The sequence below is a fragment of the Mytilus trossulus genome, chromosome 7 (assembly GCF_036588685.1).
Source record: "Mytilus trossulus isolate FHL-02 chromosome 7, PNRI_Mtr1.1.1.hap1, whole genome shotgun sequence".
In the NCBI taxonomy this organism is placed as follows: domain Eukaryota; kingdom Metazoa; phylum Mollusca; class Bivalvia; order Mytilida; family Mytilidae; genus Mytilus; species Mytilus trossulus.
The window spans coordinates 82,619,687-82,691,775 of NC_086379.1; the positions used below are offsets into that span (position 1 = coordinate 82,619,687).

At 32.0% G+C, this 72,089-nt stretch overlaps 2 protein-coding genes and 1 long non-coding RNA gene across 6 annotated transcripts; all 3 read right to left on the reverse strand.

Moving 5' to 3' along the window:
• Positions 1-615: 615 nt before the first annotated feature.
• LOC134725993 (alpha-L-fucosidase-like) lies at positions 616-8,747 on the reverse strand. The gene is made up of 8 exons (XM_063590341.1): positions 8,335-8,747; positions 7,435-7,541; positions 5,132-5,262; positions 4,369-4,502; positions 3,470-3,567; positions 2,558-2,690; positions 1,746-1,916; positions 616-996 (listed from the first exon to the last, which is right to left on the reverse strand). The coding sequence occupies exons 1-8, from the start codon at positions 8,688-8,690 to the stop codon at positions 741-743; spliced, it is 1,386 nt and encodes a 461-aa protein (XP_063446411.1). The 5' UTR covers positions 8,691-8,747; the 3' UTR covers positions 616-740.
• Positions 8,748-27,103: 18,356 nt separating this feature from the next.
• On the reverse strand, positions 27,104-57,181 carry LOC134725994 (sodium-dependent multivitamin transporter-like). The gene is made up of 15 exons (XM_063590342.1): positions 56,173-57,181; positions 45,318-45,383; positions 43,677-43,728; positions 40,014-40,081; positions 38,196-38,350; positions 37,371-37,511; positions 35,647-35,776; positions 34,588-34,676; positions 33,921-34,036; positions 32,688-32,755; positions 30,978-31,064; positions 30,279-30,478; positions 29,580-29,680; positions 28,534-28,652; positions 27,104-28,017 (listed from the first exon to the last, which is right to left on the reverse strand). The coding sequence occupies exons 1-15, from the start codon at positions 56,551-56,553 to the stop codon at positions 27,736-27,738; spliced, it is 2,055 nt and encodes a 684-aa protein (XP_063446412.1). The 5' UTR covers positions 56,554-57,181; the 3' UTR covers positions 27,104-27,735.
• An 11,384-nt stretch (positions 57,182-68,565) lies between these two features.
• Positions 68,566-71,466, reverse strand: LOC134727293 (uncharacterized). 4 transcript variants are annotated; one of them, XR_010108749.1, is made up of 3 exons: positions 71,373-71,466; positions 69,620-69,720; positions 68,566-68,860 (listed from the first exon to the last, which is right to left on the reverse strand). It is a non-coding gene; the product is annotated as an uncharacterized LOC134727293 (long non-coding RNA). The 4 variants fall into 4 exon arrangements; XR_010108750.1 differs by lacking the exon at positions 71,373-71,466 and adding an exon at positions 71,188-71,329; XR_010108752.1 differs by lacking the exon at positions 71,373-71,466 and adding an exon at positions 71,003-71,031.
• Between the last annotated feature and the right edge of the window lie 623 nt (positions 71,467-72,089).

Genomic DNA, 72,089 nt, shown 5'->3' on the forward strand with positions numbered 1-72,089 from the left:
GCAGATACTAACGTTCAAAATATCTAATGATATCGTTCTCTATATCAAAGTTACATTAACTATAGGAATGTAAAGGAGTATTGAGGCTTATTTAAATACATAACATATAGTTATAAGATTTTCCTGAAAGACTAAACTGATTTTCAATAAGTGATTGATTTAAAAAATACATTTACGTATTGACGATAGTTAAACGATCATTCTGGTTTTATCAGAGAGTATATTTTATAACTTTGTCTGGTCATTATTTAGAGCTATTGCTTTCAGGGAATAAACAAAAAAATCAAGTTTAATGATTCCTGTTTTCTTGTCATTCATTAACCTAGACTGTGTAAATCTGAAGTAACACCCATTTTAAATAACTACTTCTGAATTGAGCACATTTTGTGCAAAAGTTTTCTCCCTGGGCAAAATCATAGCCTCTTTGATGATTTTTCAACAATTGTATATTTCTTTAAATGCTTCTTTAAATCTAAGATGTTTACGATTTCAGCAGTTTCAAATTCCAAAATTTGTCCTATTGGATACAAATTTTCAAATTTAAAAAGATTCATAATATTTTCATCCATGATAGCAACAGAAGATAAAATTATGAATTACCATAACTAAATTTAAGTAAATTATAAAAAAAAAAGATCTAAGTTTGCAGGCAGAGATTCATGGATAAATATTTCCATCTGTCTAGTATGGAATTTCCTTGAAAACATCTGAAAAACTATGAATTACAATATTTTTGCAGTCTAATTCTTGAGACCTTCGATCTTTAACACCCATGCATCAGTACAAGGTAGTTGATTAGATGGAATAACTGGTACACTAATGTCAATGCCTCCTTTGGTACCAGGCTTCCAGTTTAACTTTGTACTGTATCCCAGCATAGAGACAACAGTTGTAGTTGATGGTAATGGTGCACCTAGAGTCAACACTTTTCCTTCTGGCCACGAAAGTAGAATAGCATACACATCTAAACTATCACTGGATTTCTGTGAGGTATACCTATAATAAAAAGTTTTATAACTTATTAATTATAAAATAATAAACACATCATATCATTACAATGGATACAGTTTGATTTGCAATTAATTTTTTTCATCATTTACATTTAATTTAGGATAGATTGGGTGATCTTTTCTGAGCATCCCATCTGGGTATGTTTGTGTCATTTTGGTCTTTTGTGGATAGTTGTCTCATTGGCAATCATACCACATCTTCTTTTTATATATGTTGCAAAAATGCTTTTTGGTTGAAAATAATATTTTACTAAGAATCATTCAATATTCAACAACAACATTTAAATCTTAAATTCTTGGATTAATGTATTAAAAAAAGTAAGTGGCGTTTAGTGTTTTCAAAATACTCAGAAAAAATCCTTTGAAAATCAAGGGCAGATAATTATACTGAATTGTGATGGTGCAGCATTGTTATAAGAAATGTCCGCCAAAGGTGGAAAGGAGGGGACTGGATTGTAACCCTTTGACAGGGAATATTGTAAATGTTCAGTTGAGAAGTTTCATATTTTATAAACATCTGCTTATTGTTATAAAAGTATGCATATTTTCTTCAAGATATATTTTGTTTTTATTTCATTAATATGCTGTCTTTTTAATCTCACATATCTCTTTTATCATTCTAAAATCTTTAACTACTTTTTATGTTAGTTATACATTATTTTCCGTGTTATAAATATCTTGCACATATTATAACTTGTAATGTTGACAAAATTCTAGTTTATATCTAATAATTACCATATATTTTTAGTAATTGTATCATTCTGATGAGTCCATGGTTTAGATCCATAAATAGATTCTCCATTGACTTTTAACCAATCACCAAGCTGTCGTAGTCGTTCCTGAAATATCGGTACTATCATACCATCATGAGTTGGACCAATATTGATCAAAATATTTCCACCACAACTGTAAAACAAATGTATGATCTGGTTATCTCCCTTTAGTCATAATTCCAAAAGATTTCTCCACCTTTTAGGAGACACTTATATATATAGATTATGGACAACACTGTGGATTCATCATGAAAAAATATGGTATTGAATTCTCATAAAAATACCACAAAAGGAGAATAACACTAACTTGGATTACAAAAAAAGAAAATATACATGATTACTGATTATATTATTTATTTTAATAATTAATTTAAAAAAAAAGTATTTTTGAATTTGTTATGGAACAAATTCAAGCAAATCCTGCATAGTTCTACATATATTTACTGTTCTTTCAATCTGATGAGATTTTCCAAAAGTTCTCAATAACTGAAGAGATTAACTTTGTGAATATCCAAGGAGTTTATCTTGTCTGACTAATAATTATACCACATCTCATTACTTTATGTAAGGTATATATTTGTTTAAGTAATTAGATAGAACAAACAAAGGAAGTTATCATATGAAAATAAGAAGATTTCATATATTTATATAATGTCAATAAAACTGCTATCCACTAGAATTCACATGACATGGATATGTGAAACTTTAGGTCGCTATACATATTTCAGGTTATATAATCAGCACAATGCTTGCTGCACAAATACAAATACCTACCTAACAGTGGAAACAATTTCAGATAAAAGGTCATGTAAGGTTAGAAAGTCAGCCAGCCTTGCATTACGTCTGTAACCCCATGAATATCTGTCAATTGTCATAGCATTCTCCCATTTCTTCTTTTGTAACTTCCCTAAAATGAACATGGTATAGTATTTATTACCTTCCACTTCCTATATAATGTAAATTCAGAAATTATTGATATCGATGCAAAAAATATAACAGTAAAAGGTTTGCAATGTTGAAAACTTGCATTCAGAAGATCAGTTGTGATTTTCCTTCATAAAATATTAGCAATTGCTTTATATCTCACACTTTTTACCAGTTCAATCAAAATTCAGTGTAATAAATGCACACAATATTTTGTAAAGTAAAGATACTATAGTCTAATGAATCTTATCAAGACATCACACGTTACTTAAGTTTTGTTTGATTTGTTTTTTGCTGTTTGCTTAATATTCAGTTGAAAAGATATAATGAATTGTAGTAATCTTAACAATATTGGACAATTTATTTATTTTTGAAAGTTTCCTCTTCGTTATACTCTTGTCATTATATTATGTTCAGTCAATACAAGGGAACTTTCGTGAAGGTGTGTCATGATCATTGCTACACAAATATGTTACCTCTTTTACAAATGTGTTATATACAAGAACATTGTGTTATCTCTTCAATATTGATTAACAAGATATAGAGGAATTACAAAACTATAATCTAATGTAAAACTGTATGACACTTATTAACTAAAAGTGTAAAAATAACACAAAAATTGAATTTTTACATGAAAAGATGAATTATCACACATCATTCCTTATTTTATAATTGTTTATGGACTTGCCTTCTTGAATTTACTTTGGAGTCCGATAAGTTACTTTTGTTTGACAGATATAAAACTGTGTAATAATACTATACCTGGATTGTATTTATCATTACAGTTGAGAAATCCTCCATGTTTACATCTAATGTTTTTACCCCACCTATCATTAACACATACAGTATCCTTTACAGGGCTGTAACATAAAGTATTCTAATGTAAAAAAGTTATATTGGGTTAAGTATAGGTCATTTGTAGGTGGTTACTGTTTTCATTTGGTTTACATTTTCAACCATGCCAATACCTATATGTGTCTGTCCCAAGTCAGGAGCCTATAATTCAGTTGTTGTTGGTTGTTGCTGAATTCTATTTTTGTTTATTGTTTTGTACTTCAATCCTGTCGTTACATTGATTACATGTCATTTTTTCTTTCAGACATGTAGCTTACTACGTGGGTTTTACTCACTGTTGAAGGTTGTACAGTTCCCTGTACACAGTTGCATACTTTTAAGTCATTTAGTTTCTGTTGAAAATATGTCTCATTGCGAATCATACCACATCCTATTTGTATATCACATGTAAATAAAAGGTGATAGATACCAGAGAGTAATTCAAACTAATAAGTCGAAAATATAACTGACAACGCCATGGCTAAAAAAGAAAAAGACATCCACAAAATCAATTAAATCAAAAGTAAGTGATAGTTACAGAACATGTAAGCTATTTTTATATTTCAACTTCAATACAGCACCTATCCACCAGGGTTCAAATGATGACAATGTAATCAAAGTTTTTGATTAAGAAGTACTAAGGATTCATTATCATTCGTTGGATACCAATTTTCATGGATTTCTTGGATTCAAGTGAATCATGGAATTAAATATTCAACATATATAACATATTTTCTATAGGATTGTATGCTAACTTTAGCATAACCATGAAATTACAATGTACATATCCAAAGAAATGCAAGTTTTCCTTATTCCTTATTACTCACCTATCATTATAAAGCCAGGCTAAGAATTCTGTGGCATTCCAGTAAACATCAGTGGTTTCCCAGTCTCCATCAGACCATATCACATCAGGTTTGTAAGTTTTCACTAACTCATATAGCTCTGGCATAGTTTTACTCTATATTAAAAAAAAAGAATGACTAAAGTCCACAACTTTTGGAACTTATACCTAGAGGTCATCATACATTTTTCTTTTTACAACATTATAGAATCATTGGATAACATTTCATTAAAACTGAAGTAGATATGACATATACTTTCAAATAATTAATATCAGAAAAAAACACAAGATCAGTAATAAAACCAGTTCCTTAAATACTAACATTGATTTGTTATGATTTGTAATAACATTGAACATGTTTCCCCCTCTATCAGAGTGTACTTCTTCCATATAATGTAGTGTCGAATAAATTCTTTCCCATTGTATAATCTGTTATTGTCTGTACAATTTTTAATGTTATTATAGCAAACAATAACCAAATAAATGTATGAGCTATGTATTTTTCTTTTCATAAATGCTCTGCCACTCTATTGGAGGATCTTTTATTGGTCAATAAACAAGTTTTTTTATTTTTTATTTTGTTGTTTAAAAAATGTTGATGTTCTCACAAGTTATCACTAAGGAGTATATCTTAATTATTTTTTTGTCTTTGATTGCCCCTGAATATGCCTGCTTACAGTATTTTATGAAATCTAATTAAAACCTACACTTTCCCAGGTCCAGGACATAAAATAAGACTGACTTACTTTCACAAAATCCTGAGTTTTAAATCCACTGGCTTTGTCTGCCATATATAGTGGATTAAACCATTCCAGTAAAGAATGGTATAGTCCTAAATGTAAATCTGTTTTACTCTTTATAGCTGTGGCTAGTTCACCTGTAATAACAAATAGAAAATAAATAGATCTTCATAGATATGTAATATGAGAGCTTGTCAAAATTAAATTCAGTTGAGTTTATACATGTATAATATGACAAAAATAAGCAAAGACCCATCAAAACAACATCTGATAAACAAATTTAATAATTCTTTTAGATATTTGGATGATATTTTGGCTCTCAATAATGACGACTTCAGTATGTATATTAATGAAATTAATCCTGCTGAACTTACTTTAAATAAAGATAATACTAACAATGACCACTGCCCTTTCTTCGATCTTGATAATTATATCACTAACGGAAAGCTGAATACTAAAATTTATGATAAAAGGGATGATTTTTCATTTCCTATCGTTAATTATCTGTTTTTAGATGGTGACGTTCCCTTGTCACCATCTTACGGTGTTTATATATCTCAACTTGTACAATTCGCTCGTGTATGTAACAATGTTTTAGATTTTAACAAGAGAAATTTATGTATTACTGAAAAATTATTACACCAGGGTTTTCGATATTTCAAACTAGTCAAAACATTTACTAAATTTTATCATCAGTATAAAGACATCATTCGTAAATATAGCTCAACATGCAGACTTCTTATACGTTCAGGTATTTCACATCCAATTTTTTATGGAAATATTCTTTATAAAGCACAACGGTGTCAGTATTCACCTCAGAAACTTACAAAACCTTTGAATAGACTTATTAAGAAGGGATATAATTACGATACTGTTGTCAAGTCATTAAAGATTGCATATTTTGGCGTTAATATTGAGTCACTGATAAGGTCTTTGCGTCGGAACTAAACACATTTATTCTAAAAACAGTTGTTGGCATGACACGGGTTATGTTCTTCTCATATATGTTATGATGGTATGATACTAAACCCCTAACGGGAAGGATTGTGCCTGATGTTCATATGATGAAATCATAATCTTTCAGTCAGTTTAATTGAAGTCTGGAGCTGGCATGTCAGTTAACTGCTAGTAGTCTGTTGTTATTTATGTATTATTGTCATTTTGTTTATTTTTTTTGGTTACATCTTCTTACATCAGACTTGGACTTTTCTTGAACTGAATTTTAATGTGCGTATTGTAACGCGTTTACTTTTCTACATTGGTTAAAGGTACATGTATAGTGGAGGGTTGAGATCTCACAAACATGTTTAACCCCGCCGCGTTTTTTGTGCCTGTCCCAAGTCAGGAGCCTCTGGCCTTTGTTAGTCTTGTATTATTTTAATTTTAGTTTCTTGTGTACATTTTGGAAATTAGTATGGCGTTCATTATCACTGAACTAGTATATATTTGTTTAGGGGCCAGCTGAAGGACGCCTCCGGGTGCGGGGATTTCTCGCTACATTGAAGACCAGTTGGTGACCTTCTGCTGTTGTTTTTTTATTTGGTCGGGTTGTTGTCTCTTTGACACATTCCCCATTTCCATTCTCAATTTTATAATGGTATTTGAAAAGTAAATGTGGTATTTGAAAAGTAACGGCAGCTTACTACATGTATATGTATTACATGTCCTTAAATTGTGCATATTCCTGATATTTTGGTTTAAAGTATCACCTGTCAACAAAAAAACAAAAGAACATCAACTTTTCAATGCAACAGAACTTCTATAAACAACTGTGAAAGATTTAAATTTTGATGATTTTTTTTTTCTGCAAAAATACATGAAATATGCGAAAATTTACATCCTGAGAAAATAACCTGCCAAAAAAATAATGTTTTGTCTCAACTTTGCTTACCATGATTACTGCAGATGAAATCATACATAAAATTGTGAAATAGGAAATACATGTAGGTCCAAGCAGATAACAGCTGAAGTGGGTCTAAGTGTGACGCAGGATTGGCCGATTTTTTATAAGCGTGACATGTGAAAGTCAAATTTTTGTCTCGTGAAGACGGGAAATTAGGACAAGCGGGACCTTGGAAATGACAAAAAATATGAATTGCTTACGTACATAGTGTAAAGCGGGATATGAGAATCTGACAAAACAATAAGCAGGATCCGGGATTGGAACACCCCAAAGAGACCCCCACTGAAGGCCACAAATACATACCTGTACAAAGCATCTCTTTACCTCATTTTCAAATTAGACAATTTAAAACTATCATCTATGTAACCTACAATGACCTATAGAATACGTTATAAAGAAAGCATACCAACAAGATCTCTCTTTGGACCAACATCCATGGAATTCCAGTTCCAGGAATAATTGGATGGCCAATTTGTAAAACCTTCATGATGCTTGGTTACCAATACAATGTATCTACAAAACAGTTAAATGGAAACAAGGTAAGATTTAAATGAGGAAAACACAAATATGTTATATTTTCAAGTCTATTGTTCTTTTATTTCTTTTGTAGTTGATCACAACCTTAAAAAAGTTTGTTTACTTAGCAATAAGTTTTTTATAATTCATTACTGTAAACCAACTCCTGATGGTGTCCTTAAAATTTATGAAGGGATAATTTCAACTTCACCACTTGGAACTCTTAGTTTTATAGATTCCTTGTGAGCAGCAGCCCTCTATCAAGGAGATCATGATAGAAAATACAAGCCCAGAAATATCTTATCAACTGGGAAATAGATGCATACTCTGTATGCAGGCACTGTGTGAATGCTGCTACAAATGTACATTGAACATAGAAATGGAAAGCTCAAAATTGGGAAGCTAAAAACATTTCTTTTGTAGTAAAGTTTTGTTTTCAACAGACAACAGACCCTCACTGTTTCTAGATGTGATTCAAAATATGAGACAGACTTAACTTTATCTGTTGTATCTTATATCTTTTAAAAGTGTGATGGGATAGATGCCTTTCACATACACATGCAGTCACCAAATTTTGAAATAGCTAAATTAGTCTGTGTACATTCATGATCGACACTTTTCATATATGCTTTTGTATGGTAATAAAATTGTAAGAAAAAAATGTTGTATGCGTTTGAAAAATAAGAGTAATATATCTAATGTTTTGTCAATTTGATATCCATGAATGTTGATGAAATTGTTGCCAATAAAGATTTTTAACTGCATCTGTAAATCATGATCAATATTTTACCTTGCACCAGATGCCTTAAATATATTTGCCCATTCATCAGCATTGTAAAATTCAGTTGTAAACTTTGGAGCAAAATCAGCATATGTAAAGCCTGGTCTATAATTTTTGTTCATGAAGTCAACTATTCCTGGCTCTTTAGCAGTTTTCCATCTATACCAGAACCATTCGCTTCCAAATGATGGTACAGAAAACACTCCCCAGTGAATAAAGATACCAATTTTTGCTTCGTCATACCAACTTGGTAGTGGTCTGGAATCTAAAGACTTCCAATCGGGTTCATATCTAAGACTGACAACAATTAGAAAGCTCGATATCAATAAAATAAACAGAGTATTTAGACTGAATTTGGAAACCATTTTTGTTTGTTAGTAAGAGTCACATGACATGTCATATGATTTACAGTGAAGGTTGTGCTAAATTAATGATGTACACTTCTGATTGTGTACCCAAGGACGGATTTAAATCAAATCAAATTCAAAGCTTTATTTGGAGTTGGGATGTCATAAAACAAAATAACATAATCTATTTGATACTATATTTACCTTATCAATTATTTTGTCAATGATATTTTTTTTTTGGATTTTTTTTATTGAAAAAGGGGGGGAGGGGGGTCTTAAAGTCAAACTATATTAAAGAATGATGACACTAGTTGGTAAAAAGGAAAGTCAAATTGCTTAAATTCCTATGCAGATATTCTTTTTTTCATAAGATACGAACATATTAAAACACATAATTCAGAAAGATAAGTTAAAGTTAGCAGTACCGTGGAGGTTGTCTTGGTTTGAGCCGGTTCTAGCAATTATGAAAGTTCAGGAACATCATCACCCCGTATAACCCCGATACAAATGAATCCGGACGTTGACGCGTTCGAAGCGATAATCAGGACAACATTTGGGATGACAACAATTTCGAATGCCTCTATGGAACTTATTTGAGTATATATAAATATTTCAATGTGCATGTTAGTTTATTTATTCAATTATACAGTTGTTGTAAGTTTCACTGGGGTAAAGCTGATGACCGTAACTGCATTCACGGTCATCCCAAGATGTCGGATGAAAAATTTGGTCAGTATTTTTATTGTCTGTTTAGGTGTTTCTACATCATTTTCTTTACAAAGCATACTTTGATACAATGTAAATTTATAAAAGATTCACACGGAAGTCACAAATCTCTACCGAGGAACGTGTATAAAACGGGAATTTGGATTTGAAAAATTCGCTAGGATGACCGTAAATCGTAATCGAGATGACCTTAACAGGATTAGCGATTCATAACAAGGCTGACCGTAATTGGTTAAAAGATGACCGTAAATTGTTAATGATGACCGTAACTTTTAAAGGATGACCGTCAATTCTAAGAAATATTCATATGTGTATTCATAACTGTTTGTCGAGTTTGTCTCAATAGGGGTTCGTTTAGCGGTTATAAATATGTTTTATCAATTTCTTTTCAACTTTTTGTTTATGAGAATGCTAGTAAATTGCATATTTCTCGTAAATAATTAAATATTTAAGGAATGACTAATATTTTTTCTGTCTATGAAGAAATAACATAAAAAATTTGGTGCATACTGAATAACGCGCGTAGCGGGTTCTTTAACAGTGTGCATCACATTTTTTTAATGTTATTTCGAATAGACAGACAAAATAATACAGTCATTTCTTATATTTTTAATTCCGCAGTAAATTCCATTTTAAACCATAGAAAACCATGAAAAAACGTTGATGACGTCACGGTCACACGACTAAATTATGTCTATGGGCTCATAACAAAATAACGCCAGCCAATCAGAAGACGCGTTACATCCAAAATTAAATTGTTTATTGATAACAACGTTAAAATTTGAATACAAATAAAATATTTTATTTTTCCAATCATGGTCCCAAAGCGGGCATTTATACAATTACCAATAATGAAAGTATATGCAACAAACATTGAAAATTATATATAGTGACAGATATTATAATAGACAAATGACAATAAATTTGTTCATATGTATAGGAGACACCAATTCAAGGGACGGTGCTGTAGGATATACTGTTGATTGCGATAGGCAATAATAACAGCAATAATCCTCGTGTCAGAACTGGGATAGTAGTCTCAGGTCAGAAGCAGATGAACAAAAACAAATAGAGAAACTGAATCCTGTCACTTAACACATATTTTTTTTAAATAACAACAATAACTAATTTTCCGAAACATGGAATATAAATCTGCTACTTGCAGTGTTTAACCAGGAATATACACAACTCTTTTCATACAGTTGAGTTCTCACAAGACAGCAGCCGTAGCAATTTCTCTTTGGAATTTAAGTTAATGAAATTGGAACAGGATTCAGATGTGATATAAATAGTGTCTGTCTTCGTTATATTTTGTGCAATAAAAGAGAAAATGAACTTCATTTTCAATATTACCAGAATAACACTGACATACGGTCTAAGGTTTGGAGGAGTACCCTGGTATCGTTCTATTTTAATCTGCAAATGGTGAGATGACACCCTCAATTTTGTTAATGATCTCCTACGCTAAAATTTTGTAATGATATTTATATAGATACTTTTCGAAACCATAATTATCCTTAACTGTCACATAAGTGCGGAGCTCTCCTTCTGATTTCTTGGTCAGTTGATCCTTCCAAAATTTGTATGCACGTCTCGATCTTTCAATATTTTCCTGGTGGTTTTATTTGAAATATTTTTCCCATCATTTAGATTTGCAAAACCAGGAATAGTTTTTAAAATGTGTTGGAGAAAGCTATACCATGACGATTTATACTGGGAATATAGAGATTTGAATTCTGGTATGCATCTTGTAATAAAGGAAATTATTCTTATTTTTTAGTCTAAGCCAATAATTCAAAATAGACCTCTGACACTACAGTGGAAACCGACAAAGTTAAAATAAGGCTGCACAATTTGTGTTTTTATTTGTGACGACCAGAATGAATTTACAAAATTTACTGTGTAGCTTTTCACAAGTTAAATTTGAATACATTTTATCCATGCACATTAGTTGGTTTCCATATCTAAATTTTACTATCAAGGGATTGAATGAGCTCCAAATTTCACTTCCATATAGAGGAATAAGCTTAAAAGCATGCTTAAAAACATGCATACAGTACTAGTTTTTACGGATTTAGAGATAATATGCCTATTGATATTTACATGGTCTAGAGATTTTCCAAATAGTTGGGAAGGTCATTGATGAAAATCTTAAACAGGTTAGGACTTATGTTATCTCCTTGTATAACTCTAAACTGTGTAGGGAAGAATATAATACAAATTGACAGCAATTCGACGAAAAGTTAAAGAAAAAAAAACATTGATTAAGCATAAGATTATTCAGCGGAATCAGATTAAAATCTTAACATCTGCCTTGAAATATACAAACAGTCCATTGACAACACCGGATCCGATGGAACTGCAAAATTTATTCGGCATTCAGTTGGTTTGACTGAGATTAAACATTACGTAACAAATGAAAAGCAATATGTTCAGTAAATATTCCATTAGATAAGCATTTCAATACGGAAATGAAGTCTTCGTATCGCCCTATCTCTTTTAGTTTTGCTTCAATATTTGGCAATAGTTCATAAATATAAAAAAAGATGTGGTATAATTGCCAATTAGACAACTCTCCAAAAGATAATTCTCCACTGGAGACCAAAATGACACAGAAATCAACAATTATATATATATATATATAGGTCACTGGACGGTCTTCAACAATGAGCAAAGAACATACCGCATAGTCAGTATAAAAGGCCCCCTAAATAACAATGTAAAATAAATTCAAACGAGAAAACTAACGACCTAATAAAGTTCATTTTTAATTCCGATTAACACCCTTCTTGGACATAATCTCCACTGACTTTAAAATTGGAGGAACATCTTTTGAATGCTATATTTAGTTCTTCTAAATTTATAATTTGGTTTTCACTTGTATTTAGATTTTTTACAGTACTATATATACATTGTACATCGGATAGATTTAGAAATGTAAAAATTATTGAACAATCCAACCCTCATGTTTAAAGCTAGCAAGATTCCTCTTTCATTCGGATACGATTTAAAACAGTTGGTGAACTATGTATTTGAAGCAAGTCTTATTTTCTTCTACCTATAGGATAATGCAGTCTTATAAATACGTTTTATACCAACGCAATTAATTATTTGATACAAAAAAAGTAATACAAATACGGATATCTGTTAGAATCGATGGTCATCCTTTATAAATTACGGTCATCCTTTACAAATTACGGTCATCTTTTTACCAATCACGGTCATCCTTGTTTTATGTTACGGTCATCTTGAAAATATTTTACTTACGATTTACGGTCATCTTAGCGATTTTTTCAAATCCAATTTCCTGTTTCATACACATTTCTCGGTAGTAATATGTGATTTCCGTGTGATTCTTTTATACATTTACATCGTACCAATGTATGCTTTGTAAAAAAAATGCTTTAGAAACACTTAAACAGACAATACAAATACTGACCTAATTTTTCATCCGACATCTTGGGATAACCTTAAATGCAGTAACGGTCATCAGCTTTACCCCAGTGAAGTTTTAGATATAGTATAAAACGTTTGATAAAACTGCTAGATGCAAAACGCACAGACAGGGTGCAATTTCATACGGTTTATGATATAAACAATGCTGAATATCTTTTTTTGCATACACCTTTGCGTATTTATACCTTCAGCAATACCAAATAACTATACATTCAATTACTACGTGCCTTCAAATGCGCCCTAGAACTTAAAATAAACGCAATATCATACAAAATAATTTTTCTCTTACTGTATTGTTCGTTCCACCAAATGTGTCGCGTTCGTTGTGCGTTTTGAAATAATCACTCTACAGTTCGTTGACAAAAACCGTCACAAATTACTTTCTTGTCAAGGTTTTCGAGATGGTGTCGACGACCCATTTCTGTATTTTATTGTAAATGTTTATCTGTTAACTTAGTTGAACTGAAAATATCTGTCGTACAACGCCAAAATTGAAGTATTTAACCAGCGTACATCTGCTTGGAATGTTTCTATTGAAAATTGAGACTTTCAATGTTATTCCAGATGAAATGAACAGTTGATTAATATATTCCAGAGGAAGTTTCAAAAAGTATAGTACAGTCATTAAAACTTTAATGACTTCCTTTTCACAATTTGAGGCTCTTCCAAATGCCGATGTTGGTCCAAATTTGCCTAGACGAAAGCAGACATACATGCATGTAGGAGCCGTTGAACTTAATTTGCCGAATGCCATAGATGGCATTCCAACTGCTTTAGGTTTTTTTTATTAGTTTTTTTTGCGCATAAAGCTTTGACCCCTCAGCTTTGTAGATGTGGTGTGATGGCCAGTGAGACAACTTTCCACCAAAGTTTAAATGAAGTGGGTGTATAAATCAATTATTATAGTCCAATGTACAATATGTAACAATGAGGAAAACCTTTACATACAGTCGGCTAAAAAAGGCCCCGATATAGAAAAAAAATATGAAAAATTAAAACCATAAAACTAACGGTTATTTATTTATAACTTATGAATTGTGTATTAAAGAATGAAAAACAATGACAGATCTACGTTGGACCGACAAAAAAAGTGCGTCGGGACTAAACATGTTTGCCACAACCTTCTCCTTAACCTAGAACACTGATGTAACAGCACAACATGATAAAAAAGTTCAGTTGTAATTGGCTAAACTCAAAATGTCGGTACAATGCACATAAATCATATACATAATTGTAGTAACTGATAGTTATTTCAAAGCGAATAACAACTAAAAAGTAAATGATGTATCTAAATTGTTAATCAGTATATCCCACGCTTTTAGGTAAAGACGTAATACAACGCATGAACTTGTGCAATGCCAAATATAAACAGTATCGAGAGGATATACGGTATTATGAGTTCTCTTAAGTGTGCATAAATTGTAATAATGTTAAGTGATGTTTTGATTTAACAGGTACAGCAAAACGTTCTATATTGTGGCCATTTTTTTTTATTTATGAAAGAATTTGGTGAAGGGTGACTGGGAAATATACTATTAGAAATGATCACTTTTGTCTTTTTCTGACCGGCAGTAAAAACTTACCGAAGTTGGCCACCCGTTTAGCTGTGTGGGATGTAAAAGTACACAGTCACGTCCAGTCCGAATGGGAATACAAAATCCAATATCTCGTGAAAAGAGATTATACCACGCTAACTACACTGAACGAACCCCTACAAAACCTTAAGAGAGGTCGAAAAATAGCCTGTTGAAAGGCAACATGTGTGTCCTTATTCAATGTACATCATTTTATCCAGTTACAGTTTAAACTTCCCTGACGTAATTCCGGAAGTCCCCCTTCCATGACTTACATGTAGTATGTGTTGCTACTTTGTGCTTATCCTGAACATGCATGACATATTTGCAAGTGAACGTTAAGCAACCAACAATCGGCCATTACTTACGCGTGTAATACATAAATAAAAGGGTCCATAAATTGTTCAGTACCAACATGAAAAAAGAAACACAGCAAATGTGATAGGTTAGGTTGATGATTGATGCTTTGCTCAACTAATAATTTACCGATGACGCCGAGGGTAACTGAGGAATATAAATATGGTCCCTGTGGTCTTCTGCGAAATAAATCAAAATTTAAATGAAATGATTATGGATGGGTATAGACTTTAAGGTGCTTATAATAACCAGAATGACCTGACCGATCATTCAGATGTTTGCACCACAGTAGAAAGACTGTAATTTAAGCATAATCTTTAAACCTTAAAAATTAAACAAACACAAAAACATAATTGAAGAAAGCAAACCAGTTAATATTTAGAATTGTCTCTTCGTCTTTATATCTTCACATTAAAGTAACTGTATTACTATCGATGGCTTTCAGTAACATGTTCATTGTATACACATATTCTTAGCCTTAATGTAACTATATTGTAATTTATAACCCGCTAGGACCAGCATCTGAGATTCAGGCCAAAATACTTAACCTATAATCCATTTTTTGTTTTTGATTGCTTTCTATATCAAAAAGAAGATGTGGTATTGACACAGCTCTTCGCAAGAGAACAAACGAAACAAAAATGAACAACTATAGGTCACCATACGGCCTTAAACAATGAACGAAGCCCACACCGCTATAAAACACACAGAAATGAGAAATGTAGTACAACTCATACGAAAAAAACTAACGGCCCAATTTATGCACAAAATAGTGAACAAAAAATACATATAACTACTGAATTACACGCTCCTGGCTTTGGACAGGAACATGCATAATATGGCGGGATTAAACATGTTAGCGGACACCCAACCCATCACCTAACCGTTCATTGACTGTCGTATTGTAAACACTTTCAAAAATGCTATCAAATTAGAAATCGGACGTGTTTATCTGTATGCCTAGCCATAGCTGCACCTGTTGAGTTATTGTATTTTCCTACCAATTCACACTTTCGTATACATTAGGATTTCTTTTTACATGTAAAAATTTCCTCTAAGAGTTTTTCGACACTACAACGGACATTTATATGGGTTGCTGTCTGCATGTAATGGTGGTTAATTATTATTTTCAAACATGCATATTGGTTATAATCATATCAAAGGATAATTTAATACATGCGAAAATCATTGACAAACGCAATATTGTGTCAACGAAGCGTACAGTATAAAAAGGTGTAATGACAACGAGGCGTACACACCATGAAAATAAAGACACATCAAAACGTGCATTTTATTTGTTTCTAGATACAACATAAACAAACTATCTTTATAAGTTTGTTAATTTCATACTATGAAGTTTTCAAAAATATATGTTTTAAAAACTATGAGGTACGAGAAACATTAGTTTTGAATGTTTAAAAATACCAAGCACGTTTTATCATTGAAATCGTTGTGCGTTTTTTTATGTTAGTATATAAAGATGTCACATTTTTGAAAAACCTTTAAGTAACTGATGAGTATTATGGCAAAGAATATATTAGAGCAAAATATCCGAAGAATAGATATTTGATTGTCTTTAAAAGTATAAAATTCCTTACTGTCTGAACTCAGTGTTACACGGTGTGTTCGATTCGAACGCGTCAACGTCCGGTTTCATGTGTATCGGGGTTATACAGGGTGATCATCTTTGATATTTTATTTTTCTATGGTATTTCACGAGACATGTCTGTGTAATGAAAATGACAATCTAACGTATACTTTATTTCCAAGTTGTGGACATAGTCATGATAGTTTATTCATTATACATTTTAAAGCGCTTAGGGTAATTTTAAAATTATAGAATGCGCTATTATAAATCATAATAATCTATACTATTAAACGAGAAGACCTCATTTTGGGTGTCGCTTCTCTTTCTTCCACAGTAAATCAATCATCATGTCTCTATGTCATATGGGTAACATGCATTGCCGCATTTGTCATCCATTCTTATGATTATTCAGATTGAGTTATTTTGGGAGAAAAACGACAAAAAAGGAGTCCGGATATGATTCCGTCATCGGACTGACTTTTAGTCATAGACAAGACTTCCGGTTTGAAACATAACCAATCGTATCTATGATAGATAATAAAAATGAAAAAATAAATAAGCCAATCAGAGCCTTCTCCATATCATGGTGTTTAGATCGCAAGAACCCCAACTATTATACCTCCTTATAGAGGACAATTATTGTTCGCGTCTATCTACATGTAAACTACGATTGTACTACTTTAATATATAGAGACTCTCTGTATTCTCTCTTCTGTTTTCTTTGAATGTTTATTATTTAAGAGGTCATACCAGTTGCATATATATATATTAAAATAAGTAAAACATGTGACACAAGTACAACCAATCGTATGATGGATAAAAGCCATTTAGAGCTTTAGCATGGTGTTTAAATCGCAAGAATCCCAACTATTATACCTCCTTAGAGAGGACAATTACTTCTCGCGTCTATCTACATGTAAACTACGATTATACTACTTTAGTATATAGAGACTCTCTGTATTCTCTCTTCCGTTTCGTTGAATGTTTACTATTTAAGAGGTCATACCACTTGCATAGATAAATTAAAATAAGTAAAAAATGCTCAACTTTATCTAAAACTACCTCGACCAAAAACTTTAACCTGAAGCGGGATAGACGGACGGACGGGCGACCGAACGCACGGAATCTTAGACTAGAAAACATTATGCCCACAAATAGAACATACAAATTTATTATTGAAAGGGGAAAATAGTGATTTGGCAAAAATGAAAGTAAGGTAGAGATGAGTGGCAGGTAGGACCTTTTTCGAGGCGTCGGGATCGGGTTTTTAAGCTCGGGATTGGGGATTGATCCTTACAGGATCCGGGAAAATATTTTTCGATTTCGGGATCAGAACCCCTCAGACCACCCCTCAAATAAGCTTTAGTCGGTCTTAGTGATTTATACATAATTCATATCCTACCATTGGCATGTTAATAAGGCTCTCATAAGAAAAAGCACTGATAGAATTGTCCTAGAAGCATATTTTATTACACTAATAATGGTCTATATATCAGCAGTTATATTTAATTCATGTTTGAAACGGTGCAATTATTTATTTGATTTGACTTTTACCACAAGAAGCATTGTAGCAAAGGAGAAGAATAATTGTGGTCTGAGGCCAGACACACGAAAGTAATTGGATTTAACAAAAAGGAAACAAATATCGGACTTGGGAAAAAGGGAGAGAGCTTTTGATACCTTTTATGAAATTCTCCATACATAATATATTCTACAAAAAATCTTCCTACAACAGTTCACAGGCTATATATGGCCGCGATTTCGCGGGTGTGTTCTAGTATTCATTAAACTGCATCATAGGTAAATGCATCTTCACTAAGTTGTTTCCCCTGATATATTTATTACTTCTTAGGTTAACACGACGCGTGGTGCCAATGATGGCCAGAACAGTATCTCCTTTCCCTTTGCACCTGACGAACCTCCTTTCAGTTTTTTTTTTATGGTGTTCATATTGCCGCCAGCCTTAGTTTTTAGGTGTCGGCGCCTTTTGCATACTTTAAATATTGTGTCTTTTTGGTATTTTTTTATTTTTGTTATGGCGTTTGTATTTTTTTTCCCGCCTTAGGCATCAACCATTTGATTTTCGGGGGGGGGGGGGGGGGGCTCAAAGTTTGCTTCCAGTTTTTGGAGAAAAAAATAATTTGTTTTTGATTGTAAGAAAAAAAAATGTTTGCTTCACCCTCAGCTGCCACTATATGTAATGCTAAAATTGGAAAAAAAAAAGTTTTCAACATGTCGCGAAAAAAATAGATTGTGTTTCGCCACAGGCGAAAAAAAAGTTTGTCCAGAAAAAAATCCACAAAATCGACATTGTTGCAACCAAGATTTTGCCAGTTATTTATGTGTTACTGACTATTCCTACATAAACATCTTCAAAACCATTTATTTCGGACTAATATCGATGAATATCAAAAGGTTTTATACAGGGGAAAACCTATTATAGATCATTTTGATGCTTGGAGTGTAGAAAATAGTTTAGCTCGTCTTGAATCAGATTTTCTTATCTAGTTTATTATTTTCATGTTTACACTATCTCATCGTGTTTCCTAGAACGGATTAACAGTTTTTATTGAGGCAAACTCAGAGTTAAAAGGTTAAACATTGTAGTGAGAGCTAACAGGTTAAACATTGTAGTGAGAGCTAACAGGTTAAACATTGTAGTGAGAGCTAACAGGTTAAACATTGTAGTGAGAGCTAACAAGTTAAACATTGTAGTGACGTTTTACATTCTTATCTCATGTAAGCATGCAGTCACTACTTGCTATACTTGCCTTTACAATCTTGAACTATTCAACTGATTTCAAACCAAGAATATGTAGATAACTATGTGTTAGTCTCAGGCCTTTTATAATTATTACCATGCATGCCGCCAGCAGTTGTAAGAAGATATAATACATTCACCAGGCTGCTGATTTTTTTCTTTTCTTTTGTTTCACACTTTGTTTTTGGGTGGTCTTTCAAAGCTTTTTATAAGGGATGGGTTCTGCTAATTATAATAACCTCTGAGTGAGAGGATCATAAAGTAAAATACAAAACACAACATGACAAACAATCAGTAAACCCTACATATTCACCAGGTGACAAAGTAATACTGTTATGTAGAAAGATTTTAAAAGGACAAAGTCCAAAATTAGTTGAACTGGCCCAAATACAATAACAAACATTGAACCACTAGACTGTAATGCATTTAAGCTTAGAAGAGACATTGACCACAAGCTTTAAAAGAAATTAGTATATGCAAGTCGTCTTAAAGTGTTCTACAATAGAACGGACCGCATTGACATGGATGGTCCATTAAACGAAGATGAAGTTGATGGCGATGAAAACCTGCAGCCTAACTAAACTAAAATTCTAAAGTAAAATAAAGGGTCGCCAGAAAAAAAAAACAATTAGTAAAACTCAAAATACAAATAAAACTGTGTAAACACTATGACTAAAGATGTCGAAAATATTTTATTATGTGCACGGTTAAACAAAATACTGTGATACGAAAAAAATCAAAACATTTGTCAAAAACTACAATGTATGCACCAAGATAAAGTCCCAGAAAACATATGAAGAGAATAACATGAAATTATTACCATTACACATACAGACTGAGCATGTCAGACATTGGCATATTACTGGCCTCGGTCATATAATGTGTGACAGTCCACTATATGATTTTAAATAATTTTTTATACAACAAATTCTGCAATTTTAAATTGACAAATGGGACATGACTCAAGAAGGGCGAAATCGACACCAACTAAATCTGATGATGATATGTGTATAAAAAAGGCAACAGTAGTATACCGCTATTTGAAATTCATAAATCGATAGAAAAAAAACCAAATCCGTATTACAAAACGAAACTGATGGAAACGCATCAAATATAAGAGAACTACGACGCAACAGAAACACTTCATTAAAATGTAACATACACAAAAACGAACTGTAATATAAAAATGGCAATTTTTCTGACTTGGTACAGGGCATTTTAAGAAAAAAGCGATGCGTTGAACCTGGTTTTGTCGCATGCCAAAACTCCCGCTTTAATGACAATGTTAATTATAACATTAAAATGACAACATTACATGACAGGACAACAATACAAATAAGTGGGAGCAAAAGTTTCAAAAAAGTTGTGACCAATAGTTATAAGTTTCATAACATTTGAGGCAAACCAACTTGGTAGCAATCTTGAATCTAAAGACTTCTTATATCAGGTTCATATCTTACACTGTCAACAATTAGAAAGCTTGATATCAATAACATTAACAAACATTATAGGCAGAATTGTGTAACCATTTTTTTCTCAAATTTCCAGGGAGTCACTTGTCAAATGAAAGCAACAATAGTAAACTGCTATATAATATTCATCAATCGATTAAGCGAAAACAAATCCAGATCTCAAACTAAAAACGAGGAAACACATCAAATATAAGAGAAAAACACCGGAACAACAGAAACACTGAACTGTCACAAATATATACGCCAAAATACCGGCACATAGAAATGAACTATTTGATACCAACTACCACATTCCTGACTTGGTTATTAACATTTGTATAAAAATATGGTGGATTGAACTTGGTTTTGGCTATCCGAACCTCCGGTGTATATGCTAATAAACATAAATTTAGAATGACAACATTACGTTGTACAGTACAAATACACGAAAGAACACTTAGGACAGAGACATACATCAATAAATAATATAATAGACTAGTACATAATAACATGTAAACCAAAGAATAACAAACAGAACATAGTACACCACAATAAAATTATGAACTGTGCATCACACGAATGGTTTAACGCCACAGAAAGTGACGTTTCGTATACATCTAAGTCATGAGAGTTACAATTAATGTGTAGCGAAAAGAGATACTTAGATTGTTGTCCGTGCAATTACTCGACAGGTTGTTTCAATTAATATTATATATATATATACACGAGTCTAAATTGAAAACTACGTTCAAACCTATGATTGCGTTGGATAAAAACCGCAATTTTATACGTGTGCATGTAAAACAAATTTCGTTGTAGAGGAGTCTAAATACAGCACAAACAACATTTTCCAAAAGACCAAAAAAAATGAAAAAGTTTATTTAAACAAAACGCAGTTGACTAACAGGTCGAAAAACTGATGTTCTTCAACCCTGCTGACTGCCATATATATACATGTATATAAATGCAATCGAAAACCTAAATGCTTTTGGTATACTTTAAAAATGGCTGTCAAAAATTGGTCATACTTTTCTTAATAAAGAAATCATAGCTCTGTCTCTCATCACTTAATCCGAAAAATAACATTCCAACATGCTAAATATGAGTAAAATTTCGAAAATAACATTCCAACACGCTTAATAGGAGGCAACCACTGAATATTTCATTCTAACGTGATGTTTTGGAAATCATAGGTTGCTTCCTGGCTAAAATCGACATGTAATTGTAAAAAGTAAAATAAAAAATACTGAACTCCGAGGAAGTCTGCAATCAAATGGCAAAATCAAAACCTTAAACACATCAAATTAATGGATAACAACTGTCATATTTCTGATTTGGTACAGTTATTTTCTGATGTTGAAATTGGTGGGTTGAACCTGGTTTAATAGCTAGATAAACCTCTCAATTGTATGACGTCGCATAAAATTCCATTATATTGACAAAGATGCGTAAACAAAACAGACATATTAGGTAAACATGTCAAATATACAGCAATCAACATTATGTAACAACCCAAATCATTAAAAACAAACATATATTGAACAAAGAAGCAAATAATGGCATATAGACCTAACATCTCAACAAAAATTAAAGACAAGAATACAAAAAACTACCATAGTACAATAACACAGTGACGGGATGTATATGTACAGAGCTACGTCATATATTTAGCAAAGAAACATAGAAATGCATAAACAATGCACATAGAAGAAATGAAAGACAAGCAACAAACAAGTTTTACAATGCAAAACCAAAGGCTCTCAAGAGCCTGTATCGCTCACCTGACTATTCTAGGGTTTTTGAAATTATATATATAAAAAAATTGCTACAAAGTAAAACCACTTGGCCAGCACCTCAAAAGGAAAGGAACAAACATGTTTGGTTGGTTGAACCTGGCAGCCATATTGGATGATGGCTCAGCTACAAAGTAAGAACACTTGGTCAGTACCTCATAAGGAACATCCATGCTATGTTTGGTTTCATTCCATTCAGTGGTTCTCTAAAATAAGTCATTTGTATGCATTTCCCATAGGGTCCTATGTTAAACTAAGCCCCCCCCTCCCCCCCGCTGCAGCCATCTTAGATGATGGATCGGCTACAAAGTAACAACATTAGGTCAGTACCTTATAAGGAGCATTCATGCTATGTTAAGTTTCATTCCATTCCGAGGTACTCTAAAAGAAGTCATTTGTATGCATTTTCCATAGGGTTCTATGTTAAACAAAATCCCCCACTAGCGGCCATCTTGGATGATGGATCAGCTACAAAGTAACAACACTTGGTCAGCACCTTATAAGGAACATTCATGCTATGTTTGGTTTCATTCCATTCCGTGGTACTCTAAAATAAGTCATTTGTATGCATTTCCCATGGGGTTCTATGTTAAACTAAGTCCCCGCTGGCGGCCATCTTTGATGATGAATCGGCTACACAGTATCAACACTTGGTCAGCACCTCATAAGGAACATTCATGCTATGTTTGGTTTCATTCAAATTCAGTGGTTCTCTAGAAGAAGATCAAAATGTTACAAGTTAACGACGACGACGACGAAGACGACGACGGACGACTACGACGGACGACAGACGCCAAATGATGAGAAAAGCTCACTTGGCCCTTCGGGCCAGGTGATCTAAATATAAAATTCAAGAATACAAGAATATCATAAAGAAAGAGTGTACAAGTACCACAACTATCTTAATCACAATATAAACAAACAAATATTTAACAAAGAAGCAAAATTGGCGCATATAGAATTTAACAACATCATTCATGGCTTTCTTGTTTTTGAATTTTAATTATGTATGTTTAATCCACCCATTAACGATTGAATGCATTTAAGTACTGGAATCGAATGGTAGATTACCATTGACTCTGATATATAATAGCGCGTTTGACGTCAGAATTTATACGTTACAAAGGTAGATATGTAAAATACATTTGTCGTTCAAAGTATTAAAATAATAAAGTCGATAGTTCTTTTAAGGCATATCCTTTACAGAATGTAACTTAGAAGTTTACCTTCCCTTCTTGCCGCTTGTCTGTATGCTTACTGTATAATTTCTTCCAAAAATAATGTAATTTTTAACGAAGTTTAAAGAAGCGAATCATGAATCGATTATTTGTGTTTTGTATCCAGTTTGAAAATTGCAAAAAAAAAACCAAAGCTTTTTTAATGTTTTAATCCCGAACTAAATCCGTTTTGGAAAACTAATTCCACCAGTTGAAATGGTATGTTCATAATCGCCGTCATTGGCTATTATATTCAAGATATGCTTGATTTTAATCTATTAAAATTGAAGGCAACAAAATCGAACTACGCATCTTGAGTACTTTGCCATATAAGCGGGATGTTTGGCTACCATAAAAACTTGGTTCAACCCACCATTTTGTCTTTAAATGTCCTGTACCAAGTCAGAAATATTGAAGTTGATATAAAAAAAGCTCGTTTCTATGTATGTTGGTGTTTGAAAAAACGGAATACGACAACAACAACAACAACAAAAATGCACCGTGGGAAAACTCTACATCAGAGCTTATATGACAGAATAATATATACTCTATTATCATGTGGATTTCAGTCGTAAGGTATGTCGGTCCATTTAAATCTTAAAATAAGCAAATTTTTCTTGATTTGTCTCTTCAATATCAGCTTCTGACGCAATTAGGTCATAACACATCTTGTATTTGCATGTTTATTCATAACAACACTGTTTAACAATTAATATTTATAAATGTATTCAGAAATAACTGTTAAAACGAAATTATCATCAACTGTATTTTTGTTTTATGATCGATTTTCTCGACTCTATAATAAAATGAGTGAATATTTATTTTTTCCAATTCAGTAGATTTTCCACTGTTCTATCAATTTTTAATTAAACTAATAGCATAATGTTTCAATTTGAATTGTGCGTTCTCTAATAATAAAAGTCTGTTATTTATTTCTAGAGTTCACTCTGAAGTAGATATCTCAATCGTTTGAAACAGTGTTTCTGTCACATGACCACCGATGAAATTTTCCTAAAACATTCTGACGAATATTCAAAATAACAGCATCAATGATAGCAGATCATCAGATATAATAAGACTAAAGTTTGATCCATGAATTGACTGATGAAATGTACTTGCATGATTTATCGTCAACTGTTGCAAGACTGTGGTTTTTGATATTTGTTACACGTGATTTTTGTGCGGCAGTAATATATGACAATCATGTGGCTCTACGCCAAACATTACTGAAGCATTACGATCCACTTGTGATCCCGACTAAAACCGGAAGTGGAACTGTTTTAGTAAACATCACAATGTACATGCAGAATGTTCAAAGATTTGACGAATCCGCTCATACCCTGTCCAGTATAGTGACATGGGATATTTATTGGATGGACTCACACCTGTCTTGGAATGAAACTGAATATGGGGGTGTTAAAAGTATATATATGAGAGCATCTACCGTGTGGATTCCGGATATTTTTATAACAAATGCCGTGGAAGATCAAAGGCTTCAACAGGAAGACGACATATTACAAGTATGGTCAAGTGGAGAGGTAATGTGGATTCCCATGAGAAAACTTGATACCGTATGCGAGGTTAATGTACAGGCTTATCCATTCGATACTCAGAAATGCTACATTGAATTAGAAGGGTGGATTCACGATATAGAAAGTATAATGTTAAACCTGGAAGGGCAAGGTTACACGTTTAGCTACTATACACCTAATTCTGCATGGGAATTAAAGTCTGTTTCGATTTTCTCATACAATAAAACAGTCTCAAACGTAGGATATTCGCGTCTACGATGGACCATTATTCTGGAGCGTCGATGGCCATACCACATTTTGATAGTGTTTTTCCCTGTTTTAGTGATAATAATTTTGAATATGATGTCATTAATTATTCCAGACGATTCTGGTGAAAAACTGGGATATTGTGTAAACTTATTTCTTACATTAATAGTATGTCTCTCCTTTATATCAGGAGTTATGCCATCGACTTCTGAGAATATTCCGTACATATCAATTCTCGTCTCTTACCAGGTATTTACCAGCTCTTTAGTTGTGGCTTGCTCTTGCCTCGTTGCATACTTAAACAAAATAGGAGAAAAGGACGATACATTCGGTAATAGATGTCTATATCGACTCTGCTGTTTAGGAAATGACGATCGAAATCATAACGTTAATATGTATTCAGTGGTCGGACAACGATTGAACAGAATTACTGCAGTGTTTTGCATTTTCTCTAATTGTATAGCTTTAGTGGTTTATTTTTGTTTTGTACTGACATACGTCCACTAACACCGTTCAATGAACTTGCAACATAATTGAACTTGTTATTTATTCATTTATTTAAAGATTAAATGAAGTAATATGTAATAGTCAATTGGCGAGAAACCTCGTTCCTGAAGACACAGAAGGGGTTGTACGTCTTCACAGGAACCTAATGAATTTCTGATGCTTGTATGCGTTTTTAGATTTTTTTAAGCTTCATAAACTTTTTTGATATACAAAATGTGTCTTCGACGTACATTTGTCTATATCTTGAAGGGATAATGGAACCATACGGTTTTATTAACGCCTTTCTATTAATGGTGCATTGGTTTAATTATCAATTAAAATTTACCATAGAAACAGGAAGATGGTCTGAGGTACCTTTGTGGAAATATAGTAAAAGATGAATCTCTTCGTTTTTACATATGTTAAAAATAGAAAATTTAAAAACTCAGAATTGTAAATATATTTATTATAATACACTGCTGATCTAAAGGGATACCAATTAAATATTGTCGAAACGGCTTTTCATGTTTTGTTATGTTGAACTTTTGTTTGTTTGTTTTCTATTTCTTTCAATTATTTTTGTGCTGTTCTGTATAATTATGTAATTAATCGATTATTATGACTATTGGTGGTAAATAGCAAATACAATATTTTCATCTCATGTCTTGTTAGTTCGTGTCAAGTATAAATATGTCACCGTGCGGTCATGTTCGTGGATCAACAAACCAAATCCCTTATGGTAAGCGTTTAAAGGCAATGGAATAAAAAGAAAATGTGAAACAATTCAAAATTCAGAGAAAATCAAAAGCTTATTTATGTTTTATATCTGCTACCAACTGCTGGCTGTCTCAATTTGGTGCGATGAAGGTCACTTCAAATAAAAAGCACATGCACACAATTGTTATGATACAGTATACCATTATACCTTTTTTGCTTTTTGGGTATGTCACTGATTGTTTGTATTCATCATTATGTAATAGTCAATCAAGTCACTGTAAAATAAATGTTTGTATTCTCAAAAATAAGAAGACGACGAAAACAATGTAAAAAATATGTTTATTCATCAATAATTGCAACATAATACATTTACAAATTTTAACATAGTATAATCATAAAGCTGAGATTTCCACCCGGTGAAAGTAAACATATATCAAAGGTTTGATAAAGAGAAGAAGGATTATTCGTGACAAAGAAAGATGTAAACAATAACCAGCTCATAAGTTACAAAAGAATGTAATAACATTAAAACAAGCCCAAATTTCACGGAGGTCATATACATATTATTAAAGCGAACAAATATGAATAAGCAGTTAAATATTGTCAATGTACCATTTATTTCTGCCTTTAAATGTACCAATGAAAATAAACTCATCATAGATACCAGGATTAAATTTTGTATTTAAGCCAGATTCGCGTTTCTTCTACAAAAGACTCATCAGTAGCACTCGAATCCAAAGGAGTTAAAAAGGCCAAATAAAGTATGAAGTTGAAGAGCATTGAGGACCAAAACTCCTAACAGTTAGCCAAATACAGCTAAGGCTATATAATCCTGAGGTGTAAAATTCTTAGTATTTAAAAAAGAAAGTTTTGTAAACAGTTATTTTATAAATATTACCATCTGTATCATAATTCATGTCAGCACAGAAATGCTGAAATAATCCAAAGTAAAAAGGGGTTACCAATTAGACGTATTTAACCGTCTTTATAAGGCTTGTTAAGGAACACATAATAGATGATTGGGTGATAGTTCTTTGCATAACGTCAAAATATATAAAAAAAATATTCATATTTAAAAAAAAATGTGTGCAATTCATTATACATTGTGAAAATAAAATACTAAATTTAAGAATAACATGAGTGAAACACTTCAATGTTTTCAAAGCTTTGTCATGTGCTCAGCATCATTGATTACCACTGCAGGTATTGTTTCACTTTCTAAAACTTCATCGTATGACGGTGGTATGTTATTGGCACCATTTGTTTTTGGTTTGTCATTTTCATCTTCAAATGTACAATTGATTTCTCCGTTGGATTTACCAAACGTGTTCAGATCTCCATTCGTCTTATCAAGTGAGTCTGTACTACTGAAGGTGTTTAATTTATTTGTTGAACTCTTCTTAAGTGGAGCCTCGGAATCAGATGCAGGAATATGACGAGCCTGTAATAAAAAAAATAATTTATAAATTCTAAGTGATTTTTAACATCAGATGATAAGGTAAGTAATACTGAACATGGAAATGTTGACAACTGATGTATTTTTTGGTCATTTTTGGAACCTAATGCAAATGTTTGATGTTTTATCTGAGGCAACGTTATTTTCCTGTCATGGGTAGACCTTCCACAGCACTTAAAACTGCCAGAAAGTCATAAATATATTTTTTTGATATGTAAAGAGTACTTGTTTTCTTTATCTTCCTTTTCTCATTACAATGAAAAATAAACTAGGAACTCCTATTTATGTGCGTAAATAGAACGTATTTTGAAAACGTTAAAAAGAAGGTAAAAAAAACCTTACATTTATGGAAAAACGAAATGCAATTTTAAAACATCAACTCAATTGTTGATATCACTTTAATATATTTTGCATTGCTTTTGTATATACATTTTCAAGCATTTTATATCATTTGTTTATACGAGCGTACAAGTCTACATTTAAATCATGAACTAAACATACCCCTTTATGGTTTACACCAAAACGCATTGGCTTCTTTATTTTCTCTGGTAGATACGGAAATAAAATATCGAACAATGGACATATTAGTTTAGGGTCTAGATCCGCAGCTCTTGTGGGACCTGTTTAAATATAAAGTTCGAACTCATTATAACAAAAAACAGATGAACGTATGTCTGTTTTTAGTAAAATATGTTATAAAAAAAACCAGGAGGGTTCCTATGTTTTTGTATAAATTCCGCTATATACGAAATTGTTTGATGATATTGCACAAAGTAACACATTCATTTTTGCAAATGATTGTAAACAAAAGGATAAGTTTGTCTTCGCATCGTCAAATTATAATTCAACCACGATACAATAAAGGAAACACTAGTAAACATCTGTTCAAAAGTCTTAAATCGATTGAGAGAAAACAAATCCGGGTTAAAAATTGAAACCGGGGAAAACACATAAACTATAAGCGGAAATAACAGAACACAAAAGTGGAACAAAAACGAACAACAATGTATGCATGTAAGCATTTGTCCATAACATCTACTTTTTTAAAACCAATTTACTATTTTGAGGAAAATTTTCCAATTTGAAAAAAAATATGAATGAAACTTACAGATACGACGGGAGTGAAAAAAAACTATCAAATTCAACACAATAAACGAATAAATGTCCCATGTAAATAAAGAAAAACGCTTGCTTACATCTTAAGATTGAGAAAGGCAATACAACGCAAACCTCACCAAACAAATATGTAAATGAAAGAATTTCAGAAGTATAAGTTCTTCTTAATAGACGTTTCCTTGCTTGAGCATACTATATTTCATTATTATTTAAATGTCGAGCATACGGGGTTTATAACTGAGTGCACCATGTCCCCTATTTGTCTTCCTTGTTTGAAGCTTATATGACAAAATACAATCTGTTTTAGAAGTTATGAAGACTTATACCTTATAACTTATACTTATAAAACTGACGATCAAACCAACCCCATATACAGTTAACACGGCTGTTCACTGTACCACATGTATAATAAATCGTAGGGTCTGACATACCTGTTATAAAACTGACGATCAAACCAACGCAACACACAGTTAACACAGCTGTTGCACTGTACCACATGTAGGATAAATCGTAGAGTCGCTGCAGTGGATCACTGTAAGATATAGATACACTTAACCACTTTTGTTGTAATAACGACAATGCATGGCTTATTATTGGATTTTAGCCTAAATTTCACTTTAACTTTTATCTTACCCATGCTCAATTAAAAGATCGACTATATCTTGTTTTCTCAAAAACTTGCAAGATGCAAATTTCCTGGTTTAGGTCAGAACCAATGTCATTCCATAAAGAAATGTACGGATTCCCCAAATATAAATACACCGAAGATGATGGAATTTCTTATTCACAACCTTTGTTAAATAATGATGGACCAGGATTAAATTTCACTTCATAACACTGACCTTGTTTTCTCATTCATGCCTTTTTACCGATAAATCCAAGAAACATACATCTGCCGATACTAAATTAGGAATTACAAGACCTCCACGAACACGTGAATTAAATTGTGATTTTAGTAAATTTATTACCAGTATCCTATTCTTATATTTTTTATACAAATGTATGAAACAAAATCTTTTTGACTTTGATGCTTTTTTTTAAATTTATATTTCTGTCCAACAAATTTATGACAACAGAGTGACAGAGTATACACCACAAATTAGATATATACTAGTAATATATAAAATCACCTGTCATCTGCAGCAGCTATCGATGCGTTAAACATAGGAGTTGTCGTAGGCATAGCAGTTGTCGATACGTTATTAGTAATGTTCCAAATGCAGTCTGTGGTATACACTGGAGATTTTGGTATATTTGGTTTATGTATCTGAGCACCAACACCAATCCAAAACATAAACACAAGTCCACTTAGTAATCCTGTATAAGCTCCCTGTTAATCATGTGTACAATAATCAGACATTTTACTTCTTTCAAATTACATAAAATGATCTGCTCAACAAAATGTCTTATCAGTAAACACAAACATGACCAACGAAAAAGATTGTGAACATGCATATTTTCTATTGTGTCATGTGACCAGATGTGTTTTTTTTTGGTGTACAAATAAATTAGTTCCCTTCCTCCTTTTTTAATAACCTGCAGTCTGAATATATTGATGGATAACAAATCACATGACAACTTTTTTTTTGATGCAAAGCAATTATCATTCATGTAAAACTAATTGGTGCATATGCTTACAAAACTCAAACTTGGTCATTGCTGCTGGTCTGCTGCTAGGTCTACAACTCTTACTTTTACGGTGTATTTTTACTTTTACTTAGCCATACCCACTTATTTGATCATCAACAAGGTCATTTCAGTTGGAAAAACTTCGTCCCAAAGCTAAAAAACGACCCTTACTTTTAGGATGTACTCTTACTTTTACTTACCCACTTATTTGACCACGGAAACATCATTCCAAGAATAAAGAGTCCTAGTAATGGACCACCAATCATTCCAAACAGAGACAGTGCAGCCTTCAATACACATATATATATATATATATTATAATTCTTTTCTTTCATATAAAATGCCCAGTTTATTTCCAATAAATTTAAATTGAGAAATTATCATTAGAAAAAGTTTAAACAGATTCAAATGAGCGTATATATAGCAAATTTAGTCATGTAAAATATAAGTTAAGAGTCAAATCACAAAAATACTGAACTTCGAAGAAAATTCAAAACGGTAAGTCCCTAAAATGACAGGTTTTGAAAGAACATATGTTTCGCCATATAAGCATCCTTTGCTTTTAAATGTTCCGTTATAAACTACGTATAGTTTACTTTTGATATCAAAACAATAATTGATTTAATACTAAGATCATTTACTTTTAATGATTTTTTAATAGGTTTTCTTCTTCTTTAAATGGGTACTAGTTCACCGGTATGACTCAAATTTCCATAATTGATTTTTAACATGTATGCAAATTACTAAAATCATAAAATAAACAATTAACAAAATATATATTAGATAATCTATATCAGCATTTAGTCTGTATTTGAGTCTAGACACCATTTGTTTAACTATCGAGATGACCTCCAAAAAATGGAGACATAACACGATAAAAAAATAAAATAAAATAAAATAAAAAAAATAGAGAACAACCTCGTGTAATTAAATTTTCTATGTCTGTTTGAATTCATGTTATAGGCTAAAACAATATGTGACTTCTTCATCATCACTGTTTCTTTATAGCTTATTTTTACCAAATTGAACCATACTGGCTGCTAAAGGCGAATGGCTGCCAAAATCGAATGGCTGCTTAATGCGAATGTCATTTCACCATTTCACTTTCATTAATGTTTGAACAACACAAATCATATTTTGATTTTTTTATATATCTCGTAGCTAGTATTCATTCTAGTTAAATTGGTTATGAAAGCATGTAGTAACATATATTAACTCTCATCGTTTTCATTATGAAACTCTAACAAAATAACGTGATTGTTTTCATCTCCAAACTTGAATGGCATATTTATGAAGCATTTATTATGTCTGTTTTGTTCACGCATCGTTGTCAATATAACGAAATTTGATGAGACTGTCTTAAAAGTGGGAGGTTTAGCGCTAAAAAAACAGGTTCAATCCACCAGTTTATACATTTGAAAATGCCTGTACCAAGTCAGAAATATGACTGTTGTCAAATCTTTTGATGCGTTTTGTCATTTAATATTGCCATGTTTTAAGGGACTTTCCGATTGAATATTCCTCGGAGTTCGGTTTTTTAGTGATTTTACATATATCTTTAAAAAAAATCTTTGTAATTCTAATAAGACGTAAATTTGACACTGTCTCATACACAATCAGACAAAGCTACTTCAAAAGCTTTCACGCAAACTATCAGGTTTGAATCACATAACGTATGCGTAAAAAAGTAACTAATATATTTTTCCAAATAACCACAACGGTTATATTTGCAAAACGTATTGGAATTTTGGGTCCTCAATCCTCCTCAACTGTATACTTGTTTGGCTTTCTAACTATTTTGATCAGAGCGTCACTGCTGAGTCTAATAAAGACAAAACGCCCGTCTGGCGTACCAAATCATAAGCCTGGTACCTTCACTAACTAATTATAATAATGACTAATGTTCTTACCTGTAAAACTCCACCTAATAGCGATGCTATGTAAGTCAATCCCAAACAGATAATACCGAAAACAAAGACTGAAACGAACAATAAATGAACACAATCTGAAACAATGTTTGCACCCACAAACAGAAAATATATGTTTGGAATGGTATATGCATGTCACTCGTGTCTGTTATAATGTTGTTTTGAATTTGGCAACTACTTCATAACTTATACGGTCTAAATTTAATTGGAATGTCATTATATTTGTTTTTTTAAAGAAATTTTACAATTGGCATCGAAAGAGGGACGAAAGATACCAAAGGGACAGTCAAACTCATAAATCTAAAATAAACTGACAACGCCATGGCTAAAAATGAAAAAGACAAACAGAAAACCAATAGTACACATGACACATCATAAGAATAAGAAAACTAAAGAATAAACAAATGTCATAATAAAAAAAACTGTGTTTAGCAAAGAAGATATTATACTGATTAACTGACATGTAAGCACCCCCGAATTAGTTCATAAGAAAGCCAACGAATAAATTAAATGTAAAATACATATACCCTGTGTAGACTAATTAGAAATTCAAAGTGCAGAAGAATACGTCAGAAGAATCAGAACATTCACCAGATTGCAGAACGCAGCACATTTGTTTACAACTAGACAAACACCCCATACAAAGGATAGGTAAATTGAGGTTACATTATTTTACCGATGTTACTCGTAAATCGATTAAAACTAGACATATCAAGGTAACGAACGAAGGTGTTAAAACACAGATCAATAATAATCTTTATCCGTGAAACAGTTGTTCTATTAATCTTAGATAACCCCAATATCAAAATTCTGTTCATTCGAGACATTTGAAAGTCGATTTTTTAAATTTGTAAATGTGTTTTTTTTTTACATGTATCATGCATAATATTAAATGTCAATGTAACCCAATTTATCATATATTTTGCATTGTAATCATGCTTTAAAGTTTAAATTTAGATAACAGTTTAGTGACAATGAACAAATAAATCTTGACCAAATATTCGATGTGTATTCAAGTACATATTTGCATGGAACTCTGTATATTTTAAATCATATATTGTCAGTTATCAATTTATCAAGATTACCATGACATTGTCGCTATGAAAATTATATATGTTATATTTTAGACTCGAGCAACAAAGTATCAAAAATATATTTATATATCCTATTCTATTTACTTTGCCACTGCATATGAGAAAGATAATATAAAAATACCTAGGATTTTAGAAACCAGTGTAGCTTTTTCCTCTGACAAATCTGGAACAAAATAACTTTTGACTACATCTTGTAATACCACTGCTGACAGAGAGTTCAAACCAGAAGATACAGTACTGAAATGTAAATGAAAGATTTGAATAAAAACGCATTTACAGATTTCTTTAACTGGCAAACTCACCGCCTTTTTGTATACAAAGCACAGTTAGTACTTAAAGGATCAAATACTTATATCGAGTAGAACATTTTGCGCTTTGCTTCACAATTTCGGGTGGAGCAAATTTGAAAAGGGATATTTTTACTTATGGTCATTATCTAAAAGTAAAAACACCATTTAAGCAAGTTTTTTAATACTTTTTAGTGTATTTCGTTGGGCTAACATACTATTTTGGAATTCATAATTGATTATCTCTTTGGGCTAAATAATGAAATCTTCTGACATACCATAGATAAAAGGATGTGGGGTATATATCCATTAAACAAAATCAGTTCATATACAATAAGACCACATGTTCTTAATAACAAGATGTCTTTAGTAAGCTATTGGGCTATCATTTCTTTATGTGTAAGGCTCGTAATTGATCGGAATGATCTGAAAGCCTCTCTGTATTACTTTAACGAATTAGTAACTCGCTTTCTACTTTTCAAATATTATCAAAAATTATACCTCAATGCTCCACTGAAGAGAGAGGCCACAAATAATCCTGGAAACCCTGGTAGACTACCAAGAACGTCCATTACAAATAACGGTAAAAGCTAAAAAAAAAATAATAATGAAGTAATCCAGATTCTGGAGGAATATATTTGTTTTCATAATTTTGTAAATCATCATTTAAAGAGAGAATTCGAACTAGTGTCTTCGAAATTGCAATACATACACTAATTATTTTATTTACCTTAATTTTATTTTATACGTAGATCCCAATACGAAACTGAGGACCATTATTCCTAAGGTTTTGCCAAATACATCAAAGGTAATCTATGCCTGGGGTATAAAAGCCTTAATATTTCAAGAATTCAAAATTTTGTAAACAGTTAATTTATAAATATAACCATATCAATGATAATTCATGTCAGCCCAAAAAGTGCTGACTACTAGGCTTGTGATACCCTCGGGAAAATAAATCTCCACCAGCAGTAGCATCGACTCAGTGGTTGTAAATGAACTCATCATAGAAACCAGGACTCAATTTTGTATATACATTACGCCAGACGCGCGTTTAGTCTTTCATCAGTGAAATTCAGATAAAAAAAAGTTATAATGCCAAACATGTACAAAGTTAAAGAAAAGTTAAAGAAAGGTGCACCTGGGATCACCTCTAGTTTTCACCCTTGTTTATTCTTTAGTTTTCTATGTTGTGTCATGTGTACTATTGTTTGTCTGTTGAAGCAATGGCGTTGTCAGTTTATTTTTGAATTATGAGTTTGACTGTCCCTCTGGTATCTTTTGTCCCTCTTTTACGTGTATCCCGTTCCCGAATTCCCAAAATTTTGTGCCAAATACGGATAAGAACATCCTTAGTCTTTCGGATAATTCATAGTTTTGTAGACACATTTTATTTAAATTGACCATATAATTAATATTCATGTGAACACCGAAGTGCTAACTACTGGGCTGATGATACCCTCGGGGACGAAACGTCCACCGGGAGTGGCATCGACCCAGTAATGTAAATAGTTATCAAAGGTACCAAGCTAATAATTTAATAGATAATCGATGTCTTACCTGATCCGAAGATTTTATTGATTTATATAGAAAGGGATCACAGTGACTGTACAAACCAAAGACAACCATACCAATCAGACAGCACAGGTATAAAATAAAACATAGTCCTGGGAAATTCAACCACAAAGCTCTGAAAAACAAAAACCATGCATAATCAACAATACGCATCAGACATCACAAGTAAATGATAAAACATATTCACCTGAATATCTGTCTCAATGCTAAAAGTACAATACTAACCATAATAAATAGTAACAATCAGAAAACGACAGTACTACGTATAAGATAAATCATTGTCCTTTGAAGTGTAACATGTGTAATCCCAATGCTCTTAAACACAAACCATAAAAAATAGTAACAATCAGAAAACACAAGAACTAAGTTCTGTGGATTCATTTATTTTCGTGGGTACCAATTTTCGTGGATTAAGGAAAACTTACATGTTCGTAGTTTTGTTGAAGTCTGCGTACCAGACTAGATATAATTTATCATTCATTTAATTTAGTGGTTCACCTGTACCCACGAAATCCCCCAAAATTGGCTTCCAACGAATAATAATGAATCTACAGAAAACTATAAAGCATAATCATTGGAAGTTTAATCACAATGCTTTAAAACATACACAACCAAACCAAACAATAAACAAATGTTTGGGATGAATTATATCTCATGAAAAATTAAATAAAAATGATCTGCGAAACACAAAGCATATACAACAAAAGCAATTAAACAACACATGTATAATATATAAATAGTCCTTAACAGTTCAACCAGAGTGAACAGACAATAAAAAAAGACAAAAATATCGATATCAAACAGAAAACACAAGATCATGATAAAACATAGCGTAGAAGGTTAAATCACTTTGCTCCTAAAAAACATAGGCAATTACACAATTATACCAATGCGACATCACAAGGCTAGAATAAATATACCATGAAAATTTGAACCGCGTTTCTCTAAAACAATCTATATATTATTATATCAACCAGACAATACAAGATAATGACAAAACATTGTCATGAGTAGTTCAGTTAGATTGCTCTGCAAAACATAGACGACGGACAGCAATGTTAATCTTACAACACGAGCATGTTATAAAACAAAGGCCTTGAATATCAACCACATTGCTCTGCAAACCAATGCATAGACAACATAACCAATCAATCAACAAAAACATAAAGATAAAACTAAAAACAGGATATAAAAAAAGAAGATGTGGTATGATTTCCAATGAGACAACTCTCCACAATAGTTCATAAACATTCCTCTGCTAAAACACGAATGAACCATAGTCAACAGTACCATACCAATAACACATTTATGGGTGTTACAAGAATATTGTCATAGAGACATTAAAAAAAAAGAAAACATTATATAAATCTTCTACATATTACATATGACTTGTGAGAATTCGTAAGCTTGTCTTTCTAATGTTATGGGTGACCTATACAGCCTTCAATCACCTATGTTATGTTAAAAGGTTCAGTAAACTGAATGTCTTTATCAGAAGGTACAGCACTTTATCTAGATTTCAGTGATTTCAATGATATATTAGGGGTGAAACATGCTCTGGTATCTTTTCTACATATTTAGCGTGTGTAGATGACAGTGACAGTAGTTTACTTATTTTTATCGAGCATGACCGGGTCGTCAAAAGGGTACGCATCTACTGTATGCATCACCCATCCTGTTCATCAACACATAATACTGTTCAAACTTACATCTGAGCTTGCTTTAATGTGGGGACTGTGCAACATCTTTGTACTTGAGCTTGATTTACTCCATAGATAGCAACCCAAGTAAATGCTCCACCTATGACTAGTGACCAAACACTGTGTCGAACAGCAGGATCTGGACTAAAACTATAAAACAAAAGAGAAACAGGTATTAAACTGTAACTCATAGAGACAAACAAATATGAAATTTAATAATGTTATTTTGGTTTCAAATTGCAGAAAATAATAAATAAAAAAATACATATGAAGGTTGAATACAGATAGCAGATACAATTTAAAATTTAAAGGGAAAATAGGACAAAAATAGGATTTATAACAGCTTTAAGAATATAAACAGAAAAGATAGGTCAGAAACGTGTCAAATTAAAAAGGTAGTTTAAACCAGGCAGTTCATTTTTATTTTACATCCTTCATTGTGAATAAAACTATACAGATATTCTATACCAAACGTTACATAATTAACAACAATTTCATTTTAAAAATCGGCAAATGTTCATAGCGATAAAAAGAAATATGGGTTCAAATTTTACTTCAAACAAACGCTTATTTTAAGTGCTTGTAGACAACATGTCATTGTTAGTTCAATTTCATACAGATTTGCAAAAATCCCACACCGGCAATAATGAAGCGCTTCATAAAATATTCAATTTTCATTTAAAAACTGTATTTATAACTCAGTGTGTGCTGGAATTTTATAATGTCAACCTAGTTTCTTTGCCTCATTTGTGACAGAGTTGTTGCCGTGCATTTTCTTGATCGATATGCAAAGAAGAAAGAAAAAATAATATGATTGAATATCTTGATACCAACTCATCAAAATAAACTCTTCCGCTGTCGTAAGCAAGTTGCCATGCTTCGCCAAACCCACCAACTTCGATGCTTCCTTTTATAAGAATTGCTATCAAACCAGTAAACATTATAATAACTTGAAATGAATCTGTTATTAACACTGCTTTCATTCCACCCTGTAATTAACATAAGCAATGTTAAGAACATTTACTTTACTTATTTTACTGCACTTTATTTGCATTCCCACATGAAATTTTGTTCAATGATATTCGTGGACAAAATTATTTAAAAGAAAACAATTCAAGATTTTGAAGATTAAAACAAACCAAAGAGAAATAATGCTTCCCTAATCGGTGCAAGGAATCAGACATTTGCATTAGGTAAATAATTTCCCCTAACCTAGATTTTCTTTATATCACCAGTCAAATTACAGGATACGATGTATAATATACGTCAATGATGCAGTTTTTAGACACAACTCAATAGCACAAAAAAGACATCTGAGTTTTGCTACATTGAAGACCCATTGGTGGGTTATGCTGTTGTCTGCTCTTTGGTCGGGTTGTTGTCCTTTTGACACATTCCCTATTTCCATTTTAATTTTTAATTTTATCTCCTTTTTCTAGTATATTTCCCTTTTTTTCTCAAAGGTCATGACATGGATACAAAACAATCCTTTTAGGCTTGTGTTTCAATCTGTTGTTAAACAAAATTCCGCATATAATGAATAAAACTATAATTACCTCATATGAAAATGTGGATAGTCATTATACATAATCTCAACGCGGAATGATGATATAAATATACAAGATATCGGCGTCAATATATGATAAACGTATATTTAAATGTCAAAGCATGTTTCTAGAAATGCTAACATTTGTGTTAAATAAGGAAATGAAGTTAATCTTTTATATCTTTAAGGATAATCTTTATCTCATATTGCGACAGCTTACTATCATTCTGATTTGAAAATGAGTGTAATATCTTTTCCAAAGTAGCCATAGATCAACACGGTAATAATGAAACAAATACTTTGAGGTTAATGTGAAAAAAAAACTGATTTTGTCATACTTGTTTTAATTCATTTTTTTTGTCTTGTTTTGTTTTTTAATGATAGAGTTTGCTTTCTTACCAACACTTTTAACCAAAAGTGTTTTTATTTGTTTAATGTGATCATATTTGCATATACATTATTTACAATTAACTAATGATGATAGTACATAGAGGTGTGTTGTCCAGTTTAGGGACAGTTCAGAGAAACAAACAATGGGCCATTTTGTATATTTGTATTATTACAGATTCTTTACGTTTACTTTACTTCTACATCTTAAACAATAAAATCAAAATTAATCATGTTCTACATATTTAATCTAATTATTCTCAATTATAACAGTATGTCTAAAATTGTGCTGTAATTAGTCTGATCATTAGGTGGGTCGCTATTTACACAAGAGTGTGATGCTCATGTTGTTTAGATGTGATTAATACTTTATATTGGAGGCAGTAGTAGTATACTGATGTTCAAGATTAATAAATCTACATTTGGAGCAGGATCTGCTGACCCTTCCGAAGCATCGTTTTTTGTTGGAATTCGTGTTTTTTTATGTTTTATTTTGTGTACAATTGTTTGTCTGTGTGTCTTTTTCCTTTGCGTTGTCAGTAACATTTGCTTTATGAGTGTGAATGTCCCTCTGGTATCTTACAACCCTCGTTTTGACGAGATATTCACTTTCTTTTATTGATCTTAAAAAATAACTAGGCATGGTCGTATATAAAGTCAGTCGGATATACCACGGAACATGATAAAACTAAGTCATATCTAACAATAGCGGTACTTACAATAGAGGTATACAATGTACAAACTAAGCCGACTGATATGACTGATCCCCATAGCGTAAACCCAGTCACTGCAAAAGATGTTAATTATTTATTAAAGGTACCAGAATTATAATTTAATACGTCAGACGCGCTTTTCGTCTACTACTTTCCATTAATCTCCTAAAAGACAATTGTTGCATGACATTTACATTTCATATTTTAAACAATCAGAACTTACTGGATATACGATGCAAAATGATATCTCAATTCAAAACTTTCATGTAAAAATTGTAGACTGGAGGAAAATAATGTAAACAATACATGGACTGCATGCGTCAAGGGTGTACAAGAAACCGAAACAGTTAAAGTTCTTTATGACAACAAAATATTATTCAGATCTATATAAGGCCAATTTTGTAAGAAGGGTAAAGTTAGGAAAGCATTTCGGACGCATACAATTTATAACGTGTTACTCTAAGTGTAAGAAAAACAGATATTGAATAGGGACTGCAAAAACAAATCATCCGGTAACAATTGACCATGTACATGTTCTGTTTACCCTTCGGAGAACATGCGGTCTCCAAAGGTTTCCTGAATTCTTCATGCTCAGTTTTTAGTTTCTGTGTCAACTGTTCTCCTTCATTTCATCCATGGTTTTGTATGATTTTTTTGTGTATAAAGAATCTTATGTAGACAAAACAGACATTCGTCGACAAAATCAGCAAGATATCTTAGAAGAGTTTTGTCTCATACTCGTTGTTCCGACTATGTTTTTTCCGGCACAGGGAAATTATTCTAAGATCAAGTGAATAATTTGATGACATTACGTTATTTATTATACATACTCTAAATACCTCTATATACCGGATGAGAAATCGACCATGGCTTAGGGTACAGGTAAATACATTAAAAACAATTGACGAGGGATATTTGTGAGGATTTATCTTGATTTTAGGTATCATATTTTATAATATAGCTTTAGAAATATGATTTACAGATTTAAAAATCATATGGAATAAAACACAAATGACAAAGCACATGTCTAAATTTAAATACTTATGTGGTGCCTGCAAAATGTGTTACGCACTTGTATTCCTATCCGTTACAGGATGATTAATGATCTTTCAACGCAGTAATGAGGTTGCATTAATGGATTTGGCAAAACTTTTAGGATCCCAAAAAGTTAAAAAGGCCAAATAAAGTACGAAGTTGAAGAGCATTGAGGACCAAAATTCCTAAAGGTATTTTGTATACAAAACGCGCGTCTGGCGTATATACCAAATTTAGTCCTGGTATCTATGAAGAGTTTATTTATATTCTACTGGGATATCACTAGATCAAATGACTTCACTTCTATTTTGACATGAAAAAATCATTTTGATACTGTATGTTTCAGAAAATTTACTTTTTGGAAATGTAGAATATTCGAAACATATCATACCACATCTTCTTTTTCCTAAGTTTTATTAAAGTTAATTATATTATGCAAGCGTTCATAGAATAATTATATGACTTTTTTATACTTGTTTAGTCGAGTGTTGCTGATGAGTCTTTTGTGGCTAAAAATGAAGGTTTTTCGTACACAAGTCTAAGCCTCTCATTTATGATAAGTTTGTATTTGAGAATTTTGCACTATAAGTTGATGGTGTATTCATTTTATTCAGCAATATGTATCCTCGAGAATGTGTCATGTACCTGAACAAAAACTGGATCATGTTTACATATCGCGCATCGGTGACGGTGTATACGTAAGCTTCGTGCGTTAGATAATGTTCTCTCTTTCTGTCTAGTGCTTTAATAAAATAGGCAATTGAGAAACTTTCAGGCTGAATTCAGTAATTCTGTGTTTTTAAAAAAATCTAATTTACAGCACTAATGCTGATATAATGAATACCTTGTCTACAGCATTTGACAGGGCACCCCTGTAGGGTTAGTCTAACTGTTCAGTTTATAATAATAAATTGTAAGATTTATATTTTATAGATTTTATCACCGATCCTGGTTGTGACGAAGTCCAAAAATTTGGTCTGATGATTAATTAGAATAAGTTACATAATTATGTCTGCTAAATCATTTATCATAAACTTAGCATTGGTATGATAGCTTTTGCATATGTTTAATGAGCGGAAGTACACAAGTCATAATTTCCCACCCAGGCTGATAGCCCATATCAGCCCGGGCTGAAAATTTATATCAGGGGCGTCTCGTGCAAATTCCCATAACAGTGCTTCTCGTGCAAGTTACTTCCGGTGTTTCTGGTATCGATTGTTTACTTTTCATTGTGACGTCACATATTTTTATGACGAAGTCAACATTTACGGGAAGTTTTGTGGGGATAGTTTAGTACTTGCTAACAAATGCCATTGACAATTAGGAATCATTTTATAGTACAACAAACATGGAGTAATAATGATCATAAAACTCTTCCAAATTTTCAATGTTTCAAAATGCTTCTATAGGAAATGTTACCATACATATATAGTGAGGTAGTGATGCTGTTGTTGTACAATTATGGTATATTTGATTCATAATTTAACTTCTTTATTAAGTTTTTGACTGTTTTAGTTATTGCATTTGTTTATTTGCCTTACATACAACTATTGTCGGAAGTATATGATAAAGCAATTAATACATGGTCTTTTCCATATCAGCCTGTGTATCATGCTTCGACCCATATCAGCACCTCGACTCCGTCTCGGGCTGATACCCAGGCTGATATGAAAAATGCCATGTATTAATCTCTAAATTATACATATATATATAAACATTATATATACAAGCTTATATCTTTCAAAATTTTACCAAGATAACCCCCTGTGTCGAAATATTTTAAAAGTTTAAAAAGACTTTTTGAACAGGACATATACATCGATATTTGTAGTTTTATAAATTGAAATTTAAGTGCACTTGTGGATGAAAAATGTAATGAGTGTTCAAAATGATTTATATCATGATAACTGCTGTCCCAGATTTTATATCCTACTAGTTTAGGATATGATGACCTATTCTAAGTTTATTCAGCAGTGTTTTTATCATTTCCAAAAAGGATTTTAAGTATTGACGTTCCTGAAAAAAGACTTACAATACTCTGTTTTATTTCATAATAATAAGATTTCTCTTTTTTCTCATTACTTATTAATTTTTCATATTTTGCATTTCTTTCCCAGTATTAATCTTAGGACAAAATATCTACAGCAATAATACAAATCAGGAAATTTAACGGGTAGCATAACCTAATACCGCGCCTAATTCTGCAAATTCACATTCATTTTTTAAGCCGATGTTATTTGACCTTACTCCAAATGAAGACAACAGGAACAAAAACTAAATGTCAGTTTACTTTTACTAAAGATCAAAATTAATGTAAAACCTAAGAAAAAGACTCATCTCAACGTATCGTTTAACTTAAAAATATGAAACATAACACACTACAACTCAATGTGTATTTTAAGTTAAATGGTACGAGTGTCATATACGACTGCCTGAAAGAGGTTAACAGAATAGACAATACATCTTAAACAAAACTGACACAAAGTTAAATAACAAGGTACCATATAATGAATAGCCATAGTTTAACGGGCAAAACAAAAAAGAAAAAAGGCCTCACACAAATAGGATTATAGAAATAAAGGACCCAATCTAATACCCCATAAACGACGACTGAAAAACAAAAACAGTTCTTACCTGCATTTAAAGCGAGTGATGGAGCATACAGGACAAGCGCCATATACAACAACTGAAAAATAAACGGATAACTATTCAGACATATGTTAGACCATGAATATTAAATACATTCGATTGACCAAAAAAGGTACGGCATTTCTTATAAGCTGAACTATCCCAAGTATCAAGGCAGGAAAATGGCAATTTTTGTGTGTGTTGTATTGCTGTTTTGTTTTTGTTGCACTTTAGTTTTTCTGTTGTTTCGTTGTTTTCCGCTTATATTTGATGTGTTTCCCTCAGTTTTAGTTTATATCCAGGATTTATTTTCTCTCAATCAATTTATTATTATCGGTTTACTACTGTTGCCTTTATCTATACATGTTATATAAGTAAATTAAAAACAAACAAATAACTAGTTAAGTAACTACTTCTAAATACTGCTGGTCGGATTGAATGGTAACTTATTTTTATTTTTCAGGCAATTTATATTCGGAAGCAGATATTTGATGAAACATGTGTGTCAAAGAGACAACAACCCGACCATAGATAGTCTTAAATGTTATGAATGTGAAGTTTATTTTATCGTCTTAATTAGATATTCTTCTTATTTGTCTTTATATATTTTTAAACTTTACTATTTTGGTTAATTTTCGGTACCCTCGTATGTATGATGAGCTTATTTACAACCACATGGTCGATGACATTGCTGGTCGAATTTTAATTTATCGAGGTTATCTCCAGCCCAATAGTCAGTACTTCTGTGTTAACTTGAGTTATCCTTGATATTTCCATAATTATAAATGAGCTGTTATCAAAACTTTGATTTTTTAAAATACTAAGGCTTTTCTATCTCAGGAATAGATTACATTAGCTGTATTTGAGAAAAAACTGTAAAGAATTTTTGGTCCTTCATACTCTTAAACTTGTACTTTATTTGGCCTTTTTAACCTTTTTTTTTATTCGAGCGTCAGTGATGAGTATTTTGTAAACGAAACGCGCGTCTGAAGTAAATATAAAATTTAAATCTTGGTATCTATGATGAGTTAAATGCATTCCATCATGGTGTTCTTGTGCTTTTTTGAGGAATCAGTAGTATACCACTGTTTTAAAATATAAATCGATTGAATTTACACAATTAAGTTATTTACTATGTACTTTTTTGTATGCTTCTCTTTCATTCATGCCTTTTCTATAACGTGTCTACACGACAATTAGTTTTTTTTCGTTGACATAGTTGTTTGATTTTATAATCATTAATTAACAGACCACAATGGCGACTCCTGTACCCCAATATTTTGACATTTTGACGTTTTTAATTTTTCTTTACAGTTAGGTAATTTTATTATTTTGCTTTGCGATAAATTTGTTAAGTTGTGGCAGAGATGAAATATAAAAGAAAGATCATTAGATAATTTAAACAAAATCTACAATACTGTTTGTGACTCTTTATTAATGTTGAAATTAAAAAATGTAAAAACTTCATCAAAGTTACAAAGGTAACAATTCTTACCCTCTACATGTTTCGTTTACAATAGTAAAATTGAGAATAGACTAAATAGTTACGTTCTTTTCTTAATTCAGAAAAAAAATATCTGAAAGTCTTATGATTTTATATCGGCCTATAATTTGTGTTAATAACATCATCATAGTAACGTTACTTACCATTTGTATAGAAAATGTCATAGAACCAGCTGTTCTGACACCCTTACTGAAACGATGCTCTAAATACTGAAAAAGAAACAAAGTACATATAATTACAAAATAACTTAAAACCTTTCTCGCTCTGGCAAGTTGGCCTTTAATACATTTAACTACTAGTATGCTTTAGGGGTTCCTATTTGTCCTATAGCCATCAACATGTCTACCCTTGCTTTTAAATGTTTGGGTTTGAGTGTACCAAATGAAGGTAAAAAATAAAAACAACACATTATAAATTACATGCATCCTAGGTATTTATTTTATATTTATTTTTGTCAGGAACCCTTTATGCCGAATATTTGAAAGTCAATAATGTATAAGAATCTAAATAGTTCAAGAGCTATATATCCAATGATTATCAGTACCTAAAAAAAGTCAAATCAGTTAAAGGCAAACTTTGTCTAAATGAGTTGAAACCTTAGTTTCTTAATATTAAAAAACAGAAAACTTCAGAAAATTTGTTATAATACTACTGGGCTGATGATACTCTCGCGACTGATTGTCAATCAACAGAGGTATCGACCCAATGCTGTAAGAAACAATGAAACTTAACGCTACAAATTACATGCGTCTGAAGCGCTTTTCTTGAATTACCTTCATCAGGAACGCACTAAGCCAAATATTTGAAAGCAAACGGTGAGTCAGAACAGAATTAGCTGAAAAGGCCATATAACCAAATTGGACAAATAGAAATAGTCAAGATGTATCTAAGACCAACTTTGCATGAGGGAACTATAAACAGACAGATGGACTTAAGGAAGACTTAATATAAATCATGTCAGTACCGAATTGCTAGCTACTGGGTTTGTGATAATAATCATTCGTTTTGAAGGCCATGAATCAGATTAGAAAAAGAACAAATTAATTAATATACAAGAGTCAATAGTCAATAGAAAAAACAATAAAGAAGCTTAATCACCAGACCAGGGAAAGACACAAAATATAAATGATTCTGAAATATTTTGACTCTCTCTTGTTTGAGGTAAAAATGATTCATTCGACATTATCATTACCCAAATATGCTTAAAATTAAGAAGATATCTAACATAACAAATATGATGACTGATAGTTGTTAACTGCTCCAATATTTGGTCTTATAATGTTATCTTACTGGTCATCATACCATATCTTATTATTTGTATAAAGGTACGTCCGGCTAAGGTTTAACCTCTGTCAAATTCATACACATTATATTTTTCCTCGGTTTCAGAAAAAACCATGAATGATCTATAGTGGCTAATATCTAATAGGGATGTCAACCACAAAGATCGTTTATTTCAATTAGTTAAAAAGATAATAAAGTATATAGTGGTTACAGACAACTAAACTAAAGATAACATGTTGAATATGAACTAGTATATGACCCATTGGCAAATAATCATTCCTGTCAAAAAAGAGGTACGAACGATACCAAAGTGACAGTCAAACTCATAAATCTAAAAATAAACTGTCAACGCCATGGCTAAAACTGAAAAGACAAACAGACAAACACTAGTACACCTGACACAACATAGAAAACTAAAGAATAAACAACACGAGCCCCACCAAAAACTATCAAATTGTACCCGTGATATATTTGACATTTTGAAATAATGCTAAATTCCATCGGTACGACTGTGTTCAAAACCCATCAAATTATATCCGTGATGTATTTGACATTTTCAAATTATGATAAATACCATCGGTACGACTGTTTCATCTTTAAACGGAGGAAAGACGGACACCCTTATCATTATCGTGCTTATCTGACGAGATCCTATAGGACAATGTAATTCATAGATCGGAATCTCTAATACCTATAAAGTTACAAACCCATGTATTATTGCTTCTTCTTTCTTTAAGACCTTCCCCACAAAACCCATCGCAACTCAATAGAAGCAAATAAACTCATCATTGATACCAGATTTTTTTTTAGGATATACGCCAGACGCGCGTTTCGTCTACAAAAGACTCATCAGTGACGCTCGAATCCAAAAAAGTTTAAATGGTCAAATAAAGTACGAAGTTGAAGAGCATTGAGGACCAAAATTCATAATAGTTTTGCCAAATACAGCTAAGGAAATCTATGCCTGAGGCTGAGGTAGAAAAGCCTTCGTATTTCAGAAAATTCAAAAATTTGTAAACAGTAAACCCCAACATCCATAAAACAGTCAGAACGATCTATTGTCATGAAATAAATAGCCAAGGCGTGTATATCGTATGTAACTAAAATCGCCAACTGAATAAAAATTAAGCAATAATGTGTCCTTCCAATTAAAATCTATCAGTTATTCAACGTTAATTATCTGAGCCTATTTTCAATACCATTTTTCTCACAACAAATAGCAAGGTAAATCAGGCAAGACAACATTCTTTATTGACCGGGTAGCAAATGTTCCAAGGAATACACGTGTTTGTGTTTTATAAATTGTGGTTCGATGATAGCATACACATTGGTGATGTTAATAACTTGTGAGGTACACATTTTTCTAGACATTTTTTTATCCATACTTAATTGTACATATGATAGTTGAATGTTCCTACATAAAAATAAAAAGTCAACATCTAAATGAAAATAATGATAATGACTAACCAAACATATTTCTTAGAAATGAAGCTACGTAGATGGAGTTATATAATTTCACGTCAAGTAGATCAAGGCCAAGGGTCAAGTTCGTTCGTTGTCATACACTCGTTTTCCCCACTTATTAAATGTATTATTATGTAAATGTATACTAAGCTGTTACCGCGTAAAGACAAAATTCTGAATAACTCCTTCAGGTGACATTTGCAAGGCAAAATTTGAGAGACTGTGCATTGCGTTTAAATGTTAGAGAGAAGCAAAATATATCAAACTTAAAGGATATATAAACACTAAACCCAGAAATAAAATAAAAAAAGAGTTGACATTGCCATGGCAAAAACAAATCGAATATTGTGGCTGGTTTTATATGTTTGCTTGATTCAATGATAACGGTCTTATTTTCTCGATGCACATAACTATAGACATAAAAACTTATCGAAACCTCAAAACTAAACCTGTGTTTCAAGCCTGTTGTCAACATGTAACACAGACTGGTGTTGAACTTAAGCCTGATCAGTCTGTATTCATTTTTTGTATAAATAAGTCGTTGTTGTTGATCAGTATAGTTGTAGTTTTAAAATCAAATATAATATTCTATCTGAGAGGATAAAAATGGAACTTTTGAAAAGTGAATTCCAAACGGAAGGTCCCTAATCAAATGGCTAATCAATAGCTCAAACATATCAAACGAATGGATTACAACTGTCATATTCCTGACTTAGTACAAGCATTTTCTTATGTAGAAAATGGTGGATTGAATTTGGGTTTTTACCTAGCTAATTAAAACCTCTCACTTGTATGCCAGTCGCATCAATTTCCATTATATTGACAACAATGCGTGAACAAAACAAACAGACATTATAATTGTTAGCAACGCACAAGTGTACTAAGAAATAGATGAACCAATAAAAGACAATATACTCTTTTTATTATTCAATTAATAACCACTTTTGTTACATGAAACTGGAAAAAGTACTTGTTTAGCAAGCTCAAAATAAATTGTAAAATAAAGTTTAACTTTAAGTTCGATAAAATGACACAGCATTTAAACAACATTATTTCGTTGGTAGAGAGAATGGTACTAGATAATCATTATCTACATGTTTTTTTGTTTTTTGTTTATTTTATTACATACATTTAGTCTTTAGAGTATATATTTTTAGACAGCGATCAATAATAGACGATAGAACGATGTTTTTGTAAATATTCTATATTAACTTAACTTCGTAACTTTTTCATAAAACAATTGTGCACAGATGTTCGACACCTATCTCATATTATTATGCATGAAAGCTGACTGTTTGTTTCTCCAGTGACCTATAATCTATTACATCAACGGTTAATTCTTTAAAATTTGTTTTAGAGGATTCAAAGTGACTATTAAATACAGATATTTCTATAGGAGGAAAACGAAAAGGAATAGTAGTAGTAATTATATTCAGCTTTGATTATATCTTAAACTGCCATTGGAAAACGACAAACATACGCAAAAAAACAATATCACTGAAAAATGATACACAAACAAAACAAATTTATGATTCTAATCTAATCTAACCAAAATTTCTAAAAGTTTTGCCAAATACAACTACGGTAATCTATGCCTGAGGTAGAAAAGCCTTAGTATTTCAAAAAAATAAAAACATTGTAAACAGTAAACCCCAACATCCATAAAACAGTCAGTACGAACTATTGTCACGAAATAAATAGCCAATTTCGTGTATATCGTATGCAACTAAAAGCGCAAACTGAATAAAAATTCAGCATAGTTATTCAACGGTAACTATCCGAGCCTATTTTCAATACCATTTTTCTCACAACAAATAGCAAGATTCCAGACAAGACAACATCCTTTATTGAGGAAAGAGGAAAATGAAAAGGAATAGTAGTAGTAATTATATTCAGCTTTGATTATATCTTAAACTGCCATTGGAAAACGACAAACATACGCCAAAAAACAATATTACTGAAAAATGATACACAAACAAAACAAATTTATGATTCTAATCTTAAAGAAGGCAAACTTTGTGTGAAAGGTAAACTCATAGTTGTCAAGACCATTACAAATAATCAAGCCTAGTATAATTAACGTTACGAGCATATCTCCTAATGCATCTCAATATTGACAAGGAGATGTGATGTGATTGGTAATACGACAAATAAAAATCCATCAAAGACCTCCGGACGAGAATGAAATATTCAATAATGCTTCACCAGAAAGGAATGCAAAATATTTACCCTTCTTATCCATTATACGTTAAAGCTGATAACAAATACGTATGCACCCTTATAAGTCAAAACACATATCAAGTTTCCTTAAAAAGTTATCAATTTGATTGCATTAACGTCTAGTTTCGATTGAGTTTAGAAGAAGCAGATAACATTTTTAGAACCAGGTATATAATAAACTGGTTGTAAACATGGTAAAGGTACTCCCACATATAACTTTATAAATCAAGTTACCGTTTCAAAATTTAAAACTTTTGACATATTTTACCAGGAACAGATATATTTAACAGTCTGAATTGGTGTACTCAGGTATAAACGAAGACATAAAATTGAGAATGGAAATGGGGAATGTGTCAAAGAGACAACAACCCGACCAAAATAAAAAACAACAGCAGAAGGTCACCAACAGGTCTTCAATGTAGCGAGAAATTCCTGCACCCGGAGGCGTCCTTCAGCTGGCCCCTTAACAAATATATACTAGTTCAGTGATAATGAACGCCATACTAATTTCCAAATTGTACACAAGAAACTAATATAAAAATAATACAAGACTAAGAAAGGCCAGAGGCTCCTGACTTGGGACAGGCGCAAAAATGCGGCGGGGTTAAACATGTATGTGAGATCTCAAACCTCCCCCTATACCTCTAACCAATGTAGAAAAATAAACGCATAACAATACGCACATTAAAATTCAGTTCAAGAGAAGTCCGAGTCTGATGTCAGAAGATGTAACCAAAGAAAATAAACAAAATTACAAAAATACATAAATAACAACAGACTACTAGCAGTTAACTGACATGCCAGCTCCAGACTTCAATTAAACTGACTGAAAGATTATGATTTCATCATATGAACCTCAGGCACAATTCTTCCCGTTAGGGGTTTAGTATCATACCATCATAACATATATGAGAAGAACATAACCCGTGTCATGCCAACAACTGTTTTTAGAATAAATGTCTTTAGTTCCGACGCAAAGACCTTATCAGTGACTCAATATTAACGCCAAAGTATGCAATCTTTAATGACTTGACAACAGTATCGTAATTATATTCCTTCTTAATCAGTCTATTTAAAGGTTTTGTAAGTTTCTGAGGTGAATACTGACACCTTTGTGCTTTATAAAGAATATTTCCATAAAAAATTGGATGTGAAATACCTGAACGTATAAAAAGTCTGCATGTTGAGCTATATTTACGAATGATGTCTTTATACCGATGATAAAATTTAGTAAAAGTTTTGACTAGTTTGTGATATCGAAAACCCTGGTGTAATAATTTTTCAGTAATACATAAATTTCTCTCGTTAAAATCTAAAACATTATTACAAACACGAGCGAATCGTACAAGTTGAGATATATAAACACCGTAAGATGGTGACAAGGGAACGTCACCATCTAAAAACGGATAATTAACGATAGGAAATGAAAAATCATCCCTTTTATCATAAATTTTAGTATTCAGCTTTCCGTTAGTGATATAGATATCAAGATCGAGGAAAGGGCAGTGGTCATTATTAGTATTAGCTTTATTTAAAGTAAGTTCAGCAGGATAAATTTCATTAATATACATACTGAAGTCGTCATTATTGAGAGCCAAAATATCATCCAAATATCTAAAAGTATTATTAAATTTGTTTATCAAATGTTGTTTTGATGGGTCTTTGCTTATTTTTGTCATACACATGTACTATCAAAAATGAAGACGTGATTAGATATTTTATTTTTTCTTTATAAGTTCATTCGTACCTGCATACTTTTATAAATGTTTCACCTTTAATTCATTCAATGTACGGTGTTACAAAATGATGTAACATAATTTGAAATGAATTTCTACTTTACAATTTATGTCTGACTTTGTTTTGCACCATTGATCTTAATCCACCGTATATTTCAGATATATTATGTCATTTTGTTAAGTACATGTGTAGTTACGTTTTGTATGTTATAACATGGGAGAGGCTTGGAAAAGCAAAATTCAATCAAAATATACAAAAAAAACAAAAATGTTCACATTGATGCAAATGTATATTGTGGTCTTGCCCTTTCGGGTAGCTATCAATAACTGCGAATACTCCCATATATGTACTTAGTGTCATCTTTAGTTGTGGCGATGTATTTAAACCCTGCTACGTCCTGTATGGGTATTGATACTTGCTTTTTCTGCTGTGCTTCCAGCTGATAAAGTAACTTAAAGCTTTTTTCGCCTGATCTATATAGTTTTTTCTTGTGTTGTACTGTTACATCACTAACCCGGCAGGCTATGAGAGGGTTTGGCATCCACTAACACTTGTAACCCCGCAACATTCTGTATGTTCCTGTCCCACAGCCATGAGCCTTTTCTGTGATTTTCGCGATTTTGGGTCTTCCTATTGACAATTTTACCATTTTATTTTATTTTTATATAATTACATTAGATGTATGTTTCATTATAATACGTTATTCTGATTGGCTGCACATCACGTATTTCTTAAGCAATTGTATGACACAATAAAACTTATCATTCATTATAACACGAGGCCCACAATAAAATGCACAAGTGAATTACAAAAATGATACCCTAGCTTAAAAATGTAATAATAAGTATTAAATGCTTCTTTTTGTAACTTCATAGGGTTGTAAAAGCGTTGACCGTGCGCTAATTTTTAAAATGAAGCGTTTCCACGCTTCATACAAAATATACTTCGGTCAACGCTTTTACATCCCAATGAAGTAACAAAAAGAAGCATTCAATTCTTAAATATATTTCGTACAAAATTTACAGCGCATTGTAAGCCTCTAAAGGCTGGTTGGTATAAATATATTGACGGATATGTTAAGAATTGTATTTTGTGTATATGTATCAAGTTGTACTTTAAAATATAAATATCTTTCCATATTAAAATGAACAAATTAAGGATTAAATGATATTTTTCGGATCGAAACCCGTTTATTCTATTTTAAAACATGCTTTAAAAAATACAAAAAAAAATACTGTACAATTGGCAAATAGGGAATACAACCATATACCATTCCTTAATTTCTACTGAAATGGTAACGGTGATGGTGTAATGGTGAACTATGAACGAATTGAAATAATAGAATGCTTCACTGAGCGCAGGCTTATGTTTTGTCCGATATGCTATATCTGTAACAATAAAAGAAAAATATGTACTAAATAGTCTGTTCTATAAAAATAGCTATGCTGACTGAATCGAACATGTATACGGTACAACAGGAAGAATCTTCTGGTGTCGCTTTAAAGGAGTCGATGTGAATACACGTATACATTTGATTAAAACCCTGATAATATCAAAAACGTAAATTTCACTGCATTTCACAGTACTGTCAATCGCCTTATTACGGCGTTATTTATAATGACCTTGGACTTTCAGGTATATAAATATCGGGCATAGCGTCATTTAAAAATAAATTTCAAATTTGTTAAATAAAAAGAATGTTTTAGTATAAACACTCATCTCCAATTTCAAGTCTCAAAATACAAAAACAATGATAAAGTTGTTGACAAAATAATCGTAAATGATATCAAATTCATTTAAATATATCAAATAGGGGGTTTCCTTAAATTCACCGAGAAAACTACCTTTGGTAACAGTATAATCAAGGTGTGAATTTTTTTTAGATAACTGTGTTTACACAAACATTCATTACTTCCTAGTAAGTAAAAGTTGGGTCACGATAGACATTTTATCTAGGAGAAGACATATACATGTAAAGGAAATGGCCATCCTGTTTCAACCGCTGAAATCCGTAATTAGAACACTTTTAAAATTGTCAGAAAATACAACGTTTTCAAATATCGACTGATCATATTTAATTATATAACTTTTACTTGTAAATGTGCAGTAAACATCATAAGAATATTTGGTTAATCATGTATGTAAAGATTTTACAGAAGTCTATAAACTATCTGTAGATTTATTATTCCTAAACAACTTATTGGTCAAATCGTGGTTCTCTGTTATAAATAACAGGTACTGTGTTTGCCCAACTATGTGACTTACTTTTCGTTAAGCCACTAAAACCTACCGACCAGCCATGAAACAAAAATATACCCATTGTAAACCAATTATATGCCAATTATATACCAATGCTAACCCATTATAGTCCTTATTTTATGATTCTCTAAATACTGTTTGTATTTTCTTTCCTACCAGCAAGTGAGGTACCCAGCTAATTTGAACCTAGTAATAACATGTTTTCCATAGTATGTGATATACGGAATATGGGCAAAAGAAGGTTTTTGCATAAGTAAAAATGTATCTCCACTATATTTTGTGCTTGTACATTTAATAAGTAACGATATCTGGACCCGTGTTGTAAGTAGATTTTATGAACGTTATACTTTTTTGGATGAGTATGATGTTGGTGGTTGTATAGAACCAGTTATTAAGAGAAGAAGAACATAATTTAAACAAAATGATAGTTCAAATGATTAGCAAAAAAAGAATATTTTGGTAATTTAGCTATCAAACGAAAAATTTTACGGACTTGGGATCACTTTTGATCCCTGTGTTAAAAACTTTCTATGGAATAATAAAAAAATTAACAGAAAGCAAGGGGCTATATATAAATAAGTTATTCCGGATAAGTGTGGTGTACTATGCAACATATTAGTAAATATTGGTATCTCTCGATGTATTATGTAATATGCATGTGCACTTTGTGGAGATTATAACTCCGGGCGGATTCTATGATCAAATAGTTTAAAAGAAAAACAGATAGACGTCTCTTAAAATGTCATTTCAACAACTTTTCAAATTATTTTCAATAGTTACAGAATGCATTATGAAAGAAGAGTAGATATCACAAAATATGAGGATTCTGAAGTAAAACGTTTCTACAGTGCCAATATGTATAACTTATAGTTAATGTATAGGCATTACACAATGTCAGAGGTCATTTTGTTCAATATATTAAAATCAGTAAAATTACTTAATTAAATTTGAAGAGTGGAAAATAAAGTTGAAACAAATCTTCAAGTTCATTGTAAATGATTGTGTTCGACATACATTAAATGATTTGTACAGTGAGTTCTTATGTTGTACTGTTACAGTGTGACAGGTTAGAGGAAGGTTGGTGCTCCTACAAACTAGGTTAACTCCGCCACATTCTGTTTGTGTTTGTCCTAAATCAGAAGCTTGTTATTCAGAGGTTGTCTTCTGCTGCTAAATATCATATTTGTTTTTCGTTCATTATTTTGTTCCTAAATCAGGCCATTTTTTTTCTCGTTTGAATTGTTTTACATTTGCCAATTCTGGGCCTTTTTATAGCTGAATATATACTAGTAGCTGGATTTTACTAATTGTTAGAGAACCTTTTGATTGTAAATTGCTATTTCACTTGACAAGAGTTGTCTCATTGGCAATCTTACCACATCTTCTTGTTTCTATATTAAAGACAAAACTTTATGACAAAAGCGTTGATCTTTGCTTTTAATTATTAAAAGTATCTATGTACCGACAACAGGTGAGCGAGGTACACATCTTGTTTACCTATGAAGGCTAGTGTCTATTATATATATCCTTGACAGAAAATAAGTCATTGTCAAATTCAGTCGGCTGAAGTAATTCATTGTTAAAAAGATTCAGTCGGATAATACAATAGGGTTATGAGGTATGAATGTTCATCCACAACAACTATTTATAGAACAGCGTAGTATATTTGTGTTAAACGGTCGACGTACGGTTGGGAGAACATACAAACTTCAATGAAACTTATAAAAACGATAGCTTGTCAACTACAGGGTTATCACTAACATAAGTACGTTTTATTTTAACAACGATGTCGTTTGATTTCATATGTCGTTGGATTGCTGTCTAATAGTCAGAATACATTAGTTGAAAGTATTCCACTTATTACAACTTAAGTTAAAGGTTATATAAATACAAGATAAACCTCCACCATTCATCGTTTGTATTATGTATATGCATAAACGACTTTGTAAGTGTTAGACTATACAATTAACATTAATCTCTCAAATAGTATGTACTTCTGACGTTGGGGTGACAGAATGTAATTATTCCACTAACCTCGTATGCACTGGTGACCTTAAGGTTATAAAATACAGGCAGGAACACATGTGCCGCACCAAACACTACAAAGAAGTAGGATAATCCTATCCACCAATACATGGTTGTGTAGTTGTACATCTCTCCTGGGGTACCCAGTAAAGTAATGGCAGACATGAAACTGGCAAGTAGAGAGAGTGCCACAGGAATAGGACTCATGTTACCTCCAGCCATTAGGAATTCCTTAATGTTCTTCTTTCGTCTGTCCGCCCAGGCATAATAAAATCCTATACTAGCAGATACAGCCAACGTCAGAGCGAACAGAACATAATCCACAGTGGTAAATGAGTGCTTTCCACCGCCGGGATTTTGAAAACTGTAGCCACGATCTTCTAACGTCATTTTGATATTATAATTTTCCCTTTTAAACAGGTGAAGATCTCGATGATCAAACAAGTTCTGATAACGTTTTTTGTATAGGTGGTGTTATATTGGTATTATCAGGTATATCATTACAGGTAAAACTTTAACTGTTATAAATAATCATTGACATACAAAATAATGTATTTTAACAAAATATCAGTTCTTGCTACAGAAGTAAATTTCAACTATTTCCAACATTAGCCGAGAAGTCTATAAAATATTAAAAAGCTTGCTTTGTCTTTTGGTCGCCAAATATTCTACGATTCGTTTTTAGTATGTTTGTTTTTCTGACACATTTCTGAATGTAAACACTTACTCCTGTTTATGCTATTGATGTAATTCAACCAATACACAAAATGAATCAAAACATTCATGAAATCGAACCTATATTAAGGATTTCCTAGTAATAACATCCTCACTAGTATATATGTACCGGTAATTTAATTGATGACATAAACTATGTACATCATATATTTAATAGCCGTCAGTCAAGTCATATTTGGTTTATATCCGTTGGATGAATAGCACACACCTTTTATTCATGATGTAATTATTGCAATTGTTTTAACCACAACTTAATAAGACATCACAAACGCCAACTTACTTTCACTTGTATACTGATAGTACACCTAGTGGTCGGATTTCCTACTGACATCCTTATTGTTCTCAACATAAGTTAATCATATTTATCTTTTTTTTTCTCGTAAACCAAAGTATAATGGACACCAACCTTAAATGACTATTATGCAAGTTTTCCCACCGAAGATCGGGGGTTTTCTGCGAACACTCTGGCTTTCTGCACCAATAAAAACTGATAGTACTGAACTTTTAGTTCCTGTTTCTAAAGAAAAAAAATTATTTTGTACCAAAATGCGGCCATCCCTATTCATCCAGCGATAAATATTTTGACAAAATCAAAAAGCAAAAGCTTCAATAAAGAAAAATCTTCAAATTCCTTAAAATACACAAATAGAAATTCAGAAATGTAATATTTGACAATGCACAGTAACATCGGTGTTGAAAATATGTGCATCTCAAGTTCTCCATTCGAATTTTCAAATCTTATTCCCCGTTTTAAAAATAATAAGTAAAGGAACGCTTCATTATAAAAACGTGCATACTATTGGTGCGACCAGGGGTGTACCAAAATGTCACACCGTCGTAAACACCGGTGTTAAATTCGCTAGACCCCTGACTACATAACTAAAAGTATAAACATTTTGATGCAAATCAACAAACGTAAAAGTATATGTTGTGAATTTGAAGAATAACTGTTATATTCATGTATTGATAATGGCGACAACGTTACATTTGTTTTTAGCCAGGCATAGCTGTGACATTGCCTAAAACGTAGTTTCTGATTCAAACCAAACATTCTCTGAAACTGACATCATCAAGATGCTTGATTTCTTGATTGACAACATATATGTTACGTTTAGAGGACATGAAATCAAGCATCTTGATGATGTCAGTTTCAGAGAATTTTTGGTTTGAATCAGAAACTACGTTTTAGGCAATTGTGCAACTCTTCTTGTCATTTGTTCTGTATTATTATGAGGCTGACTTCATACAGGCACTTCTTAGGTAAAATAAGAAGTAAGCAATATATAAATGATGTTCTCTCACTAAATGATACAAAACTTGGAAACTATGTTGAACAAATCTGTTCCATCGAACTAGAGATAAAGGATACTACAGCTATGATTTAGTCTGCCGCATATCTTGACTTACATCTCGAAATTGACAACGAGAGTCGGTTGAAAAAAACTCTTTACAACCAAAGGGATGATTCCAGCTTCCCAATAGTGAACTTTACATTTCTATGTAGCAACATTCCAGCAGCGCCTGCATACGGATAATATCTCCAAATTGATTCGATATCCATGGGCTTGTATTTCCAATCATGATTTCATTGATAGAAGATTGCTGCTCACAAGAAAGCTATTAAACCAAGAGTTCCAAAATAGTTGAAATTGAAGTTGAAATCATCCCTTCGTAAATTTTATGGACAAACCGTTTCACAGATGATATCGGATATGTTACTATGTCGTATGTCGTAACTACAATTCCCTTCCCTAATCCCGAATGTGACCTAGCGAATTAGACTTTTTACCGGATTTCTATTAACATAAGCAACACGAATGGTGCCACATGTTGAGCAGGATCTGCTTACCATTCCAGAGCACCTGAGATCAACCCCAATTTTTAGTGGGGTTCGTGTTGGGTAGTCTTTAGTTTTCTATGTAGTATTTATCTGTTTGTCTTTTTATTTCTAGCCATGGCGTTGTCTATATTCAATCTATGAGTTTGACTGTCCCTCTGGTGTTCTTTCGTCTGTCTTTTAGAAAGTGGTTTATTTGCTTTTTTGGTAAAGTTATTCTTTGAAATTTTGGTAAAGTTATTCTTTGAAATTCCTAATTTGCTGAACGTGTTTGTTTTCGTCTTGCAACAATGTCAAAGTAACCTTTATCTTTGTTAGATAAATGCAATTGATATACAATATTTGTCGAGTCAAGGAAGTAAACTATATAGTTTGAAGTATTAGAACCTGTAAACGTGACAACTGTAAGATGCTAAAAATAGGGTTATAGAAAATTGTCCATGCCTGACAACAAGGGATATGTAATCAAATAGCGGTAAATAACTCATAACAACTCAAATGAAAAAATATTATATGGAAAATGGATGTGTGTCCTTTCTATATTATAATGTTCATTTCTATACTAAATATTCATTTTTTAACTATTTTGTTTCGCTAAATATTCTTTTTGGTCTTATCTTAGCTTTCACCTGCTCTATAGTTTATGTCAAGAACTAATTTATAGGCAAAACTTTTAAAGCTGCCAAAAAATCAATAAAATTTATAGTAAGTGACAAGCTAGCTCATTATAATCATCATCATCTGATTCAGGATCAGACGATGTACGTAAAAAAGCGACGATTTATAATACAGAAAAGAACAAAAAAGGACCGAAAAGGACATAGATTTTGTTTTGTTATCGACTTGTTAAGTGCAAAATCATTAGCTATACTATTAAAGGAGAAGACCTAAATCTGTGTGTCACTTCTCTTCCTTCGCCAATAAATGTGTAGGACTCCTAAAGTGAGATGGGGACACTAGAGTACGATGGTCACGATTAAGTGCAATGATCTGCGCTAACACGGTGGGTATGGTTGTCCTGCGAGAGAACGTACTGTGCTGGTGATTTGGTCCTGACGGGTGTTGGTGGGTCCTGATTCTGTGCTGGTGGGTTTGTTTACATTGTATCAGAACGGCAATAAAATGACTGTTTTGTTGCTTAATTTTTCTCTGATGTTTCATAAGTACCATGCAAAGTATATTACAACAATATTATATTGCAAAAGTCGTGCAAGTTCGTTAAACGGAATTGTCCTGACGCTGTGCTGGTGATAAGAAAAACGGTCCTGGTTCTGTGCTCCTATGTCCTGGTTCTGTGCTTTTATATTTTAGCTAAAAGTGGCATATATTCAAGATCATTGATGCTGTACTGTTATTGACTTATACACTGATGTCTGCTTTCTTGAAATTGACATTTTTGTGAATCTGTTTACTGTTATAAAGAGAGAAAAAATACCCCTATTTTTTATTTATTTTTTAAACTAACTGTAATCTTATTTATTGGCCTGTTAATGGAACCCTTCTTGCCAAGATAAGAAAACATGTTTACGATTTTCGGGATTACGATCCTTTTGCAAGATTACCAAAATATGTTGTAATTTATACCATACTTATATAAAGTAGATGATGTGGTATGTTTGTTGTCAATGGACAAATTTGCATAAGAAACCAAAGGAAGTATGTGTTAACAACCATACGCCATCGTACGACCTTCAACAATAACCCATAAAATAAAAATGTAAAAGGTTTTGCATAAAAATGGAGAGCAAAAATATAGAACAAAGGACTTTCTGAGCGTTTGAATCATGTCTTTAGCAGCTTAAAACACATTTGTTTGTGAACAATTGAGTGCTGACTATAAGAATTACAATAGTATTGCGGGTTTGTTTGTTTGGTGTTTTTGTTTGGGGGGGAGGAATGGGGATAAGTTAGAGCGAGGTTACAGTGAAAGCTTGGAATAGTTTCCCGTAAGATTTAAAAGTTGTATGGTAAAAGAAAAATGTATCTTATAGCTATTAAGAATCACTTGCTGTAAGATTTTTCCAACAATTTTTTTTTGTCTAAACGGTTATCAGGTATTATTTTTTTTCGAAAGTTCGATAGAACACTAAAAAAAATCACTATTTTATGAAAGGGCAGGCTAGAATATGTCAGAGAATGAAGACGAGATAACCTAGAGAACACTAATAAAATTAAGATTTCTTAGCTTTTTTCATTTCAAAATAAATATTTTTGATAAAGAATTAAAGGGGAGGAAGTGAACAATGTGTCCTTCTTTTCTATATATAAATATTTTTCATGAATAAAAATAAATGTGCCTTGATTATAATTGAAAATAAGTAAATGGAAAAAAATACCCAACTAAAATACACTTTTATTTCAATATTGGTAATATCACTAAGCTTATAAGTTTTGTGTGTCAAACACACCATCTCTGTAGTAATGACTCCTTACTAAGATATTTCACTGCATTTTTTTATATTGTGAATTCATAGAATTATTATATTAAAATGTAGCCTTAATTTATATTTAATAAAAACTGAATCTAAAGCCAGATATATCAAACATTTTTGTTTCCATCTATCCGTTTTCAGGACTTTAACAATCAACAGTAACACGCCTGGAAAGTAAAACGCGTACTCGGCTGTCTGTAATCGGCCATTTTTAGACATCCCAGTCTCCTAAAAAACAAGCCGGGGTGGGGTTCAAAGATGCAAATTAAGTACTTAGATTTATTTTGTACATATATCAAGGGGAAACGTCTTGCAAAGCATTATTATTTATAGTTCATTATTGAATTTAGTAGAAAAAGAGAATTTAGTGAAAATAATCACTATTTTTGTAGAAAATTCACAGACCTTTGTACAGAGATTTTTGTTATGTTTAGCATGGGATAAACACAATGGTTCATTACCGAGTAAAAAAAATCAAAATGTCTATCTACCTTGCAAATTTCAGAAAATTCAACCACACCAGATCAGATAACGAAACTGGTTCCAGCAACATTTATAAGCAATTTAAGATTGTGACCCTCACAGTTTCCATTCACCACAAATATTCTCGTTACAACGAATCATTTTAAATACAAAAATACCAGTTACGGATAAAGTTATGAAAGGCAGCAGGGTCATCAGGGTGAGGAGTCCATGTCATCTGATATAAATGCTAAGCATAGATCTAGAATGCGACATATAATCATGACATTAAAAAAAGTCTCTTCTTTTCGACTTTTTTCAAACAAATTGACACATAAAATGAATTATATAGTATTGTGGAATTTTTAACTTATTTTAGATACTATATATTGTTATCTGATATTGGACGAAAGATGTTGCCCTTTTATGTTATTATGTAATACAAGTTCAGATCATTTGAAAACACATATTAAACAGCCAAATGGATGCACAAGAGCTAAAATAGGAGTCATAGATCCTGTTGGCAACAGCTATCTGGCTAATTTTATTGATTTTGTAACATTTGTTTCAAATATGACCAACTTCTTATCCAAAATCACCAGCACCGTATCAGGACCCACCAGCACAATGACAGGACCCACCAGCACAGTATCAGGACATGCATACATTGAGAAAATGCTAAATTTTAATAAATTGCAATGTTTTTTCACAAAATTGTTTTGTCGTGTGGATTGCGGTATAGAAAGCGGACTCTATGAGCATTTTTGATTTATTTTTTCAGTTCGAGATTTTCAGAAAATGAGCATTTTTGTGTTACGCTTACTGAAACAGTTTAGAGGGTCATTTTTTAATGGTTTATATATGAACCCATAAGAAACGAAATTGAAAAATCTCAACTGTTTTCTTCCATTTTTTATGAGTGAAAACGTCAAAAATCATCATTTTCGTCTTTGTTTACATTTTTTCATTGATCACCAGCACCCGTCAGGACCGAATCACCAGCACAGTACGTTCTCTCGCAGGACAACCATACCCACCGTGGCTAAAGTCCGATGCCTCCATACGCTAAAGTGCGATTGTCTGCGGACGTACGAAACGTTGCTTTGATTATGACATAAACATTCCTTTATACATACTATAAATGTACATGCTGGAAGACGCATTTCATTAACAACTTATAAACCATGCAATTGGAAATCAATGTTCATAACTTTATTAATTTAAACCTAACCGTGCGTTGTCCAATAAAGCAAATGTGTCGGGTTTTTTTCTAGGTTGCTTGAAGGAGGACTTGAATCTGAAGTTTAATTTATAGATACAAAATAGTATACGCATAAGTATCCTGTATCCTGCTTTTTATTGGTAGCAAACGGATACATTTAAAATTATTTTTACGTTAATTGCAGTTCAGTATAAATTATTTGCGTTAAAATATTGTGAATTTTATGGAAAAGAAACGTCTGTAAAATAAATTAAATGTGTTTTGTGGGGGTAAATTATAATAGATTGTCCGCTAAATCACTAGTTTTAACATTGAATAAAAAAAAAAACATGACCAACATCTACTTTCTCTTGCATTTGAATTAAAGCTTATGCAATAAATGTTATCATTCCGAAAACTATGATGAACGAATTTTTGTATAAGTTATTTAGAATAACGACTGTAAGCTAGGCCTTGGGGATGTGTTGATTAGCCCTATTATCCTACCCTTTTGGATTATAGGGCTAAAAACGTGTAAGAACATACATGTTAAAACAATTTCTTTTTGCAAAAGCTAACTAGCTAAAGTATAACTATGTGATAGGATTTATGATTTACCGATATATTTAAGTGATTGTTCCTTAATTTAGAAGACCGACCACGATTTTATTGCTTAAAAGGTAAATTAGGTGTCACAAAAAAAATACAATTCATGCGTATTAGATATTTGGATCATTTGTGAAGCTTTCCGTTCACGCTGTCTAACATTTAATCAACACATCCCCTATGCCTAGCTTATCTACATGTACACTTAGACTATACTTCTATAATATATAGAGACTCTCTATATAATTTTAGCACTGATCGCCGTGGAGAAGAAACTTGGAATTGATAGTTAAAACTGAGCAAATGCACTTTATTTATAATATACGTATGTTCATACTATACAGAAGGCTTCAGACCAAAAATAGTTTCCTCTGTTCGTGGTCTTGGAATATAGTTCCCAATTATCATATGGAGTCATGATTCCTAAGTATTCTGTCTACTGTTTTCTTTGAAATTTTTAATATGTAAGGGGTCATATTAGTTACATATATATTGAAATAAGTAAAACAAAAAAGTCATGTGGAAAAAAATAATTGTTGAAATTGAAAGTAGTGATTTTTCCAAAATGAAAGTAGGGTAAAAATTAGCCTTTGGCATTTATACAAGATTCAAATCCTACCATTAGCATGGTAATATGGCCCTTAAAAGCAAAAACACTGATGGTTTGTCATAGAAGCATATTTTATTAGAATAGTAATGGTATACAAACAGTTACATTTATTTCGTGTTTAAAGCGGTGCAATTTTTTTTTATTTGATTTGACTTTTATCAAAAAATGCATGTAGCAAATAAAAAGTTTTGTGGTCTGATGCCAGAAAATAATGGAATTTAACAGAAAGGAAACAAATAAAGGACTTTGGAAAAAAGGGAGAAATCTTTTGATACCTATTATGTCATTCTCCAGACATAAAATCTGTTACAAAAATTGATCCTTTAACAGTTTGCAAGCTGTAGATGCCCGCAATTTCGCGCGTTTGTCTAGAAGTCTATAAATGAAAAATAGTTTCTCGAAAAGAGCTTTCTGATCAGGTTTTGAAACCTTATATTGCTATAGGACTAACTTACATATATGAAAAATACCCTCTTATAATAAGCAACAGGGGCGGATGTCTATATGATATAAACTTTCCTTTCCCAACCTGGGTTTTTTTGCTTTTTTCTCCAATTTGTAGATTTCAATCAATTTTCAAATAGTGTGTGCATTTCCTCTTTGTTTTGTTTTGAAATAATGAACTTCAGAAGAAATTCTTTGACGACATCATGGCAAAACACTAAGTTCTAAAGTCAGAACAAGGAAACACTTGTAATTTTTACGAACATATTTTAATGAACCACTTGTTTATATATAGAATAACCATACATTGTCTCGAAATATCAATGTTATTTTTATAAGGCTTAGTAACAGGTAGAAAGCGAGGCTGTGCCGAGCATTTCTACCTGTTTCGAGCCGAGTACAAATAACAGATTGATATTTCGAGACAATGTATGGTTATTTTTTATATACTGCAACTCTTATAACTGTTCAAAATGAAGTATTTAGGGTAAAAAACGTCATTCTTTTAATGTGAGCGGACAACGTAATATTGCCGCGAACCTGTATGATTTATTAACGTAATAAATAAAACTCTACGGAAACACATTGTCAACGTCATAAACAAGGTGATATACGGTCACTGACTATATATCACAAATAAATATACAGTCAATGCAATTTGACCGCTCAAATAGCACAGCTGCAGTATATAAACTTTTATTACGAGAAATCAGGGAGCGTACTTTCTCTCTGACCTTTCTTCTTTGATGTTGCCCGTGTTTGATGTGTTGAAAAGGTTTTGGTTAGGGTTAGGGTTCATGTTGGATCTTAGGGTTATCTTATCTTGCATCATAGGCTATGTTAAAGTGCAATATAGCTACGAAGGTTGTGTCTATACACCTTATCGTTATTTATTCCATACCGGATAAGTTCTAAAATTAAACAACTTTTTCATCCAGTTGAAGGTATCTGGGACCCTGTTGAAACAATTCACCATGCGTGATACTTTTTAATGAGACCTGTTTAAACTACCGTAAATACTTCAAACAAAATATTTTTTTACTTCAATTTTAATTTCGAAAATAGAGGATCATACTATATCAAAGTTTCTTGCTGATCACTTTCTTCAGTTTTTTCTCCCGCAGCTCACTTCTGATGACCTCCATTTTTCGGCCGGTGACCCAAACAGGAAGTTGTATAAATAACTGGTTTTCTCGGAATGGACTAAATAGCGATAAGGTGTATTGACACTCTATCGCCGTAGGCTCTGACAAACATCAGCCTTTCGTCTTAGGCTGTGTTAAATGAACATCTAACGCCGTAGGCTGTGTCAAAGAGCAATATAACGCCGTAGGCTGTTTCGGAGAGCAATCTAAGGTTTGGGTTAGGGTTAGAGTTAGGGTCAGGGTTAGAGTTAGGGTTGGGGTTAGAGTTAGGGTTGGGGTTAGGGTTGGGGTTAGAGTTAGGGTTGGGGTTAGAGTTAGGGATAGGAAATGGGATCACCACTGAATTACAAGTTTTTGACTGAGAATTGACTCTTACTGATTGTGACGGGGTTTAAACTAGTTAGATGGCACTAAGTCCTCCGTCTAACATGGAACAGTGGTACAACAACACAACACAATAATACACTATACAGAAAAATAAACACTAAACAAATACGATGAACAGCAACAAATAATCAAAGAGCTGAAAGCTCTGAGGAAAAATGACGCCACTGTCTCTAATATTGGGATATTTTTTATGCAAGTCTTGATTTTCACAAACCGTAATTAATTTAACAATGCAACATGTCTTGTAAGCATATAATTGATATTCGTATATATGTGTGTGTGTGAAGTGACTGTTTTGTAAGACAAATGAATAGTTCAAGACTACCAGATTTGTACAAATAAATACCGTAGAAAGGCTTGTATATTTCTCACTGGTACATAGTCCCTTCTCTAAGAAAATTTTAATTAATTTTAAATAATCTTTTTGATACTGTTATCAAAGGTCTAATGAAACTCAGGTAATTTAAAAAAAAATTATAGTCAAACCGGCATCTGGTCAAATCGACACCCTATATAGTCAATTTGTCACCCATGTTAAATATATATTTTTAACAGTATTTTAAGCAAAAAGAGTAAAAATAAGAAAGGGGTTGTCAGATTTGTTTTTAGTATTTAAGCAAAAAGAGTTAAGTACCTAAGGAAAGGATTGTCTGAAAATATTTACTTTCACATTTTTTGGGGGTTCATGTACATTTTGTATATATTTATTTTTCTCCACTAAATGTGTATGTTCCAGACCGTATGAGTATTTGGACCGTACGCGTGCGGTCTGGACCGTATGCGTACTTTTTCAAAATAATCTGATTAATATCATTAAGAAGTTGCTTAAGTTTATAAGTTACAAATGCATGTAAAGTTCATTTACAGCTCAACATAACTAAACTCTCAAATTAATAAGTAAAAGTTCCAATAGTAATTGGAATAAAAACGTAATTTTTTAACTAATACAAAAATTCACGCTTATTAAATCTGTTCATCATGTTAATATCTTGTATTTAGCTTGTCGATCAGTAATACATTAATTGAATTATGATCATAGAAATTTACATTATCGGAAGTTAACATGATGTATACTTCTACAATATATAGAGACTCTCTATATAATCAAAGCAGTGATCGCCGTGGAGAAGAAACTTGGAATTGATAGTTAAAACTGAGCAAATGCACTTTATTTATAATATACGTATGTTCATACTATACAGAAGGCTTCAGACCAAAAATAGTTTCCTCTGTTCGTGGTCTTGGAATATAGTTCCCAATTATCATATGGAGTCATGATTCCTAAGTATTCTGTCTACTGTTTTCTTTGAAATTTTTAATATGTAAGGGGTCATATTAGTTACATATATATTGAAATAAGTAAAACAAAAAAGTCATGTGGAAAAAAATAATTGTTGAAATTGAAAGTAGTGATTTTTCCAAAATGAAAGTAGGGTAAAAATTAGCCTTTGGCATTTATACAAGATTCAAATCCTACCATTAGCATGGTAATATGGCCCTTAAAAGCAAAAACACTGATGGTTTGTCATAGAAGCATATTTAATTAGAATAGTAATGGTATACAAGCAGTTACATTTATTTCGTGTTTAAAGCGGTGCAATTTTTTTTTATTTGATTTGACTTTTATCAAAAAATGCATGTAGCAAATAACAAGTTTTGTGGTCTGATGCCAGAAAATAATGGAATTTAACAGAAAGGAAACAAATAAAGAACTTTGGAAAAAAGGGAGAAACCTTTTGATACCTATTATGTCATTCTCCAGACATAAAATTTGTTACAAAAATTGATCCTTTAACAGTTTGCAAGCTGTAGATGCCCGCAATTTCGCGCGTTTGTCTAGAATTCTATAAATGAAAAACAGTTTCTCGAAAAGAGCTTTCTGATCAGGTTTTGAAACCTTATATTGCTATAGGACTAACTTACATATATGAAAAATACCCTCTTATAATAAGCAACAGGGGCGGATGTCTATATGATATAAACTTTCCTTTTCCAACCTGGGTTTTTTTGCTTTTTTCTCCAATTTGTAGATTTCAATCAATTTTCAAATAGTGTGTGCATTTCCTCTTTGTTTTGTTTTGAAATAATGAACTTCAGAAGAAATTCTTTGACGACATCATGGCAAAACACTAAGTTCTAAAGTCAGAACAAGGAAACACTTGTAATTTTTACGAACATATTTTAATGAACCACTTGTTTATATATAGAATAACCATACATTGTCTTGAAATATCAATGTTATTTGTATAAGGATTAGTAACAGGTAGAAAGCGAGGCTGTGCCGAGCATTTCTACCTGTTTCGAGCCGAGTACAAATAACAGATTGATATTTCGAGACAATGTATGGTTATTTTTTATATACTGCAACTCTTATAACTGTTCAAAATGAAGTATTTAGGGTAAAAAAAACGTCATTCTTTTAATGTGAGCGGACAACGTAAAATTGCCGCGAACCTGTATGATTTATTGACGTCATAAATAAAACTCTACGGAAACGCATTGTTAACGTCATAAACAAGGTGATATACGGTCACTGACTATATATCACAAATAAATATGGTGATATTTCACTTGTGCACATTGTAATGTTGATGAATCTTGCATATATTTCAAAATCCTCTTTTTACTACACATTGAGCCCATAGTCAGCTTAAGTTTCATTTATTCAATCCTGCATAAGTTCAACAAAAATGTCTGCTAATAAAACAATTGAACCACCTCGGTTACCATTCTGTACATGAATATATATCATTTTCATTTTCATATTCATTGCTGATTCCAGGTATCAAAATTTTAATCCTCCAGTAAAATTCTTCTTCTGACCATGCTGACAGTGTACTGAAAATGAAAACAATAAATTTGTTATTAAATTAAGTTTGTTGATTCAATTGAAAAGTAATGATAAATGATAAATGATAATTTTAATATATTATATTTCATTGTTATGGGCATCATTGACCCAAATATGGTCTGCTTAAGTCATTCTCTTACATGTATCTGAAAAAATGTTCAAGTTTATTTAAACACTTCTGACATTCTCATGGATATGAATATGATGCACATCATGTAAGAGTTAATTCCCTTATATTGTTTTAAATCTTTATTAATGAATCTTAAATTACTGAACCCTTCATTCTTGAAATTAAGTTTTAAATCCAAATGAAACTATCTTGAAATTATACAGCATAGATAATACATGTAGCATAAAATCTTTAAACTATTAAAAGTATATTTGGTCTTAAAGTCTGTGTATGATTATTGGACCTATAAACTATAAATTTTACCTTCCATTCTAAATTTATTCCATTGGCAATTTTCTTGTCTGACTGTTAAATGTAAAATATTTTCAGTCTATTTCATTATCAAAATAGTGTTAATTCATATTTGTCTATCATGTTTTGTTTCATATTTGTGAGATTGAAATCATAGCGCATTGTAAAACAACCCACTGGTGTTACCCTGAACAGACACATTTGGATTTCTTACCCTTATCATGTTAATATATATTCTAGTCATCTTGTTTTCTATTTTAAACAAAATAATTTGACATTCCATTTGATTACTGTTTTCTTGCTGTATCATGTATGTATATCATACCTTTTATACATGTATATGTGCATGTACTGCAATTGTTTTTGTTGATATATAAAAGTCCTCTGTTTTGAATTTTTGATTCATAGTGAACATCTTTCTCCATCCTGAAAATATAAAGCAAATGTACATACAATTACTAAATCTATAATACTAAATTATTCAATGCAAAATTTAATTAATTTTGCATTGTTATTATCAACACATGAATACAAATTTGCCAAATAAATTACCAAAAAAACCCATATTTTTTTGATCCAATGAAGACCCATTGGTGGCTGTAGACTGTTGTCTGCTCTTTGGTTGGGTTGCTGTTTCTTTGACACATAACCCATTTCCATTCGCAATTTTATATATCTATTATTATAAATTTCTGCTCAATACATAAAAGTTACAGGCAAAGAAAACATGTATTAAAATAGTGTACAGTGTACATAAATATATGCAAGCTGATTTTTTTTTTACATTTTCAGGGCACTCACAACCTTGTTTTAATTTGAATCAATGAACCACCACTGTCATAACACCATTATTTTGATAATATCATGATATCAATCAAGTTGGAGTACATTTTTTGAAAGAAATTAATATTATCAATGGATTATCATTTCTAAGTAGCATGATAATTAGCATGATTAGTTGTAAAAATATATATGACTATAGCCTATAGGAATAATATAACATAATGAATATAAAGAATCTGTACAGGCATATCAAATTTGTAATAATTCCTGGTCATGAGCTACATGTACATGTATAAGCTCTGAAATGCCTTTTATGGGTGGGTGATTCAGTGGTTAATTTCAATGTGTAAATTTCTTTTAAAATATGAGATATGAATTTAGAGGATGCATGGCTATCTATTATTTTTTTTTGTATGGGAAAGAGGAGCCTGTTCCTGTATCGCTTTCCTTTTGTATTTTATGTTTATGAAAGATTTAATTTTTCTGAATTTTACATTTTGGTGTACATATGTACAATGACAGTCACATATATATATATATATGAAATCAGGGACACAAATATTTTTTTCCAAATGAAATATTATACCTGGTATAAAACATCCAACAGTAAAAGTGGGTCTAGTGGCGGATCCAGAAATTTTCATAGGTGGGGGCCCACTGCCTGACCTTCATTTTTGTAAAGGGCTCTAGTCACGCTTCATTGATTCCCTATATAAGCAACCAAATTTTTTCCCCAAAAGAGGGAGCCTGCACCCCCCCCCCCTAAATGGGCCCAGTATGGGGTTCACTTTTGAGTTGAACCCGAGACGTTCTTCAAAATTCGTGGTGCCTCAGTAGCCTATATTTTGCAATTTATGGGGCATTGAAATTACATGTGTACCCCCCTTTTTCGAGAACTTGCAATCGGCATGAAACGTGATCATACGTGCTTTCGAATTTGATTCATTTGGGTCCATATTTTCAGTTAGAGATTTACAATGTTCTATTATCTGAGCAAAAAGTGAAAGCGTGAATATTTTCATGGAGATCGTGAAGAACACCTTAACCAGTTTAAAAACGGATGTTGACAACTTGTGTGGGTATAATATTTCCGGAGACAAGTGCGGATACCTTAGACCGAAATCCGAAAGTAATTCACCAGTATATAGTTGATTCAATACTAGTATATTATAAGGAAATGATGATATATTGGATTTCAATTTTCATGTTTGATTTTATTTTTGCCGTTTAAATCATTTCTTTGGATCCGACTTATTTGATAGTAATTAACTAAAATATCTGGTATAAAACATTACCTTTTGTGTTATTCAGCATAAAGATTAAGCATCCAAGAATGTCATAAATGCAACTTTTCAGCATGGAATGCCAAAATCCAACGTCAAATAATGGCCGCCATTACGTGTTGACAACGTCGACTAGTGAACCGTATCACTGAGCGGCGAAATCCTTACTCAGGCGCTTCCGGTTGTCCTACTGATATACAGTCAATGCAATTTGACTGCTCAAATAGCACAGCTGCAATATATTAACTTTAGGCTGTTTCGGAGAGCAATCTAAGGTTTGGGTTAGGGTTAGAGTTAGGGTCAGGGTTAGAGTTAGGGTTGGGGTTAGAAGTAGGGTTGGGGTTAGGGTTGGGGTTAGAGTTAGGGTTGGGGTTATAGTTAGGGATAGGAAATGGGATCACCACTGAATTACAAGTTTTTGACTGGGAATTGACTCTTACTGATTGTGACGGGGTTTAAACTAGTTAGATGGTACTAAGTCCTCCGTCTAACATGGAACAGTGGTACAACAACACAACACAATAATACACTATACAGAAAAATAAACACTAAACAAATACGATGAACAGCAACAAATAATCAAAGAGCTGAAAGCTCTGAGGAAAAATGACGCCACTGTCTCTAATATTGGGATATTTTTTATGCAAGTCTTGATTTTCACAAACCGTAATTAATTTAACAATGCAACATGTCTTGTAAGCATATAATTGATATTCGTATATATGTGTG

Excerpts from the sequence above, each read along its gene's own strand:
- LOC134725993 (XM_063590341.1), bottom strand. The coding sequence starts at position 8,690 with ATGGTTTCCAAATTCAGTCTAAATACTCTGTTTATTTTATTGATATCG. Across the intron at positions 4,503-5,131 it reads AAACTCAGGATTTTGTGAAA|AGTAAAACTATGCCAGAGCT; the intron begins GTAAGTCAGTCT and ends TTTTTAATATAG. Across the intron at positions 2,691-3,469 it reads TAATGATAAATACAATCCAG|GGAAGTTACAAAAGAAGAAA; the intron begins GTATAGTATTAT and ends TGTTCATTTTAG.
- LOC134725994 (XM_063590342.1), bottom strand. The coding sequence starts at position 56,553 with ATGACGTTAGAAGATCGTGGCTACAGTTTTCAAAATCCCGGCGGTGGA. Across the intron at positions 34,677-35,646 it reads CAATAAAATCTTCGGATCAG|CTTTTACCGTTATTTGTAAT; the intron begins GTAAGACATCGA and ends TTTTTTTTTTAG. Across the intron at positions 28,653-29,579 it reads GATCGTCAGTTTTATAACAG|GTCCCACAAGAGCTGCGGAT; the intron begins GTATGTCAGACC and ends ATATTTAAACAG.